The sequence below is a fragment of the Thermochaetoides thermophila genome, assembly GCF_000221225.1.
Source record: "Thermochaetoides thermophila DSM 1495 unplaced genomic scaffold scf7180000011816, whole genome shotgun sequence".
In the NCBI taxonomy this organism is placed as follows: Eukaryota; Fungi; Ascomycota; class Sordariomycetes; order Sordariales; family Chaetomiaceae; genus Thermochaetoides; species Thermochaetoides thermophila.
Genome location: NW_006383032.1, coordinates 4,182,942 through 4,242,046, shown reverse-complemented (window position 1 = coordinate 4,242,046; position 59,105 = coordinate 4,182,942). Strand labels below are relative to the sequence as shown.

At 52.1% G+C, this 59,105-nt stretch overlaps 14 protein-coding genes and 2 non-coding genes across 16 annotated transcripts; 9 read left to right on the top strand and 7 right to left on the bottom strand.

Annotated features, from left to right (window-relative positions):
* Positions 1-287: 287 nt before the first annotated feature.
* On the top strand, positions 288-1,298 carry CTHT_0032400 (uncharacterized protein; the record flags this gene model as incomplete). Its single annotated transcript, XM_006693616.1, has 2 exons — positions 288-471; positions 538-1,298. 2 exons carry the CDS (start codon positions 288-290, stop codon positions 1,296-1,298), a joined length of 945 nt encoding a protein of 314 aa, XP_006693679.1.
* Positions 1,299-2,901: 1,603 nt separating this feature from the next.
* On the top strand, positions 2,902-4,459 carry CTHT_0032390 (uncharacterized protein; the record flags this gene model as incomplete). Its single annotated transcript, XM_006693615.1, has 4 exons — positions 2,902-2,918; positions 2,992-3,115; positions 3,196-3,286; positions 3,342-4,459. 4 exons carry the CDS (start codon positions 2,902-2,904, stop codon positions 4,457-4,459), a joined length of 1,350 nt encoding a protein of 449 aa, XP_006693678.1.
* Positions 4,460-5,858: 1,399 nt separating this feature from the next.
* On the top strand, positions 5,859-11,894 carry CTHT_0032380 (RNA helicase-like protein; the record flags this gene model as incomplete). Its single annotated transcript, XM_006693614.1, has 1 exon — positions 5,859-11,894. The coding sequence occupies one exon, from the start codon at positions 5,859-5,861 to the stop codon at positions 11,892-11,894; it is 6,036 nt and encodes a 2,011-aa protein (XP_006693677.1).
* Positions 11,895-15,399: 3,505 nt separating this feature from the next.
* On the top strand, positions 15,400-17,130 carry CTHT_0032370 (mitochondrial cytochrome b2-like protein; the record flags this gene model as incomplete). Its single annotated transcript, XM_006693613.1, has 5 exons — positions 15,400-15,468; positions 15,534-15,567; positions 15,630-15,667; positions 15,725-16,000; positions 16,051-17,130. The coding sequence occupies 5 exons, from the start codon at positions 15,400-15,402 to the stop codon at positions 17,128-17,130; spliced, it is 1,497 nt and encodes a 498-aa protein (XP_006693676.1).
* Positions 17,131-18,094: 964 nt separating this feature from the next.
* On the top strand, positions 18,095-19,299 carry CTHT_0032360 (putative GTP-binding protein; the record flags this gene model as incomplete). Its single annotated transcript, XM_006693612.1, has 2 exons — positions 18,095-18,293; positions 18,365-19,299. 2 exons carry the CDS (start codon positions 18,095-18,097, stop codon positions 19,297-19,299), a joined length of 1,134 nt encoding a protein of 377 aa, XP_006693675.1.
* Positions 19,300-20,147: 848 nt separating this feature from the next.
* CTHT_0032350 lies at positions 20,148-20,244 on the bottom strand. The gene is made up of 2 exons: positions 20,207-20,244; positions 20,148-20,183 (listed from the first exon to the last, which is right to left on the bottom strand). It is a non-coding gene; the product is annotated as a tRNA-Ile (tRNA).
* Positions 20,245-20,611: 367 nt separating this feature from the next.
* CTHT_0032340 lies at positions 20,612-20,738 on the bottom strand. The gene is made up of 2 exons: positions 20,702-20,738; positions 20,612-20,647 (listed from the first exon to the last, which is right to left on the bottom strand). It is a non-coding gene; the product is annotated as a tRNA-Phe (tRNA).
* A 268-nt stretch (positions 20,739-21,006) lies between these two features.
* On the bottom strand, positions 21,007-24,710 carry CTHT_0032330 (putative sequence-specific DNA binding protein; the record flags this gene model as incomplete). The annotated part of the gene is made up of 2 exons (XM_006693611.1): positions 21,007-21,793; positions 21,847-24,710. 2 exons carry the CDS (start codon positions 24,708-24,710, stop codon positions 21,007-21,009), a joined length of 3,651 nt encoding a protein of 1,216 aa, XP_006693674.1.
* A 4,342-nt stretch (positions 24,711-29,052) lies between these two features.
* CTHT_0032320 (uncharacterized protein) lies at positions 29,053-30,804 on the top strand (the record flags this gene model as incomplete). Its single annotated transcript, XM_006693610.1, has 1 exon — positions 29,053-30,804. The coding sequence occupies one exon, from the start codon at positions 29,053-29,055 to the stop codon at positions 30,802-30,804; it is 1,752 nt and encodes a 583-aa protein (XP_006693673.1).
* A 4,870-nt stretch (positions 30,805-35,674) lies between these two features.
* On the bottom strand, positions 35,675-41,637 carry CTHT_0032310 (uncharacterized protein; the record flags this gene model as incomplete). Its single annotated transcript, XM_006693609.1, has 3 exons — positions 35,675-41,162; positions 41,214-41,397; positions 41,469-41,637. 3 exons carry the CDS (start codon positions 41,635-41,637, stop codon positions 35,675-35,677), a joined length of 5,841 nt encoding a protein of 1,946 aa, XP_006693672.1.
* Positions 41,638-42,849: 1,212 nt separating this feature from the next.
* On the bottom strand, positions 42,850-43,895 carry CTHT_0032300 (uncharacterized protein; the record flags this gene model as incomplete). The annotated part of the gene is made up of 2 exons (XM_006693608.1): positions 42,850-43,357; positions 43,417-43,895. 2 exons carry the CDS (start codon positions 43,893-43,895, stop codon positions 42,850-42,852), a joined length of 987 nt encoding a protein of 328 aa, XP_006693671.1.
* A 429-nt stretch (positions 43,896-44,324) lies between these two features.
* On the bottom strand, positions 44,325-46,224 carry CTHT_0032290 (uncharacterized protein; the record flags this gene model as incomplete). The annotated part of the gene is made up of 3 exons (XM_006693607.1): positions 44,325-45,432; positions 45,538-45,942; positions 46,001-46,224. 3 exons carry the CDS (start codon positions 46,222-46,224, stop codon positions 44,325-44,327), a joined length of 1,737 nt encoding a protein of 578 aa, XP_006693670.1.
* Positions 46,225-47,197: 973 nt separating this feature from the next.
* Positions 47,198-48,794, top strand: CTHT_0032280 (ribose-phosphate pyrophosphokinase-like protein; the record flags this gene model as incomplete). The annotated part of the gene is made up of 2 exons (XM_006693606.1): positions 47,198-47,456; positions 47,512-48,794. 2 exons carry the CDS (start codon positions 47,198-47,200, stop codon positions 48,792-48,794), a joined length of 1,542 nt encoding a protein of 513 aa, XP_006693669.1.
* A 1,131-nt stretch (positions 48,795-49,925) lies between these two features.
* On the top strand, positions 49,926-51,539 carry CTHT_0032270 (uncharacterized protein; the record flags this gene model as incomplete). Its single annotated transcript, XM_006693605.1, has 1 exon — positions 49,926-51,539. One exon carries the CDS (start codon positions 49,926-49,928, stop codon positions 51,537-51,539), a length of 1,614 nt encoding a protein of 537 aa, XP_006693668.1.
* Positions 51,540-54,614: 3,075 nt separating this feature from the next.
* Positions 54,615-54,875, top strand: CTHT_0032260 (uncharacterized protein; the record flags this gene model as incomplete). The annotated part of the gene is made up of 1 exon (XM_006693604.1): positions 54,615-54,875. One exon carries the CDS (start codon positions 54,615-54,617, stop codon positions 54,873-54,875), a length of 261 nt encoding a protein of 86 aa, XP_006693667.1.
* A 3,014-nt stretch (positions 54,876-57,889) lies between these two features.
* Positions 57,890-58,882, bottom strand: CTHT_0032250 (uncharacterized protein; the record flags this gene model as incomplete). The annotated part of the gene is made up of 1 exon (XM_006693603.1): positions 57,890-58,882. One exon carries the CDS (start codon positions 58,880-58,882, stop codon positions 57,890-57,892), a length of 993 nt encoding a protein of 330 aa, XP_006693666.1.
* Between the last annotated feature and the right edge of the window lie 223 nt (positions 58,883-59,105).

Genomic DNA, 59,105 nt, shown 5'->3' with positions numbered 1-59,105 from the left:
CAATCGACGGCTTATTCGCTTGTCCGCTTGTCCTGGGAGTCCGGTCAACTATAAACTCGCCGTTTATTTTCCCGCCTCTTCTGATTGCCTGGGACTGTCCGGGCTGCCAATCACTGCCACTGCTGCTGTTCCCCTTCGATATGAAAAGCTCTCCGGCCTGCTGCCCTGACCAGTTGCGACGGCCCGTGACGCTCGCGCCTTGAAGAGAAGACCCAAATCTTTCGATCCCGGATACGTCGGCACCGCAAATATATATCAGATCTCTTAGATCTCCAGATCTCACAACCATGGCTCGCTCACCCAAGTATTCGGAGGACAGCGACTACGACTTCGACGAGGAGTACTTCTCCCGCACCTACCAGCCTCTTTCAAACCTCCCTACCCCTCCCCCCTCGTCGAAACAGTCATTGGCTGCTCAAAGTCCAAGAGCCCTCCTGGAAGATGGAGGGCTCCTCGACTCTGTCTTGCTGGGTCAGTGCCTCTGCAAAATCTTTGACATCACTTCACCCCCTAGAGCATGCTCTAACAGCTTCACAGGCCCAGCAGTGCACCTAGTAAACATGATCCCGCCATCAGCATCCGTAATGGAGCCCTCGGTACAGTTGGTTCATGAGATGCTTGTGCGCGCCAATCTGCCCATGGACGTGATCGCCCTTGCGGTGTGTATCCTGGACGCGCTCAACTCCAAATTCTCTCTGAACTGGCGACTGCTCTGCCCTCTCGCCAAGCCGCAACAACCGCCGTCCCCGTCCGGGGAGACGACAACGAGCCCCAGCAACAAGCGACACACTCTGCCGGCAGCTCCTAGGGGGGGAAGCTCAACGTTCGTCATCGCCCCGCAACTCCACATCGACGCGGTCCGGCCAGAGGTGATCATTCTATCGGCGCTTGTCATCGCCGTCAAGTTCCTAGAGGACAGCCAGTCACCAACCCACTGGTACGCCTCGGCGTGGGGGAAGGACATGTGGACGTGCGACCAGATCAACGTGACCGAGCGGTGCATCATGGAGAGCCTGGGCTACCGCATCATGCCGCTGTGGGATGCGACGCTGATTGCCGATGCGCTCCGCGACATGGAGCGCGCCGGCAAGCAGGTGCTCAACCCGCCTCGTTCGCAGAGGCCCAGAAGTGGGGAGGTGCATAAACGGTCGGTCAGCTCGGTTGAGACAGCAGCGGCGCACCAGCAACAGCAGAAGCATTCGCATCAACAACAGTGCCAGCGCCATCATCATTATCCGCAACATCGCCAGGCTGCGAGTGGCCCGACGCCGGCGGAGACGCCGGTGTTGGCGCAATGATTGTGGTCGGTCGGGATATGTGCTGCGCCATGTGCAACCATGACGTGCTCGGCAGCCGATTGGCTTGGCGCGTGATTCATCGCCGGATGGGCGGTGAAGGCGGCGGATACTCTAAACCCGGCGTCGGAATATCCGGAGCTTTGACAACACACGAAAGTACTTCACGACTCTCAGTGTTTTAATACTACGGCAAACCTTTGGAAAGTGATAATGGATTGGATAACGGCACAACGGAACATCGGAATGGGCAAGGCGTCTCGGTAAGGCTGCTGGGCGTTGGACCATACACACATACACATGCGTGTTCTGCTCTTGATTGATACCTGTCAACCTTGTACACACACCACGACTGCTCTTGCTTACATCCTCACTCATCTTTACGCGATGGGGGGTTTATGATACAGATACGACGGCGAACGAACGGCGCAGGAAGCGCATGACAGCGGGTTGATTGCCTGCTCACACTTGAGCCTAAGAGCTCATGATCAGCACGAAGGTGGTTGGGAAAGCAAAGACGCCAGTTAGCCTAATGTGTTTGGGTTTGGTATTCGTGTATCGATTAGAGTATCAATATAATTAATTGTAATCGTGGACAAAACAATGCCCTGTTTGTCTTGTATGATTTTTCCTTTTTTTTTTTTTGTCGAGTGGATGTTGGAGATAAAAGTGCCCCGCTATCCAACGGCTGCTCGGAGATCTCACCGACGTTGCCGCAGCGTTTCAAGTCAGTTTTAACTCTCTACTCGGCAGTGATGGCTGGATGAGACCGATCCCTGTCAATCGATAGCCCGGCCTGCAGAACCCCACATCATGTTCGTGCACGAACCGTAAGTTGCCATTCGATAAGCTTTGTTATCTGTGGGCCAGCAGAGCGGTCTGCGCTGCACACCTTAACAGTAGAGCGCCAGGACAAGCAGGCACCAACTGGGCGGCGCGCACAGTGGGTGGGTGGAAAGACTAGGAAGATTTTAGTTGCTTGGGCTGTCGTCATTCAGCGAGCGACAAGAAGTTCAAGATCTTGGGACTGGATTTCGAGAGAGGCAAAGGCTTCACTTTCCATATCTGTGTTGGATTGAAGTCGAAACTTGGAATTCCATACCTCTTAAATCTCCGGGTGTCGCTCCCATCGACGGGACTCTCTCCATACGGTAACCCGCCTGCCTGTAGCCACCTCCAACGGTACGTTTTCCACCGAGACCCCCCGGTCAATCCAAGTCTGCTATCGGTCGCCATCGATACGGCAACCTCTTTTTCTTTTTTTTTTTTCCTTTCGCATCGCATGTGGGAAATGAATCAAGCCAGACCATGAGGTTTTATGGACCATATTGTCGTTGAACTTTAATTTTCCAAGTGGAAGAGACAGAATCTTCCCATTCATCTCGTCCTTAGGGTCGGTTGCTGATCGGCCGCCCGCCCGACCACAACAGCAGGCCAGCCAGGCTCGGCGGCGGCGGCATTGTCGCGACCTGCAACACCAGGCTCCTTTGTCCTTGCAGACTTTCCTTCCTCTCTCTCTCTCTCTCTCTCTCTCTCTTTTTTTTTTTTAAAAAAAAAAATAAAAAAAAACCTTGTTGCAAAGGAAAAAAAAAGTTAATCGCCCAACATGAGCGACCTCGATAGGTACGTCCACATACATGCGCGCACGCGCCGCGCTAGGGAAAGGAGAGCAAGGCTGACTTGCGGGGGCCTCTAGAGCCATCGAGCAGCTGAAACAATGCCGACCGATCCCCGAGGACGAGGTCCGACAGCTCTGCCATAAGGCTCGTGAGCTGCTGGTGGAGGAGGGGAATGTTGTTACGGTTAATGCGCCGGTCACGGTATGTCGCAACGACGAAGTCAGGGTTTGGATCGGGTTGTAGCAGAGGCTGACCTCGCGCGCTGCGCACACGCTTCGCAGATATGCGGTGACATCCATGGGCAGTTTCACGATTTGATGGAGCTGTTTCGCGTTGGCGGGAGTCCCCCGGATACGAATTACCTGTTCATGGGTTTGTCTTCTCCAACCGGCATTCCGAAACCTACCTGCTGACTTGCCCATGCCAGGTGACTTCGTCGACCGCGGCTTCTACTCCGTCGAGACGTTCTTGCTCCTCCTCTGCCTCAAAGTCCGCTACCCCGACCGCATGACCCTCATCCGCGGCAACCACGAATCCCGCCAGATCACCACCGTCTACGGCTTCTACGACGAGTGCTTGCGCAAGTACGGCAGCGCCAACGTCTGGCGCTATTGCTGCGAGGTCTTTGACTACCTCGCTCTCGGAGCCATCGTGCTCGGCGCGTCCAACACCCTGCCGGATAGCCCGCGCTGCGAGAATGGGGAGGATGTCGAGGTGCAGGTGCGGAATTCCAAGGATGAGATTATTACCAATTTCCCGAGGAGGATGAGCCAGGGCCAGGAGGCGACGCCGAACGGGGCTCCCCTCCCGAACGGGATTACCACGCCTTCCTCAGCGCCGACACGGACTGGCCCGCCTGGCTCGGGGGCGTCTGGTTCCAGTGCTGGGTCGTTAGGCAACCCTGCCGGCGCAGTCCTCTGCGTTCACGGCGGCCTCAGCCCGCTGATCGACCACATCGATAAGATCCGACTGCTCGATCGCAAGCAGGAGGTTCCCCACGAAGGCGCGATGTGCGATCTTCTCTGGTCCGACCCCGATGAAATCGACGGCTGGGGGCTTTCCCCGCGCGGCGCAGGGTTCTTGTTTGGGGGGGACATTGTCAAGGTGTTTAACCACCGCAACAACCTGAGTTTGATCGCTCGCGCGCATCAACTAGTGATGGAGGGGTTTAAAGAGATGTTTGACGCGAGCATTGTGACGGTGTGGTCGGCACCAAATTACTGTTATCGTTGTGGGAATGTGGCGGCGTTGCTGGAGCTCTGTGAGGATGAGTCCGGGTTGGGGGTGTTGGCTAGGAGTAACGGGGACAGTTATGGGTTCGGGATCCCGAATAGGTCGGCTCAACAAGATGGTGGTGGTGGTAGCGGCGGCGGCGGCGGCGGCGGCGGCGGCGGTAGCGGAGGGGGCGGTAGTGGTCTGCCGGGTCTGCCGAGCATTATTACGCCGAGGTATGGCCCGGCTAGGAGATATAGGATATTTCAGGCTGCTGCGCAGGATACGAGGGGAATGCCGGCGAAGAAGCCGGTTGCGGATTACTTCTTGTGATGCACCAGACAGTTACTGATATATTATTGGGAGGGAGGAGGGTGAGAGAGGGGGGGCAGTTGATTGGGAGTTCGTTTATGAGGTCTGACTTTCTACGAATTGTCTGTCTGGGCTTGTTCTTTGCTGGGTAGCTATATGACGGTGATGGCTCATGATCATAATAGATTTGTGCTGTGGTTCTAACTTGGGATTGTTATTTTGTCGTGTCAAGAATTATATATGGAGGGTGGGAGAATGGTTGGGGATAATGAGATTGGGTTATTCTGTGAGAGGCATTCAGGGGCGAGACTCATGGGGAGAATACCATTAGCATGAATAGGGAAGAAACCGAGCTTTGTTCTGCATTGAGTATCTGAATGGCTTGTTGAGAGTGACCGAGATGTGACGACGGTTAGTGTGGCTTCACCTGCTGGTAGAAAGGGTTTGCTTCAGACCAGAGAGCATATATACCATCCCTCTTTCCCCATCAGTTACCACTTCGCTTCCGGCTGAAGTCTTTTATCACACTGGAGCCAGATGCACACCATGTAGTCGTTAATCAACATTCCACCAGAGGTGTAAGGTGGTGAGAACTTACGGTGGTTTTAAACCCTGGGGAGCCCCAGAGCTGTTGGAAGAGGAAATTGAATGATCGCTTTCTCGAAATCGAAGACTTCAAGACATTTCGTACGAACACTAGCCATTTACAAGATGACGACGAACTATTTAAGAGCTCTGAGGACTGACTGCATCGTTTCCATCCGCAGGGAGTTATCTGGTCTTGGAGGTCCAGGGCTCAGGAAGAACGAGAGCTGGGGTGAAGCGGTCCAGGGAGTGTGTGATGTTACGCAGACGATGTATTGACATCACGATTCTGCTGGCGAATTGTCTATCCGATAGCTGACTTTAACATAGGTGAAATCAGATATCATAACATTTAAAATTAATTTATAGAGCATGCTTGGTATCTCAATCATGCAGCTAGAGAAAACGAACCGAGGAGGTTGTTGTGTGTTGAAAGTCCGTCCTTCGAACCTTGTAACAGTCGAGTTTTGGTATGTAACATTACCTGTGGGTCTTGTAACGTGCCCCTCCATCGCAGCAGGCCTGAGTCAAACGGGAAAGGCCATTCATCTCATAATGTCGACCTATTTTTGGTTCCTTTTTTTCTTTTTTTTTTTCTTTTCAAACTTCCAAGACCACATCAGCAGCATCTTCATCGTGGTGCTGCTCCATCCTTTCACCCAGTTATTTGGATCTGGGCAATTTTCATTTCGCTGCTTTCTGCAGAGACAGTCTGGCCTGATCCGGCCATTTTCGTTACCCCGGAATTTCGAAAGCGAAACAGGGCAAAAATCTTGACCGTTATCAAGTTGAGACACCTCATTATATAAACTCACCAATCCCAATACCCATCATCATGGCCGGATCCCTAAATGGCTGCACCAGCCTCGCAGAATGGCGCGCCCAAGCCGAGGCCATGAAAACGGCCGTAGCCAGCCTCTCCCCAACCCAACCTCTTCCCGGTGGTGACAGCGACTGGTCCGACGACGACGACATCGACCGCGCCTACGACCCACGCTCCGGCCCTCGCGACGTCTGGGACTTCATCTCCGACGACGAGCTTGACGAGATCGGGTTCGACAGTGGGGATTTGTATGACGGTGTTGATGGCGAGGACCATGGGTATGGTTCTTCGTCTTCTTCGAAGTATGATATGTCGTGGTTATCGGCACGGTGTGCCGAAATTGCGTCAAAAAGATCGGGTCTTTCAGCCGGCGAGCTGAGGGACCAGATCGTGGAGATTCTGAGCGTCGCCCGGCCGCAGGGGGAGCTGCAGAGTTTGTTGACGGATTTGGTGGGATTTGACGATTTAGAGTTTGTGGTAGATTTGGTGTCGCATCGGGCGGAGCTGGTTGCGGCGATTGCATCGGATAGGATACATGGGGATGAGGAGATGAGGGCGGGGGTTGAAGGGCCGAGGTTACTAACCAAGGCGCAGCGGCAGGCCGAGTTGAAGAGGAGGGATTGGGAGCATAAACATGCGCCGTTGATGGCGGCGAGGGAGAAGGAAGAGGATCTGCCGCATGTGTATCGGAGGTATGCGGCGGGGAATACGCTCAGTCATACCGGCAAGGGGTATGCCCTGCCAGCGGGGAGCCAGAGGCTAGAGTTTGATAAGTACGAGGAGTATGTCGTGCCGGCGGGGAAGCCGGGGTCGTTGTGGCCCGGGCAGAAGTTGGTCAGAATTGCCGATCTGGATGGGTTATGCAGGAATACGTTTAAGGGGTACAAGACGCTCAACCGTATGCAGAGTCTGGTGTATCCGGTAGCATACAAGACGAGCGAGAATATGCTCATCTGTGCCCCGACGGGCGCTGGCAAGACAGACGCAGCCATGTTAACTATCCTGCAAACCATCGGACAGTATCTGACGCCTAGCCCGGCCGAGGACCCCGCTGTCACCGAGTTCGACGTCGCGCTGGAGGACTTCAAGATTGTGTACGTGGCGCCGATGAAGGCACTAGCGGCTGAAATCACGGAGAAGCTGGGCCGTCGTCTGGCCTGGCTGGGCATCCGGTGCCGCGAGTACACGGGCGATATGCACCTGACGAAGTCGGAGATTGTGCAGACTCAGATCATCGTCACGACGCCCGAGAAGTGGGATGTAGTCACCCGCAAGGGCACTGGAGACACGGAGCTCGTGCAGAAGGTGCGTCTGCTGATCATCGACGAGGTGCACATGCTGCACGACGAGCGTGGCGCTGTCTTGGAGTCACTGGTTGCGCGTACCCAGCGGCAGGTCGAGAGCACACAGTCGTTGATTCGCATCGTTGGTCTCAGTGCCACGCTGCCCAACTACATTGATGTGGCCGAGTTCCTGGGCGTCAACAAGCGGGCGGGTCTCTTCTACTTTGATGCGTCGTTCCGTCCTGTGCCCCTTGAACAGCACTTCATCGGCGTCAAGGGCAAGCCCAACACGAAGCAGTCGCGCGACAATCTGGACCAGGTAGCCTTCGAGAAAGTCCGCGAGATGCTGGAGCGGGGACATCAGGTCATGGTGTTTGTGCATTCGCGTCGGGATACCCAGACTACGGCCAAGATGCTTCTCGAAAAAGCGGCCGATAATGCTTGTCTTGATCTGCTTGACCCGAGCGGGCATGAACGATACGAACTTGCCATGCGCGATGTGCGCCAAACCCGGGCCCGCGAGCTTCGGGAGCTGGTGCCGAAGGGCATTGGTGTTCATCATGCCGGCATGGCGCGCGCGGACAGGAATCTGATGGAGAGGTTGTTTGGAGAGGGTGTTCTCAAGGTGCTGTGCTGCACAGCGACTCTGGCCTGGGGTGTCAACTTGCCGGCTGCGGCGGTCGTGATCAAGGGGACACAGGTGTACAGCGCTCAGGACGGCAAGTTCGTCGATCTGGGTATCCTGGACGTCCTACAGATCTTCGGTCGTGCCGGTCGCCCGCAGTTTGAGGACGTCGGTATCGGCATCATCTGCACGACACACGACAAGCTGGCACACTACCTGACGGCCGTGACAGACCAACTTCCGATCGAGTCACGGTTCGCCAGCCGGCTGGTTGACAACCTGAACGCTGAGATCGCTCTGGGTACAGTGACGTCCATCGACGATGCAGTGAAATGGATAGGCTATTCCTACCTGTACGTACGGATGCGACGGAACCCGATGGCCTACGGCATCGACTGGACCGAGTATGATCAAGACAGGCAACTGGTCGGGCGCCGACGCAAGCTGGCCATCGAGGCAGCTCGGAAGCTGCAGCAGTGCCAAATGATCGTGTTCAACGAGCGCACGGAGGAGCTTCGTAGCAAGAACATCGGGCGCATCGCCAGCCAGTTCTACATCCAGCACACGAGTATCGAGCTCTTCAACCGCGAGATGCGTCAGGACGCCGACGAGCGCGACATCCTGCGCATGATCGCCAAGAGCGGCGAGTTCGACAACATCCAGTCACGGAATAATGAGGCCAACGAGCTCATTCGCATGCGCAATGATGAGGACATGATCCCCTATGAGGTGCCCGAGGGGATTGATACGCCCCAGGCGAAGACGAACATCTTGCTGCAGGCGTATATCTCGCGCGCACAGCCCGATGACTTCGCCCTGGTGAACGATCTGAACTATGTGGCTCAGCAGGCAGGGCGCATCTGCCGGGCGCTGTTCATGCTGGCGCTTAACCATCGCTGGGGGTACCAGTGCCTGGTTCTGCTGACGCTGGCCAAGTCGATAGAGAAGCGCATCTGGATGTTCCGGCACCCGCTGCACCAATTCGACCTGCCGAAGCCTGTGCTGAACAACTTGGACATGAAGGAGGCCCTGTCGATCGAGAGCATGCGCGAGATGGAGGCGTCCGAGATCGGGAACCTGGTCAATAACTTCCGCATGGGCGGCAAAATTCGTAAGCTGCTCGATCACTTTCCCACGCTGAGCGTCGAGGCCGAAGTTGCGCCGCTGAACCGGAATATCCTGCGGGTGAAGCTCTCCATCACGCCCGACTTCCGCTGGAACGACCAGATGCACGGCACCAGCGAGGGCTACTACATTTGGGTCGAGAACTCGGACACGTCCAGGATCTACCACCACGAGTTCCTCGTGCTTACGCGGCGCAAGCTGCACGACACGCACGAGCTGCACTTCACCATCCCCATGGAGGACCCCCTACCGAACCAGATTTATGTGCGTGCTGTGTCAGATCGGTGGTTGGGTGCCGAGACGGTCACGGCTGTGTCGTTCCAGCACTTGATCCGTCCGGATACGGAGAGCGTGTATACAGATCTATTGAATCTCCAGCCGCTGCCTATTACCGCGCTGAAGAACCCGGCGTTGGAAGAGCTCTATGCGAAGCGCTTCCGCTTCTTTAATCCCATGCAGACGCAGCTGTTCCATACGCTGTATCATCGGGATGTGAACGTGCTTCTCGGCTCGCCGACAGGCAGTGGCAAGACTGTTGCGGCAGAACTGGCCATGTGGTGGGCGTTCCGTGAGCGGCCCGGGTCGAAGGTGGTCTACATCGCGCCCATGAAGGCCCTCGTTCGGGAGAGGGTCAAGGACTGGGGCGACCGGCTGGCCAAACCGTTGGGGCTGAGACTGGTCGAGTTGACGGGTGACAATACCCCTGACACTAAGACCATCCGAGACGCGGATATCATCATCACGACGCCCGAGAAATGGGACGGTATCTCGCGTAGCTGGCAGACAAGAGACTATGTTCGGAAGGTTAGCTTGGTGATCATCGACGAGATTCACCTGCTAGCTGGCGACCGTGGTCCGATTCTCGAGATCATTGTCTCCCGGATGAATTACATTGGTGCTTCGACTGGCCGGCCGGTCCGGCTGCTGGGCATGTCGACCGCGTGCGCGAACGCGACTGATCTGGCTAGCTGGCTGGGCGTGAAGGAAGGCGAAGGGCTGTTCAACTTCCGGCACTCTGTGCGTCCTGTGCCCCTGGAGCTGTATATCGATGGGTTCCCGGAGACGAGGGGGTTCTGTCCTTTGATGCAGAGCATGAATCGGCCGACCTTCTTGGCGATCTTGAACCATTCCCCGGAGAAGCCGGTTATTGTGTTTGTGCCGTCGAGAAGGCAGACGAGGTTGACGGCCAAAGATCTGATTAACCTGTGCGGTATGGAGGACAACCCGAGAAGATTTTTGCACATGAGTGAGGAGGACTTGCAGGTGAATCTAGCCCGGGTCAAGGATGACGCTCTGAGGGAAGCGCTCAACTTTGGCATTGGCCTGCACCATGCCGGTTTGGTCGAGACGGACAGGCAGATTGCCGAGGAACTGTTCCTCCACGGCAAGATCCAGATCCTCATCGCGACGAGCACACTCGCCTGGGGTGTCAACTTGCCTGCCCACCTGGTCATCGTCAAGGGCACACAGTACTACGATGCAAAGACCGAGGCCTACCGCGACATGGACCTGACCGATGTGCTTCAGATGCTAGGACGTGCCGGCCGTCCTCAGTTCGATGACTCCGGTGTAGCCCGAATCTTCACCCAAGAAGCCAAAAAGGACTTCTATAAGCACTTCCTGCACACCGGCTTCCCCGTCGAGTCCTCCCTACATACCGTCCTCGACGACCACTTGTGCGCCGAGATCAGCGCCGAGACCATCCTCACCAAACAAGACGCCCTCGACTACCTCACCTGGACGTTCTTCTTCCGTCGGCTGCACAAGAACCCGAGCTATTACGGCCTGGAGATCTCCGCGGAGGAGCACAACACCCTCGAGGCGCAGCACCGCGCAAACGAGTACCTTGTCTCCCTCATCGAAAACTCCCTCGACGAACTGGAGACGTCCAAGTGCGTGGAAGTCCATCCTAACGGCGATCTCGACGCCACGCCCCTCGGTCGCATCATGAGCTACTACTACCTCTCGCACCGCACCATCCGACACCTCGTTCGCCGAGCAGACGCGATCCCCCAGGCTTCGTTGCTCGATGCCCTAGCATGGATGTCCCGCGCCGCAGAGTACGACGAGCTGCCCGTGCGACACAACGAAGACCTGATCAACGCCGAACTTGCCAAGGCCCTGCCCTTCCCACCCTCGGCGGTAGGAGGCCTGCCGATGTGGGATCCGCATGTTAAGGCCTTCTTGCTCATGCAAGCCCACTTTAGCAGGGTCGAGCTGCCGATTACGGATTATGTGGGTGATTTGACGAGCGTGCTAGATCAGAGTATTCGCGTGATTCAGGCGAGTATCGATGTCATGGCTGAGTTGGGGCGGTTGACGTCCGCGCTGAGGTTTGTGACACTATTGCAGTGTGTAAAGCAGGGGGTTTGGCCGGATGATCCGGCCGTTGCTGTACTTCCTGGAGTGGAGGAGCCTGTGCCGGAGGCGGCGAAGAAACTTACTATTAAAGAGCTTGCCAGTTTGCCGCGGGAGGACCACCCCTCCTTAGCAAAGATTCTCTCCATTTCCCCGCACCAGACGAATCGTTTCAACAAGGCGTTGTCGGCCCTGCCCGACGTAGAGGTCTCCCTCCCCTCTGACTCTCTCACCCCGGAGAGTATCACTGTTGTCCTGAGGCGCAAAAACCCCCTCACCGACCGCGAAGCACGAGCCTATGCCCCACGCTTCCCGAAGTCCCAAACTGAAGGATGGATCGTCATTGTCGGCGACAAACAGCGTGATCAGGTATGGGGCGTGAAGCGTGTGGCTTGGCAGGGGGATGTGGGTGTCGGGAGACGGCCCAGTGCAAAGGCGGTGGTGAAGATTCCTTCGCCGGATGTTGTTCTTGATGATGAGGTTGGGAAGAAGCAGGATGGTGAAGCTGAGGGGAGGAAGGTGGATGTGTGGGTGTTGAGTGATGCTTATGTGGGGTTGGAGTGGGTGTTTGATGGGGTTGTTTTGCCAGCGCCGAAGAAGGAGATGAGGATTGATGCTACGGGGGTTGTGGATAAAGCGGGCACGGGAAGCCAATGAGCAGGGGAAAGGAAGGAAGTGCTTGATGATTTATGAGCATGGAAAAGACTTTGATTTTGGTATGGTTGTTACGGTAGATGCGTGTTTAGGGTAGAGTTGGGCTAGCATGGGCATAATGATAGACCCGGTCTGCAGGTCTGGGGGAAGGATGAATTATGACGTTGGCAAGACACACAATCATTGTACTAAGAATATTACTAGATGGGTATGAGTGAATATTAATCGAATATATGACTTTGTCTAGCTCTATAATAAGCTTCGTAAAGGAGAGAAAAATCCATGATACTGAGCGTGAGCCCTTCGCATCCTATGCAAACGGTCACTCAATATTTGTGTTTGAGGAAGTAGAAATTGAAGTCAAAACAATCACTTACCAATGATCCTTCGGTTAAGAGACAGTGTGCCCCTTATTTGTCAGCGGGAGACTCCTGATAGTAGGCTCTTTAAGACTCCTTTTTCATACCCAAAGTTTCTTTTTTTTTTCCCGCCAAAACGTCCATTAAAATGAAAAACACTCAGCTAGATTGAAGAAGACTTTGTCTACCTAACGTTCAATGCTAAAGCTTCCTTTCAAAGACTATGGTTTTCCTACAGGTTCCCGAAATCGTGGGGTTGATTCCTGTTACGAAGACTTCCGCTAATGAGCAAACTAGGGTTTGTCCTATAAGCTGCGAGCGAGCCATATCAGTGCTGTGCGGGAAACTGCCAAACTTAAGGAAGCTTGCTTGAAAGCGAAATGGTACTACCAGATGGATTATCAAGTGAGGAGATCACTTGTTGTTTGCTTCAAACAAGGATATTGCAATGGTAGTGTTCTTTTCAATACGTTGAAGAGTGCGCCCATTAGTCCGCCATAACTGGACGATGAGCAAAAACCACTACCAAGACTACTTGTTAGGACACCAACAGGGGTTTTGATGGGCCAACTCATCAACTACATTAAGCTGAGAGGCTTGCAGCCTCTTTCTGAAACTGATGTGTAATTTCTAGAACTTCTGATGCTTCTGGCGCTTATTCTGTTCTCAAAAACCATGCATCTCTGCGTCTAGCACCTGAGGATCAACTCCAACAGTGAAGACGTCACTAGTCCCAACGAAGAGTCAGTCCTACTGCCGAAATGAGCACGCAATTGGCGCAATCGGCCTACATGGAGAGAGCATCTAGTGACACATACGGTATCAATTACGATGATCCTCCTCCGCTTCACGCCGAAATCGTCGAGGGACCATCCAGATTTTGATGAGTGTGACCGGACCCAAACCGACGACAATGGCAAACCCTTTACTAAAAGTACCTCCAAAAAAAAAAGCAAAGACCTGACGAAGCGGGATGATCTTTCAGCGAGTATACTTAGCATGGTAAAATCGAGCGTCCAAAGGCTTCACAAGAGCTATACAGGGCTGTGTGAGGACGAATTCGATTCTGGGCTATCTACTGAGCAGGCGATCCGTGGAGGGAGGACGCCTTGAAGGAAAAGCATCGATCGCCTGTACGGCTTCATTGTATGATTGGCAGCAGTAGCTCCTTCGCCTATTATGGTGGATTCTGCCCGGGGGCTCAACGCTTCCTCAAGGATATGAAGCTCTAGGAACGGTGGGAAGAGAGAAGTGCCTGCGGCTGACACAATCAAACATTGGTTACCCGAACGTTGGAATAACTGTACGATGAAGAGCTCGTCCAAGATCCCCCGTTGCTCTGACCACCTTTTGTCGACACGGGAGGAGTTAGGGCTCAAATGGCCTGCCGGTGAATGTTAATGTATGTTACTCTGGCATATCTCGATTGACTGAAGATCTAGTCAGCTAATTTACGATGGGTATGGATTCAGGTCTTAGAGAGCTAGCCCAGCCCCAGAAATGATCACCACTCTTCCGATGAGATCCGATTTCCCATCAAATAATAAATATTCCTCCAGATTCTACGCCCGTCGTCTCTGTATCGCGGCAGGGTGCACAATGACACTTGGACCGACCACGGATTTTTTCCAACCGCTCAATCAGCTGACCGATCACATCGCATGGCGCCCATCCTCTCTTCCGCAAGCTCCTGGACTGGTCATCCTCGAAGGGTCCTGAGATGAATTCAAGAAAATCATCAATCCACGATGGAGCGGCACCGACCTTGTCCTTCCGTTATGTCGGCTATCGCCTATTAGGACAGGTCTTCAAGGTGGCTCCAAAACCTTTATGCTCAGAGGGCTGCCGTCGTCATCAATGACGATTATACCTGCAATTGTGGTCGGCATTGTGCTAGCTTCAAGAAAGTTGAGTCGACTTCCTCCAGGCCAAGTTTTGGATCAGGTAGTTCTTCTAAGAGGCACTACATTTCTGTTCCAATCGTGCGCCTGTTGCTGCCCCAGAGAACTTCTGGGAAGGGTTACTTTGTTGGTATGACCGCAACGGCAGAGTATGATTTCCTTCCCCTGTTGAGGTTAGGGTTTGGAAAGAGTTAAAAAGATCGAAAGCACGGGAAAGTGATTAGAAATCCGCAAAGGTGAAACCCTCACCGATATTCGATGTAAGTCTTCCACTTAGAGCCCCCAAAACAGAGCAGCTGGCTAACATGTTATGATCTTGCAACCGACAGTCCACGAACAGCGGGATTGGTGTTGGTTCTGCCGCAACAAAAAAAAAAGGAAAGACTTGCTGGTTCCCTAAGAGTGCCATCTCCGAACACACCATCACGGGGAAACCGGTCACAACATATCGTTCTAAGGACAAATGACGGGTCAAAATCCCATGATCATTTTGCCACTGAGATATGAGAAATCATGACAAGTCTGGCGGTTTCGCATGTGATTTTAGTGGAGTAGGCGAGGGACCAAGATGACCAAGGTTAGATCGCTTGGTGGGATGAGCATGATGGTGGCTCAGTCCTTTCTCCATATCATTTTTTTCAGATTGCTAAGACTCAAGCCATCATCAGCATCAGCCCACAGGTGCTTGGTAAGATACGTGCGCTCATTACCGTAATTTATACCCAACCTGTCATCAGACTTGGGCTCCTCATCGGCTGAGGCGATGAGCAATGCGGGGTACACTGGCTCCACGCTTCCCCGCAGTAAAAGCCCCCACGTGGGTTGACAGGTTCGTGACGGATCCATACGGAGCTCTTCAATTGGTTCAATTGGGGCCGACATCCGCTGCCAGTTCACGATAATCCACTCACGGTCCATCAAGGCTTTCCACGTCTCCGCCAACAGCGCACTTCGCGATCAACGTGCAGGACACCAACTCCTTCGAGTGCGTGTCATCCCTAATCTTCCCCATCTTTTGTTAAAAATCGCTGGGAACGCATATCTGAAAGCCTCGAGTTCGGCATCTTCGGCACTCGTCCCTGCCTGTCAACGGCTCACCCGCGGCCGCACCAAAGTTGCAGAATCCAGAGTCAAAAGGAGCATCGTGTCATCCGATCTTGCAGAACCAGACATCAAGATCAACGCCAAAAAAAAAAATCTCAGACTTAGATTGGACTATTCCAACTTGCAGCATAGTCTATTGTCAAGATGGCACCTCTGACAGGAGCTGAAGTCGCCAAGCACAACAGACCAGATGATTGCTGGGTCATTGTCCACGTACGTGCCTGGTTCCTGAAACCCCTGATCAACATAGGGCTGACGTAGGGCTCCGCCGCTCGCAGGGAAAAGCATACGATGTCACAGAGTTTCTTCCAGGTCCGCAATCCGTCAACGTATCCCCAAGGAATTCATCTAGACCAAAAACTGACTCCCTTCAGAACACCCCGGCGGCGCCAAGATCATCCTCAAATATGCTGTATGTTCCATAACCCTACTATGGCCCCAATATGAGATGGGATCTGACATAAGGCAGGGCAAAGATGCCACCGAAGAGTTCGACCCTATCCATCCGCCCGACACGCTCGAGAAGTACCTGCCCAAGTCGAAGCACATGGGCCCGGTTGACATGTCAACGGTGACAAAAGAGACGGTCGAGGTGTCGGCTGAGGAAAAAGAGCGCCAGAAGCGCATCCAGGAGATGCCGCTGCTTGAGCAGTGCTACAACCTCCACGACTTTGAGGCCGTCGCCAAACGTGTCATGAAGAAGACGGCGTGGGGATACTACTCCAGTGCTGCGGATGACGAGATTGTATGCCTCCCGTATTCTCCATGGTGAGTTCGTAGGCTAACAGGTTCCAGACATTGCGCGAAAACCACACAGCCTTCCAGCGTATCTGGTTCCGTCCGCGGATTCTTATCAACGTGGAGAAGGTCGACTTCTCTACTACGATGCTCGGCACACCCGTCTCGATCCCCTTCTATGTTACCGCCACCGCCCTGGGCAAGCTTGGCCACCCGGAGGGCGAGGTCGTGCTTACAAAGGCGGCACACAAGCATAACGTGATTCAGATGATCCCAACACTGGCTTCATGCTCCTTTGACGAGATCATGGACGCTGCTGGCCCCGGCCAGGTCCAGTGGTTCCAGTTGTACGTCAACAAGGACCGGGAGATCACGAAGCGCATCGTGCAGCACGCCGAGGCCCGCGGCTGCAAGGGTCTGTTCATTACGGTCGATGCACCCCAACTCGGCCGCCGCGAGAAGGATATGCGCATGAAGTTCACTGAGGAGGGTAGCAATGTGCAGAAAGGCCAGGCCACAGATACCAGCCAGGGAGCGGCTCGCGCCATCAGCTCCTTCATCGACCCATCGCTCTCGTGGGCTGACATTCCGTGGTTTCAGTCGATTACTAAGATGCCCATCGTGCTCAAGGGCGTGCAGCGCGTCGAAGACGTCCTCAAGGCCATTGAGTATGGTGTGCATGGTGTTGTGCTCTCGAATCATGGCGGTCGCCAGCTCGACTTCTCTCGATCTGCCATTGAGGTGCTGGCCGAGACCATGCCTATCCTTCGCGAGCGCGGTCTCGAGAATAAGATCGAGATTTACATCGACGGCGGCGTTCGCCGTGCCACCGACATCCTCAAGGCGCTCTGCCTGGGTGCCCGTGGTGTCGGCATCGGCCGGCCCTTCCTGTACGCCATGTCGTCGTATGGTCTAGCGGGTGTCGATCGTGCTATGCAGCTGCTGAAGGACGAAATGGAGATGAACATGCGTCTCATTGGCGCCAACAGCATTGCTGACCTCAACCCCAGCATGGTCGATATCAGGGGCCTGTTCAGCCACAGCTCTCCGCCGGTTGACAACCTGTTCAATTCGGCGTACGACCCGCTGGTGAACCCGTCGCAGCGGACAATTAACGTTGAGAAGGCGAAGCTCTAGATGGTGTAAATCACTAGAGAGGTTACGGGATATAGAGGGATTTTGGGGATTTTCAAGCGATCTTGAATCAATCGATGGGAGAGGGTTGTCTAAAACCATATATATATATATATATATATATATACCCTACTTAGATTCCGCCAGTACTCTTTGACCTTTAACGTTCTATTCTCGCAGCTAGCTTTTTTTTTTTTCTCAATAAAAAATTTTTTTTCAATGGTCCTCGCAGTTAACCGTAATACGCGGTGTAAACATTACAATCCTTCATGGCATCTTGTGTATCCGCGGCGCCGCTATCCGAGGTCGTCAGCCTTGAGATCCGAGGTTATGCATGCGCCATGTTGAGACCCTAACCCTGACCTGGTTGTTGAACTTGGCTTGCTCGGGCAATGATGTCATTATCCTGCAGGGTGTTGCAGGCAGCGGGCGCAGTGCCTGCACGTTGCGGACTGCCTGCCCCACTGAGCCGCGCGCCGTTCCCCGCGTCGTGCATTGTGCCGCAGCCTTGTTGCCAAGAACGAGTGATGCCGATCCCTTGAGCCCCGGGGACCCGCCAAACTTCAACTTCAACTGTCGCAGTCGGAGAGTCACAGGCCAGCCTCATTCTCATTCACGACTTTCCTTCCTTCCCACGTACATATTCACTTACTCGATCGAGGACTGGCTCGTAGCTGGCACTACTGCATTGTACAGCGCAGTTGTGCGCACCATCTACAGTGCCTGCACGGATTTGTGCGCCGGTAAATTTTTGAGGCGTCTGTTGTCTGTTTTTTGGGACTAAGTCGTTCCGAGTTCCTTGACTCACGGCAAGGAGAGACAACAACAAACAAGAACAAAACAACACAGCTACAACTTGTAGTTTGGTCGGTGGTTTGAGGGAGGTTTAGGTCAATTCCCATCCGAGCATTACGGATTTGCTTTCTCTCATCGGCAGATATTTCCAAAAGGCCACGACTCACCCGCCATGCCGTCGTCGGTGCTCGAGGCCAAGATCGTCGTCCTCGGCGCCCAGGGTGTCGGCAAGACGTCGCTCGTCATGCGCTACTGCAAAGGTACCTTTGATCCGGCTCAAACCATGTCTACGGTCGGCGCTAGTTTCCTGACCAAGCGCGTGGTCGACACGGATACCGATACTCTGGTGAAGATGCAGATCTGGGATACGGGTATGTTGTGTCATTTTCGACCGACTTTCTCATGATAACCTCACAAGCCAACTTGCTGACATCCCCCGTAGCTGGCCAAGAGCGTTTCCGCTCCATCTCCCGTCTCTACTACCGCGGCGCGAATGCCTGCATCCTTTGCTACTCCATCACCGACGCCAGGTCCTTCAACGAGATGGGCGTCTGGCTCTCCGAGCTGCGCAGCAACCTGCCATCCGACGTCGTGCTGCATGTGGTCGGCACAAAAGCTGACATCGTCGCGCGAGACCCTTCCCGCCGCGAAGTCCCCTTCGAACGCTGCATCGCCTACGTAGCGGAGCACCTTGCTCCCGGGGCTAGCTCAACCCCGCCCCCGACCGCAACCCCCTTTCCTACTACTGCGAACCAAGCCAACAACAACAACAACAACAACAACAACAACAACAATAACAATAACGACACCAACAACGACTCTACATCCCACTCCTACTCTCACACCCTCGCCGGCTTTCCGTTTACCTTCCCCGGCACCTCCTCCCACCACTCCTCCTCGCACAACACCCCTCCCCCGGCCACAACTAACGCCATCGAACCGCGCTCCCCCTCCTCCAAACGCTCCTCCGGCTTCTGGGGCCAAGAAGCAGGATGGGACGCCTGCCACGAAGTCTCCGCCGAATCGGGCGAAGGCGTCGACGAGGTCTTCCGCGTCGTCACCCGCAAGCTGGTCGAGCAGAACAGAAGGATTCAGGCTGCACTGTTAGCTGCTACTGGCGGGTCGCTCGTGGATGAGCATGGGCATGGGGGTGCAGGCACTGGGTATCATGGGTATGGGTATGGAGGGTATTATCATGATGGTGTGGCAGGCGTTGGGTATTATGAGGCGACGGGGAATGGGAGGGGGGGCAGTTTTCGGGTGGGGAGGGATCGGAGGAGTTGGATTGGAACACCTTTTGCGTTGCCGGCGGGGGAGCCGGGTGATGAGGATGAGGAGACGGTTGAGAGGAGACGAGGGAGGGGTAGGTGCTGTTAGTGAAAAGGGCCTGGTCTGAGGAAAGTATAGCATGAGGATTCTATGTTGTTACGGGTCAGTGGTTTATTTGTTCTTTCTTCATGGCGTATGGTGGGTTGGAGGAGGTTTGAAGTTAAGGAGCTTTAGGTGGATTCTGATACCCCGTGGTTGGCTAGCTGGTCAATCACTTTTTATAATTTCTCTTTCTATCTTCGGATTATTCCCCTTCTTTACCTCGTTTCTCGGTCTCTTTTTGGGCCTTTTCTCTCTGCCACTTTTACGGGGGAGGATGTTCTATTGCCTTGACGTCGCACATGGCCTTTGGGCTTCTGGTGGTAAAGCGAGCTGGACTGGAACTCTGCAAGTAGCCTAGGGTAGGTGCTAACTTTACTTCTGGTTTCTTTCTTTCATATTGGTCCTTTCTGTGGCACGGTTCTGGCATGGATCAATTGGGAGAGATGTTTTGGCTGTGTAGTGAACTAACTACTGGCTCGAAACCCAATAGGAATGTTTAACGTAAGGTCACGATCGGAATGACGGTAATGAAAAACGATTGATGTTAGGTACGGAAATACGAAGGCGTTTTCAATTTGTCCGGAACAAAGTTGTTGCTCGCTCTGATCGTGTTTCCAGATGTGCAATCAATTGCAGCTCGCGCAACATAGCTAAGTTCCCAGCTATCCTTGTAAATTTGCGAGAGTTTCCCTGAGTCCTTCAGGGGTGTGTCAAAATGCATTGTGAGAGCATCAGCAGCAATGGTAGTAAGGTCAAGGGAACAAAGGTCCGGAGCGCAGGCACTGAATTATTTCAGTATGGTAGCAAAAAGCAAAACAAAACCCTTGAACATGGGAGAAAATTTTAAAAGAGAATGCCCAGTAACAGGATTGAACTGTTGACCTTCGCATCACTTAGTATAGCCAAGAAGCTATATTAGTACGACGCTCTAACCAGCTGAGCTAACCGGGCCATCGGGCTTGTGTGATTGGTTTGAGCATTGTCTCCTTTGATAAGGTTGTTAACCCCACCACAGACTCATCCACCCCTGGAGAACATTTAGATGTCTATGCCTATGGCATTGGGGCTTAAGAGCTGACCTTTGTTACGGTTACAAGCAAATTTGTCGCCCGTTGTTTTGTTATGTTGGCTTTTTCCAGCTCCTAGTGCTGAGCATGCCATCGAGCTTTTACTTGGGCGACCAGAATTCCTTGTCTCCGTTAACGCTGTCAACACCAGGGAGTTCTCACAGCCTTCCCTCAATAATTGAAGCAAAAAGTTGACAAATGTGAAATGAAGTGCCATCCCAATACGGGTATGACGCAAAAATGGCTTACAATGCGGTTTGTGTGGATCGAACACACGACCTTCAGATAACCCCCAATGTGGATCTTGGTCCTGAAGTTTATGGACTTTTGGGGATCCAATTCTTCAGTCTGACGCTCTCCCAACTGAGCTAAACCCGCTTTGCTAGCTTTGATACTGACGATCACTGGGACAAGTTTGAATAGACCCTACGGATGGACTGGCGTCATCACAATACATTTTGCGAAGCGTTATTATGGATTTTTAATTCCTTAAGAACACGCATGCTGAGAGGGTGTAGCAAGTCATGGAGCAGTTGTATGTCCTAAATATGTGACATGAGTATCTTACATTCCCCATCTCCTTTCGTTCCCCATTCCCATGAGACTGGATGGCCCTGTTACCAGCCCATTATTTGTTACCCAGTTGTTATTTGCTACCCATGTCCATATCCCCAGCAAAAAACATGTTCACATCGCCAAATTCGAAGTCCATGCTGCGGGTATTCTGTAACATGTTATCGTATCTTCCACCTCCATTTCCAGTGCCGCCCCCTCCTAACCCGGCAGCCATTCCTTCCTGTCCAGACGTAGTGTTGTGACCAGATTGAGTCCCGCTGTCATGAAGAGCCACAGTCCCCATTTGGGCTACCTGCCTACTGGTCCCCCCAGCATCTTTGCCCACTCCACGAGACTCGTTCCCGTGCCTCTGATCTGACTCCCCAAGTCCAAACCCCAACCTGTCACGCATCATCTCCTTGAACTTAGCCATCAACACCTCATCATCCGCAGGAGTACTCTCTCTTCCAAGGACTTCCCTCGCCCTAACCCGAATGGCATCATCCGAAGGGAACTCTCTACCAGCAAGCACCTCAGCTGTGACAAAGTCAATGAGCGCAGACTCAAGCTCGCGTGAGCAGAAGATCTGGGGTGGTGGGATAGGCGGGTTCGGAATGGGGAAGTAGGTTCCCGGGGGGTGTTCTCCGCATGATACGAAGCTGGAGGCTGTGTCGGCATCGGCGGCTTGGTTTGGATTCGATTTGTACGGGCTTGGGAACAGGTATGGAGGCATGAAGCCCGTACCACCCTGCTCGATGGGGCCTTCTAAGCCTTGTGGCAGGCCTGGGAGCGGCGTGTCTTCGATGATGCCAGCATCGCGCTTGAAGCGGCGAAGCCACTCTGCATTGTCGGCGGCTGTTTGGTTCCAGGGGTCATCACTGTTTATCCAGTCAGTCATCGTATTTGGGAAGACTCGAGGCTGGATACTTACTCCTCATAGATGATCCATCGCGCCTGATACTGCAGCTCTTCATCGGTCGGAACATGACGGTTAGGGTTGTTGGGCGACATCGTCGCAACTACCCATTTCTTGAGTTCACGAGCCAGGCGTCCGTAGCAGTTGGCGTCGCTCAGGTAATACCTTCCGTAGGTACGCGACGGACTTGTGGGCCGGCTGGCCATGCCATTTGAGTTGAGAATAGATTCAACCTGACCAAACGTTGACGAGGTCCCATTGAAGGGCATGTACGTGGAAGAATGTCCCGGTATCTGCCGAGCCCAGGTTGCGGTGTTGGTGAAACAAGGCTCCATAGAGCCGAAAGTCTGAGTAGATGGCAGTTGCGGGACCTCGGAGATTGTTGAGAGGAAATTGCGCTGCTTGAAGAGAGCCAGCCAGGTCGGATCATCAGCAGAAGTCGGAGTGCAGCCATCGTCATACTCATACATGATGATGCGGGCCTGGCGCTGGAGATCTATGTCGGTCGGCTCGATGCCGAGGGAACGCTGCTCTTGAACAAACTTGGACAGCTCGTTCTCTAGCCGAGTCTGGTTGTCGACCTCTGATCCAGATGCCGAGGGATCCTGCTGCGATAAGCCCGCATCTTTGGGTTCTGGGAGTTGAGCTCGCCGCCGGAATCCAGAGAGCCAAGTGGTTGACGAGCTCACCAGGCGAATTAAGAACTGCGCAGCTTCATGATTCGAGTCCTGGCCCTGTTCATCCATCCTCGTGATAATATTGCAGGCCTCAGACTGCAGCTCGGCATCTGTCACGGACAGGCCAAGCAGTCGGCGTGCTTTGACGAATTCTTGGAGCTCCATTTCCATGGGATCGAGCTCGAAGATATTTCCCTTGCCGTTGATACGAAGCTTTCGAGAACGGCTGTCGACTCCAAGACGCGTCCACTTGGCCTGTTCTGCCAAAGACTCGTTGGAAAAGAGCAGATCGCGGAGCCAAGCCGACGGCGGGCTAACTGTGGGCTCCGACGACTCTTCACTCTTGTAGATGATAGCACAAGCCATGCGCTGGATATCGTCATCAGATGGCATAGATCCTTCTCTCTCGCGCCAATCCTCAATGAACATAGTTAACTCAGTCTTGAGAAGCTCGAAAGCGTGCCGAGCGGATGCGGTTGAGGGCCGAGATGCCTCGAATGGGTCAGGAGAGCTGCGCTCATAGTGAATGAGGTAAGGGGGGATGGAGTTCTCGACCATCTCGAGCACAGGGGCATCGAAACCCCAGCCACCCTTCCACTCGGCCATGTCCTTTCCTTTCTTGAAGTGTTCGGCAAGGTGATCGACACGCTGAGACCAGGTGTCAAGAATCATGTTGCAAAAACCACAGCGGGAGCGGATCTCTGGGATAGTGTGCTTCCATTGGTCCATGGACCAGTTCACAAACTTAGCATTGTGAACCAACTTCAAATGCTGCCGTAAGTGATCTTTACGGTAGAACGTGCGCTCGGCCGTTGTGCGCTCTTGGCAGGTTGAGTAGTTGTGGGTTTCCATATGATCTTCATCTGGGTCAGGGTGACCGCAGAAGACGCAGCACTCACGGCGGTTCTCGGGATGCACGGCCTTCGGCCCATTAGGACAGCACACCCAGCGTTCGAGAGATAGATGGAGGGAGTTCTCATGTCGCTGCCAGTCGTGCTTCGTCCTGAACGATTCGGTGCAGAAGGTACACTGAAAAGTCTTGGGGGGACCGTTGGAAGGCTTCCCAGCAGTGGGAGCCTTTCTCCTCCTGCGTCTGCGGCCACGCTGCCAGGAACTGTGGGAGCCAAAGGAACCACGAGAGCCGAAGGAATATGCGGACGTGCTTGACCTCGATGTATGGGCACTGCTGATGGTCGAGGCGCAGAGAGACCTGCCAGAGCCATCATCCGTGAATGGCTGGCTGTAAGGACTTTCCAAGCCAGATGAGAGACTAGAAGCTGAAGCTCGAACGGCCCTTGCTATAGCAGTCACAGAGGCCGGTTCGTGTTCCGGCGGAGAGTGTTGCCAACGCTGCAGCGGGTTCATGTGCTCGAGAGCCGGGGTACCAGGGCGCTTGGGGATTTCAATGGCAGTCGCCCAACTCCGGATGCCGGGCGAAGTAGATCTCTGGGCAAGGGCATTCTTGTTTCGCCGCCGTGTGTTCGCAAGCCAGTTGGTGATTTGGGTCTTGGTCAGACCTGTCTGTTTCTGAAGCATCTCCTTCTCTTCCTCAGTGGGATATGGGTGCTTGCTGTGCGTAGAGAGCCAGTTCTTCAAGATCTTCACAGACTCACGGGAGAACCTAGCACCAACCTTAGGCTTGGAGGCTGGGTTGGCAGCCTGATTCTCTCCGCCAGGAGTTGAAGCCGAGGTCAAGCCGACAAGATCAGGAGCTGAGGTTGACTTTGGCGGCTCAGGATCAGCATCTTCTTGCTGAATAGCCCTGGGGTGATCACCCATCAAGGGCCAAGGGTTTGCGGGAAGGTCAGACGAGTTGCCATAGCTGCAGGCACATCGCAAGGCGACACAGCTCGTGCAATGACCCTTATACTGACCCTCAGGGATACGCTTGCAGTCGTAACCACCCAACAGGCAATTAGTGCAGGGAACTTCGAACTGCTCTAAGTGGTCCTCAAAACGCCATGTCGACTTGTCGCTTACAGTCTGCATGGTGATGTCATCTGCAGCAGCCATGGTGGGGAGGATATTGTTCTCGAAATGCTCCAACGCCCAGAACGAGAATTCATCGCCGGTAACGTTGGCCAGTGCCAAGTCGAGATCATCAAGCAAAGGGTCGCGCGATTGCGACGTGGACGTGACAGTAGCCTCGGCGCCAGTGCAGGCTGTAGGCTCGGCCTGGTCCCAGTTGACAAACTCGTCCATCCTTGAAGCTGACAGAAAAAGGGCGCGAGTGAAGACGGCGATCTATCTTAGGGCGAGGGGTTCACCCGGTGTCACTTGGGAAGACTATCAAGCTGTCAGACCAAAGGGCGTAGAGAGAGGACCCAGATTGCATTACTAGTAGCAGACTCTGTCCCCAATTTACTCTGGCACGTAGGTCCACAACTCAAGTCTGTCCAAATCGCACGGAAGGGCCCGTTCTTGATTTGGACCACGACTGGTAGGACGATTTTCAATGTCGATGTCAGTGAATGATTAGTTGACAGTGTGGGACAACACAAAGAGAGGTAGAAGGATGATAGGCAATTGACGGATAGTTTACAAAATACATAATGTGGAGATGGTCGATCTGCTGGAGGGGAGAGTTTTTATTTCAGTCGAGTCCCCTTGATCCTCCAATCCAGGCACTGCCATGATAGCTATCTGAATGCATCGGAGCTGGAGTTCCACATGCTTCAGTTGGATTCTTCTGCAGAAGAGTCATCATGGGTCGGTTGGTCGGATGCGGTGGTTAGAGCAGAAAGGCAGGGTGGTAGCTGTTGGGAACCAGGTAGTCAACGATTGGCAGGCTGGTTGGTCGCACATGGATGGTGACCGTGGGCAACACGCAAAATGCAAAATGCGTGCGCCTTTCGTTTGACATGCCCAGGCCCCTGTCAGTGGCTGGTGGGGCTGGAAAATCCTGGAGAGGAGCCTGGCTAGGCATCGTCTTCCCCCGCCATTGCGACCTGGATTTTCACGCAGCGACACCAACGCCAACGTTACGCACCTTCCGTGTCTGGTCTGGATGGCGTGGAAAAGCTCCGCCCTAGACGGCGGGAATCCTGGCAGTCGCGGGCTTGATGAGAAAGATAAAGACCAGGCCAAGCCATTAAGAATCACGCCGTGCCAATTGGATCTCTTCCACCTCTTCTCCTGCGTGAACCGCGTTGATTCGACCTTTTTTTTTGCTGTTCCGTGCGCTGCCAGTTCTGGTCTCATGACGTTCAGACTTCGGCAGCACCGCGCTGGCCAACCTGGCCTGGACAGCTGACATGGGTCCAGGACCATACCCGACGACCAACGGGCCGATGTCTCGAGTCTCAAAGTCGGCATTTGTTGCCATGCTCTGACCCGAATCATCCATTCTAGAGTGATTGCTCTCGTCGCTACTCCATTCGAGAGCCCGTCAGTTTGTTCCAGCGCTGTCCCGATATCGGAACCAGATGCATCGATCATGAGATCTCAATTCGAGGGACCGATAGCAACCACGAGTTATCACCAATGCATTGCCCATCCGGGGATGGTGCTGTTTAATAATCAATGGTCGATCCGGAGTGCCCGGCTTCTGCGTTGCACCAAGTAGTCTCCCACCAACCTTCGGATTGACCCCGCATAAGCCACAGATCCGCAGCGCCACCGGGTGGCTGAACAGGGGTTCTCGGCGCAGGCTGCTAGCCGGGGCCCTTCCTAGAAAGGCAAGCCAAGAACCGGACATCACCGCAGCGTCGGGGTGGACGCTACGGTAGCCCTGTGCGGCTCCGGGTGGCGTCCCGGCGGTCGTTCTTTAAGGATTCAGCCAAGGTTCCGGTAGGTCACCAACTTTGGCGCCCTCGGGCTTTGGCAATGCGAACCAAGCAGCATGTTGAGAAAATTTTGCCTTGAGGGTTAACTTCCCGGAAACTTCGTTGTCTGGAAAGCCAGCAATCAAGGAGTCTCCTCACCAGGCATAATCCGACGATCGTTTTTCTAGTGTTATCTGGGGTTCCTTTTGACTCAAGTGTGTTACCAGGACACAGATAATACCTTAGCTCAGTCTTCTTCCGCGTTATCTTGCTTCCAGCCGACACCCTTGAGCTCGACCTCTGCCCGATGCAATAATGCCGAAACCGAAGCAGTAGCTTTTTCAGCAACGTTTATCCACAACTTTCCATAATCGTCTTGTTCTTATTAAAATCGCTGCATGACAGGCCAATCCCATCCTGGGAATATCAAGGGCACTCTGGTCTTGAGGGCCAGCCTTCAAGAAACAGTTTCCTGGAGCCTTCCCTGCCCTCGCCACATCCTTGTCCGTCCAAGCTGGCACAAAGCTGACGGCAGCACATGTTGCGTTGGGGTTGTCACTGCGCCCGCCGAAAGATTTGGGCACATATCGTGTATACGCCGCGCAGGCATCCATGCAAGTGCTGAAGTTTGGGGTAAACAAGGCGAGTATCGGCTGGTTCGGAGCATCGCGATTACAGTATCTGGTGAATTTGAGAGTCGCTGCTGGAGGTGTGTGAGCTACCTGTTATGAGCTAACAAAGCCGGGGGATTTGGAGCATACGTGAAAATGCCGTGTACACAGACCGGTCTATCCCAGTTGGATTCGATCCGCACCCGTCATCAATTGATTCCGTGGTCATGCTGGTCGGATTTGATGTTGAGTTGACCATATAAGTCCTCAGCTGTGAAATTGTAGCCCGGGCATCGCTTGCCCTGCGCGACTCGATGCCTACAGCTGTACCGAGCCCAATACTGGCTGCCATCAAGAGAGCAATGATACATGACAGAACGAATGCGATGAAGCTGCATCCACAGACAGTACGCGAGGTGATAGACTTTACCAGAGTGGATTCGTTTCTAGTGCGATGAGGATACGTCCCCCATGGAGCGATATGCTTTATCCCATCAACCTTACCATCGCCTGTTAATGGGTCATATGCTGGGTGAGAGTATATGTAAGGTTGTTGTTGGAAGTGCTCTGGGATAAACGATGGCGGTAGGTATGGTTCAAGGTCGCTATAGCTCTCTTCTCTCACAACTTCGGGGAGAACTTGTTGAGTGAGCTCCAAGCCCGGTCGGGGAAGAAGTCTTCTTAGTCCGTATGGCATGCGATCCGAAGTGAACATTCTCGTCTCAAACTAGATCCAGACACATGGACGGACAGAATTCTTCTTTTTGGATATGATGCTGGGCTTTTCTATGCACACCCTGCAGAGGCATCCAGAGAAAGGGCAGAGCTTTCAGCTATGTCAGCACTATGTATGCATCGGGATGAGCGCGGTAAGAAGCTGAGTAAGCTCCCAATACCTCGAAGCGCCAATTGCCATCCGCATATCCTGATGAGACCTTGCCACACGAGACGATCAGCTTTTTGGATGTGTTTTGCTTTGGCACACAGACGTCACAATCGAAATCTGGCTGCTAACTCAATCTGAGCATTGTACAGCTGAACTTATTGCCGTAAATCCATGCAGTTGCTGACATAATCCTCGGCATGATGAGCCATGCCATGCCATAACTGACCTGGCCAACGCTATCGATAAGAGCCGTCCTGGCCTGCTTCCATCAGATCTTCAGATCTGCAAGGATCTCGATGCGCAATAGCTTAGGTGAATCATACGTTCCTGCGCACAAAATGTCGTCAACCCGGGGCTGTGGCGATGTGACATGCATCAGTCTGAGGAGCAGCTACCCCTAATTCTTGGCACATCGCCGTTGACGCTTGACCGATGAGAATGCGGGGCCCTTGCGCCACCAGCGTCGCCAAGGTCCCCTGACAAGAACCACAGCATTCAGATGACGCACCCATCAGCAGAGTTAAGATGCTAATGGTTGACGGCTGGTGGACATGATATCGGATGAGCAGCAAGGGGACAGGCACGGGGACGATCTCGATTCTCCGTTCCTGAACTTGGGTTCGACGGATGTGGGGCTCGTAGGTGCTGGCCGGCTTGGTAAGCCTTCACTTCTATTTCACATATTGGATCCCACCAACAGTTTCAATCAATGGATCCAGATCCTGCGATGTTGTTGTGTTTGTCAGTTGCTCTGTAGCATTCTGCACGCTGAAAAGTGAACGGCCAGCAAAGAAGCATCTTTTCCTGCATTTCTAGTGGCACAGAATACACAGAATACAACAGCGGGATATCGAGCATCGGAAAAATAATCCACTACCGAGCTTAGGCGCATGTTGCATGCAGACGGAGCCCCTGCATCCTTTGCTGGCAGCTGCGACACTCTACGTTTGGGTCGCGGACATAAGCGCACGCACCCTTCCAGAAGCAGGTTCTCGACATACTCTTTGAAACCAGGCACTAGGAAGACTGCCAATACTCGATCCCTGGCTGCTTCTTAAAACCCGGGAGATTTGGAATTCAGCCTGCCTGGCTTTGTGTGTCTGGTGCTCTGAATACCAGTATCGCGAATCATCGCAGTTGTTTGTCAACGTGCTTACGACGACGGAACACGGATATCCTTACCAGCGCCTCATCCCCGGCTGGTCCGAACCGTCAGCTGCCTCGCTGCTTGCTGATCCGCCGGCTATTCTTTTGTTCATCACTGACCAGAGCCCTCACTCACCATGCCAACATATCTCTGCCACGGCTTCCGCTGGCATCGGAAGAGCATTCGTGTATACATAATCGTCCAAAATCTTGACGACGCCTCACCGGAGTGGATTATCCCAGCTAAGTCATCGCGATGTATCCTTGAATCTTTCTACGAGCTCTTCGACTTCCTGCCGTACTGCAAACAAACGTCTCCATCACGAGTTCAGCTTCAGCAGGAGACAGCGATCACACCAGCCTGGGATACGGACAGCGACTGTGACGGGCGTACCCTCGTCAACACCGAAGCCTGCAGTGTTGCGTCACGGTATTGCAATCGAGGCCGTTCACGATCTCGATCTCGCTCGCATAGTCGAAGCACATATCGCCATGGCCGAGGTGTCAGCCGTGCTCATTACCCTCAAGAACCTGTACCTCCGCTACCTACCCAGAACCCTTCCCTTCCCTCTGGATGTAGCCCCGAACCTGGAACTCCTGAATCGAATTGCGATATCTCCGGGGAAAGTCCTACAGACAGTGATGGGAACGATGAGCAAGATGACTTCGCCACACAGTCCTGGTCGGCTGTTAAGCTGCTGGAAGAGTATGACCCTCGCGACCTGAGTTGTGTTTCCAGGCCGTGGGCATATGTCGCGGACTATGTCGTGAGAATTGATACTTCCTGCTCTCTTGCCGAGGAAATTGCTAAATATGAGAGAGAATATCGACACAAGAATGGGTGGATTGAGGATTTGAGGGATGAATTACAGAGGGGCGAACAGGTACAATGGTTTGTTGTGGTGAATGGTGATGAGGAGAGGGGCTGGAAGAGCTCCGGGAGAGGATGCGAAACTGAAAGAAACGGGGGAACTCCAGGGGCAGACTGCGAGGAAATCTGCCAAAAGTTGAAAAACGAGTGTCAACCCGAAAACTGGAGATATAAGTTAAGGTGTCTGGATGGCTACCAGCAGGCCTACAGATCGACGGCATCAAAAGCTCAGAGGCATCACCATGCACAGTATCTGCTGCAGCAAGAGATCTTCGAGAGTGAGGAGCGCAGGCTACAACACGAGCAACATCAAGCGCAGTATCAGCAGCAAGTGCAGCAGTTGCATGAGAAATGTTTGCAAGGGAAACTCCGACAATATCAACACCAACGGCAGCACACGCATCAATGCTATCAATCACAACCACAACATCGGTGTTGTAACCATAACCAACATCAACCTTGCCACGAGAAGCAGCATTCATGCAGCAGCAATCATCAACGCGGCCCCTCTGTTCCTGGACCACCAGCTCGTGCTCCTCCTCCAGTTCCCCAAGCCGAAGACAGGCCACCAACACCCCCTCCTCGGGCATCGTCCCGCGCCCAAACACCATACAAATCACAACAGCAGCAGCAGCTACAACAGCCCCAACAACCATCCCACAATCGCACCTCAAGCAAACCCAAAATCCCCGACAAAAATTACCTCCCCCCTCTTCCCATTCCTGTCCCTCCCATCCCAGCAAACATCAACAACAACGCCGCAAACGTCAGCATCAACGGGAAGAACGAGACATACCCAATAAGGCTACGCCACAAGATGTCGTTTGACACGCCGAGGACTGTGGTTGTTTCAGGAGGAATGAAGGAGGAGGACATTGCCAGGCCAAAGACTCCGGGGAGTTCTAGTATGAACGGGAGGAGCTTGAGGGCGCATGGGAGTGTGAGCGGTGCGGGAGGAGGGTTGAAGAAGTTCTTTTCTAGGGAAGGGGCGAAGGTTGGGGATGTGACGGTGGGGTGAGGGGTTGGGGAGGGAGCTGGTGTGGGTCAGGGTTGGGGTTGAATGTTGAATTCCATTGCTTTTGCTCTAGTGTTGGTTTGATGCCCTTACGACGCCAATGATCCAAGAGCAGGATAAGATTTTGAAAGATAAAGTAATAGTTTGGCTAGCATCTCCCTTCTTGGTCTTTTGCTTGTCCACCAGCATTAAGAGAGAGGACAGATCGTCGACGGGACACTGGGGTGCAGAACAGCAGGATGCGGGAGGACTGCAGGAAGTGTAGAGATATAGCAAAGCCGTGGGGGACTAGCCCAATTTTCTATACGGTGGAGGTGGTCGTATCGATGAGCTACCAATCGCTAAGATTGAAGGGATATATTGGTCGTTCTACTGAGTTCGCTCGCAATCAGCCTGGCCACATGCGCACGCGAAATGTCAGCTAATCACTCAAGCCGAAAAATTTCTCTCGCCCTACCGATCCTCAATCGAACCTCATGGTTTCGGCCACCGGGCAAGGCTCTTGGGAAGATGCTTTTCAATCTCGAAGCACATGTGTGGAGACATGTACCTATCGTTCCAGTCATTTACTTGGTACAAGAGTCGCTTCGCCCGTTCACTGATCAAAATAGGCTTGCAGCCAGCAGGCTTTATTGACATTTTATAAGTCTTCATCCACATCTACGTTCCGTACCAAGCTACTTACCCACGGCAACCTCTCCATCTTGCTTGCCTGTATTTCATCGAGGCACGGCTTTTCCACGGAAGTCCTAGTCTTGCAATGGAGCGATCATTTTTTGGAATTACGTGCCGCATGGACAATGCAGCTATCAATATTACCTCCCAATAGCATCTTCAAACGATACGGCGGATACGTAAATGTGCCAAGCGTACGCTGTCTGTTTTTATTCGAAATCAACGATGACACGGAACGCGATTGCAGCCCTGGCTCAAGTGATCGGTCTAAATCAAGGGACGGAAGACCTGTCATCCAAGGAAAAGCTGTGAGCCTACGCACATGGAGTCCATGGCTTCACATTCTGCCAGTTGTAATTTGATAATTTTTATTGAGTCCTGGCTTTGGAATCCAAAAGGTATTGTTCCCGAGCTTTGCTTGGCGGATCTCAGGGGGCGAAGGAAACAACGCCAAGTTGCCACAGCAACACTTTCAGGGGCTGGCTCCACTCGATGGAGACGGCGTCTCAATGGCAAACGAGAATCAGCATCTGCCTGTTTTTCTCGGATTATCATGTGCGGCTTCATATACACATGTTAGTACCTGTTCTGGCTACCTATTCTTACTTTCTCCGGAAAATAAGATGAATGCAAGCCAAGTTTTCCACTTGTCTCGCCAACATAACTGTGGAGAAAGTTTAGGGAATAGGATTATACAGCGACCGGCATCTGCACTTCACATCTGATCCCAATGAACCAATTATCCTGTCTCTGCTCAAAAGCTTTATTATATATCTGTTACATAACAAGTAAAGTCGGATCGTCACATATATAATGGATGTGAGAGACGAGTGGTAGGTAGTTATTCAGAACAATAGAAATCCATGACCTGATCTTATATACTTTGCTATCGCTTCGCACTTTAGCTCAACCCTACAACAAGCCCATAGTGATGCCCTGCTTCATCCATCTAAGTCCAATCTCTTTGGACTGGGACTATGTCCCTGCACCTTACTGCGTATTGACATTAGACCAAACACATGCTAACTCTTCTGTTACAATGGCATTGATCACGAGTTAGATCTTCTGCCCTGCGTAAAAGAGGTCCAAATCGTCCTGCTAATGTTGCAGGGCAAACGCAGTCCTGTTTGATTTGACAGGTTGTAATAGGAGCGTCACGAACACATGAATCGGATTAATTTCTCTTCATTGCTGTTAGTGGAGGGCATAATAGTTATAGTTGGTAGAACGGTGGTGATCCAGTCTGTCTGGAAACAATTAAGCTGTCTTTCCATTGTGTAACCCGGCAACCGTACAGCGGAAGTAACATTGCTATACACCTTGTGGGGATAGAAACCAATTATGCGGAAATGCAGTGTGCTACGAGACTGCAAAACAAGTCTGTGATTTGGAGAAGATCCATTTACATAAGGTATTGTGCTCCATAGATACACGGGCGCATGATTGCTGTCTTCGGTGTCTGGGGGTTCAACTCAGAAGATTGCTTGAGAGTGAGCACGGTTCCTGCGTAAGTCTAGAGAGGCTGGAATGTTGGTATCGCGAGTTTGGAGAATTGATAATGGTTAGGGGATCTCATAAAGGTCTTCAGACATTATTTAGGAGGTGGTATGCACTTGAAGGTATTGGAGCCCTAATGTCAAACGTGCCGGGTCGAGTTGACCACCTGCCGAGGAATGGAGGTATTGACAATTTGCTCATATTCAGAGTTTCCATAGCATTTCAAGTAGACTGTTCGAAATGGAATCAAGTACTCCGATGGATCTGAGATCATTTACCGGACTATCCCACACATCGTTCAAACAACTAGTTGTAAGATACCCACGCGGCCAGCAATTTTCAACCGATAATCTCCCTACCCTGAGCCCACAGGAAGCCTTCTATCAAGGCGGCAAGAGACAAAAATGATGGTAACGAAAGAGCGGAAGTAGTAATATGGGATCCATCCACACCGATGGCAAGTGGGCGCGTCACAGAGAATCCAGAGGAAATAGAAAATACGGGCTCTTCAATGCATGTGCTCGGACAGTTAGCGACCCAGGTTGTCAGGTCGGTATAAGATGCTTTATGGCACCAGAACTGTATTGGAAAATCGGTCTCGTTACATTCCTCCAGCTGTCCATCTTGCTTCAGTTGTTCAATGTGGATCAATTGTGGCTAGGTATTATTCGGTGGCAATCCATAGCACAATAGTGACGAAACCTTGCTGAATACCTCGGGATGTAGAAACCAGCCAGAATTAGGTATCATGAAGAAGACACTTGCTGAGCCTACAAAAAATTACAAGCATGGAATGAATGATGTACGTTACCCCTAAAAGGGCGCGGTTAGGAAGCAAGGGACCTTTGATCCGTTGGCATTGTTCGTCAGATGGGTTAGATGGCTTTCCAAACACCGCAACCAAAAATTGCCGGTTTAGGAGATATTGTAAGTTGCCAAGGGAGTAATTTGTCTCAATCAAACCAAGCGGAAGCTAGAAGATTAACTGTCTTGTGAGTAGGTGATCCAGGAGAGTATTGAGGGAATTGAGAACCAATAGTTCGTATAATCCAGCAACGATCGTCAGTAAGGATGATCTGTTAAGTTAAATATGCTGTTCTCTTCCTTCTTGAATTCATACCAGTAAGTCTGCTTGATGCTGCGGGCGATAAAAAAGGTGGATGCCACGAATGGGATCAAATGCAACCATGTATACCAGTATCGCAGACGCCTTATTGCTCCTTGCAGGACCCAAACCTCTTCATTGACATTGGCTTGTAATTCTCATCATTGTTGTGCTGTAAAGCCTTTGCTTTAATTTTCTTAGCATTGTTTCTGAGTCGTAATGATCTTGACCTCCAGCATTGTACCTGCAGATGCAGTACAGATGGTGTCTTCGCTGATAGGTCTTACCGCGTCTTCGACGAGTTGCATATACAAATGGGCCATGCTGCCAAGGAACTCTTGCGTGAAAGACTTCGAGAAATGTTAGTTGCCTATATCAGGGAAGATAACCGCGAAGGGATGGCTGAGTTGAGCTGTGTATATGTATCGAAATGCAGTTCTCCTTAAGAACTATCAAGGCTATAACGTGGACGAGATGCGCTGGCCTTGAGGGGAAGGATCGAGGGTATCATGGGCATTTGTTTTCTTGGCACACTGATCTTGGTATGACCAAAAAGCCAACTGATCTGTGCAATATATGAATCTTAAAAAAAGGTTGTGTTGTCAGATCTCCCATTGCGCCCGCCCATCTCAGCGATCCGGGATTGCCGAGGCTTTGGCTCGAACCGGAAGTGACCGACCAGTTTTGAACAAGACTATGTGGACTTTTGCTTGATATTTGGAGAACGTCATCTGATGGGATCTCTAAATATGGTCAACCACGGCACCGCCACTGGGCAAGGTGCGGTGACAAGTATGGGGTAAGGCAATGGCTACACACTGTACTCATCTGCCAACACGATCAGGATCAAAGTCCTGTTTTATTTAGAAACAAAAAGCATGCAGATAGGAGTATGGTTGGCCTGGTTGAACTTTAGTTCGCTGAAAATAGATCCTCTGGTTCACCAAATGGAAACACGAAAAAGTGGTAAATATAGCCAAACGTTCATTGAGGTGCGGCCACTTCCAGACATGATCACTGCCGGATTGAGGTTTGAAAGAGAGCATGTCCTCAATAACGATAGCGATTATCACAACTATTCACGAGAGTAGGGGTATTTATATCTGTAACTAGTGTAAGCATATTTCTCTCGCCTTGCATTCTGCAGCCAGTATATGTGAAGTAAGCATCCGTCACCAGCATCAACCATCATTCAGGTCTATCAGAAGAGCGCACACCCCAACAAAGTCCCTTCTTCGCCCGCCTTCCAAAGAACGCCATGATCTTTTCTCGCAAATGTCAAAGCACCTAATTCCCATTCACCTGCCTCCCAATGTTTGTCTTGCCCGATCCCATAAGAGTAAAAGACAAATAAAAAGATATGCTTTAGAATCACCATCGACTACCCCCGAGTCCAAATACCAAAGGAAAAGAATACAGCAGCGAAGAAAACAAGCAAACCCGCATCAAGCAATGCCCCTACCCTCGGTGCTCCCATGTGTTATATATCTAATAGAAATATTTTGTGACCAATGGGTCCGAACTGCCTTGTTTCGCAAGCAGAATGAACAAAACAGAAAAGAAATGATTTTTCTTTTCGCGCATTAAGGAGCTTCCTCAGAACCACTCCTCATCGTGCTGCAGCCACACAGGCTGCGTAGATGCAGACGCCGCCTCAGGAAGAGGGTTTTTCCTCGGCCGACCCCTCTTGCGTGGCGGTTGCTGCGAGCTGGACCGAGAGCGCTTCTTCTTTTGACCGGCCGCTCCGCCAGCCTGTGACTTGCGCTTCCTGCCACGTCCCGTCCCGCTGGGAGTCCCAGCACTTGATGCCATGTCATCGTCGCCCTCCTCCCAATCACTCTCGTCTCCGAACCCGTTTTCCTCACCAGCCGCGTCAAGATCCATCTCGTCCTCTTCAGAGGGGACCAGGAACTCTTTATCGATACTCATGAGCTCAACAAGGTCCTTGCACGCACGAACCATGCGCTCACGGCCACCGCTAAGGGCGCCCATGATGTTGTTGATCTCCTCCCAGACCTTGTCGCCCGTGACGCCCTGGACCTTGACTGGAGGACGGGCCAAGTCCTTGACTTGGGGCTTGGCAGGCTTGGCGCTGTTCTCTCGGCGGTTGGTGCCAAGACTGTAGAGCCGCCGCAGGTATGTGCGGACTTCCCAGATGGCGAGAAGGATCATAGAAGCGGCCGTAAGTTGGCGCAAGCGGGAGTACTCGATGTCGGGGAGCAAGGGGTTAACTTGACCCTGAGTTTGAGCTTCGGCCCGCAGTTGGCCGTCAGGGTTAGGGCTCTGGGAAGAAGGCGCATCCAACACATCAATGCGTAGGTGAAAGACCTCGGACTCGATGACCTGCGCAACGCTGGCCCCGGTAGAAGCGACAAGTCTCTCCATGGCTGCAACGAGAGAGTGAATCTCGCCGACCGTGACGTACTCGAAGAAAGCAAGGTTCTCAATGATGAACCTGGAGTACTGAACATGAGGAGGAAGCTCCTCCGACATATCAAGTTTTGCAATGTCGAAGTCGATCTGGCTAACAAGCTTCTCGAGGAACTTGACCCGGTTCTTGGCCTTGCTGATCTTGAGTACTTCCATGAAGAGGTGAAGCTTGGGCGTAAAGGGATTCGTTGTGGCGCCGCGGGGATCCTTAACGATGTCGCGCTGGTAGGCGAAGATTGACTGGATTGCTTTGGCATACTCGCGCTCGATCACCGTTTCGTGTTTGGTGTGGAGGGCTTTATGCTCAAGAAAGGCGAGTTCAGAGATGCGCGGATGTGTCGACGTAGCCAGCGTAATAAAAGTGACACCAGTTTCCTTCGGGTGAACCAGGCCTTGACGGTTGATGCTTGCAAGGACCTCGACAGCAAGGAACGCATGATCGTCCTGTGTAGAAGTCGCGATGCGAGTAATGTCTTTCAGGAAGCGGTGGGTTGTAGCACTCGCGACGTCGTCATAATTTGTGCCACCAATGACCGTGAGCTCGCGCTTCTTCTTTGACTCGCCATCCTTGCCGGCTGGACCTTCGGGTTCTTGTTCAGAGCGCTTCTCCTCGGAGAAGAGGAATTCTTTCAGGGACCGCAGGACCATGGTCTCCAAGATTGGGATCTGGTCGTCAAATACTTGTTGGAAAGCTGTGTAGACATTTGCGGCGACATAGTTACGCGGAGAGGACTGGCACACCAAGCCTACGCAGTCCAGGGCAGGTTTGCGAACGTCTAAGGGCCAGGAGGGAGCAGCAAATGGAACGACAATATCAACCATGAGCTTGGAAACCGAGGCACCTGAGAACTTAGGGAAATGCTCCTTGAACATTTCATGGTGGCTGTCGAGGTTGCAGTGCTTGCCAGCCATTCCGACAATGAGGGAGTACCGATCGAACTGTCGGATTTTAAGTTGATCTAGTGGCTGGACTTGAGCACTGGCCCGCGTCTTTTGAATGCCTTTTAAACTGGAAATCACCAGCCGTGCAAGGGGCTCATATGTCCCCAAGAGAGTACTGATGATCCACAAGCATGCCATGACATCGTCAAGAAGCGCACGGGGCACCTTGGCGACGACCGGGAGCAGCTCCTTACGGACATCTGTAAGGAACTGCGCGTGAGCACTGGACAGCTGGGGAAGGACCCTGCGATAGATCACGACGACTGCCCTTGAGACGGTCAGATCCTCGCTGGTGCCGATACTCGCGATGTACGGCCTGAGTAAGCGTAACTGTTCAAAAGTGAAGAGGCTGGCCTCAGCCTTGGCAAAGATCATCAAGACTTGGAGGACGTCACGCCCCGAGGGAGCCGAGGCGTCATTGGAATCGATATTGTCGATCAGGTCAAACATGCTCCCGACCAGCTTCCGGCATACCTCCATGGAGGCCTGGGAAGTCTTGGATGATGGGCTTAGCAGAGCCTGCAAGACCTTATCGAGCACGTTGGCAACATTGCCTCGTTTGACTGTTTGAACCATCAAAATGACGTGCTCGGAGAGCGAAATCTGTGAAGCAGCCGAGGTCTCGCCGGAGTGGAAGGGGGCAAACCAAATTTCCTCAATCACCTGACGCGCCAGGTCTCGAACACTCTCTTCAGGATCTTGAACTCGATGAAGTAGGCCGTTCGCGATAGCACTGCGGAGGACCCGATTGCTATTGCGGAGATAAATGTCCTTGGCCAACTTCATGGCTCGCTTCCGAACACCAGGTCCAGCATCAGAGAATCTATTGACGACGGTTTCCGTCATCTTCTCCTCGAGTGCAGGGCGAAGGCTAATGCATTTGCTAATCAGGCCTAATGCAGAGTCGCGGACCTGAGTTGAAGAATCGCTAGAGGACCGAAGAATGAGCTGAACGACAACCGAATCGCCATCAAGAATGGTCGGATCGGCCTCCATGACCTGATTGATGCTCTTGAGACTCTTGCTTCTCACCGTCGGCTGATCACTGGCCATGGAGTTCAGAAGAATATTCAAGATGGCGCCGAAGGCCTCACAAAATTGAGACCGCAGAAGGATGATAGAGTAGGATAACTTCGCCTGTAGAGGGCTAACATCCTTGTATGTGTACTCAGTTGAGAGCCATTTGCGGTCAAGAATCATTTCTCGGAGCCGGTACGCCAGTCGGCCCAGTTCTTGATCCCGCTCTAGGACATCATCTTGATAGCCGTCATAACAAGTGCAGATTTTGGAACCCCATTCGGAAATGATGAATGTCATGGCGCTTGACAGTTGAGCATCCTCGTTGAACCGGCTGCGACTCTGAAGGTATTCAAGAGTGGCGCGATAGGGGCCCGTCCAGGCCACCATGTGCTCGGGACGAGATTTCAGTTCCAATGCCGATGCTGCCAAGTCGGAGAGGAACAAGCTGAGCTCATCGGCCTCCAAAGCACTGGCCATTTTCCTGACGTGGCCACGGAGCTTCGAGATCGCAGCACACATGGTGCCTAAGAGCTCGAGGGCCATGTTTTTGGCCATAATGCTAGACTTGTCGTTTTCGACGAGACCAACCATCATGAGCATGAGGAGCCGAAGGAGCAACTCAGCCGCAGGCCAATCCGGGTTATCGAGACACGTGATAAAGTCTTCAACGAACAGGTCGAGCAGGTTGCGATAAGGAGTGTCTCCGGACTTGGTCGAGTTCAACGCCCGGTTGACAATGAACTTGATGACGTAGGATGCGTTGTTCCGCGCCGTCTCCAGTAATGGCGTAGAGATAGTGTCCAAGTCTCGAATTGCCGTTGAGTGCTGCGATGCACCCTGTGCCTCGCTCTGTATGATAAAAGCCTTAGCGCCAGTCACTTTTTGGACTCCTTCAGTCATGTCGAGCCGACCACTGCTTCCTCGGCCCTCATCTTTTCCAGCACTCGTTTGGACAAGACGCATGATGAGGGCAGATACCGGCTGGATACTGCTCCCATCAGCCAATTTGAAGGTCCGAGCTCGTTTCCCCAAAGGAAGCTTCTCCAACGAGGTGAGGATCTCGTCGATGATGCCTTGACGCTGGCTGGGGTTGAGGAGGAAGATCTGACAGATCATATCCATTGCCACCAAGCGGAAGCCGTCAAACTTTTGTGTCTCGATTACTGAATCTCTCTCGGCGTTAGCTGTCTCAATGAACAGGAGCTGAGACGCAGCGAACTCGAGAGCATTGGTAACAGTCTCGGAAGTATCCACTTTGGCGATCAGCTCCGACATCATCGAAAGCAGCTTTTGAGCGTCGGTCATAAGTGGCAAAATCCGCCTCTTGCAGGACGATAACGCTTTGAAAAGCTCTTCGGTATCGCTGGTATTGCGAAGCTCAGCCAAGGGCATGATAATGCCATCGATAAGGCGCTTGCACAAGCTGAGGGCCTGTTCGATGGCGTTCTCAGAATACAGTTGTTTTTCCTCGCGGCCGCCACACATGATCCTCATTGAAGTTCGAGCAGCTCGAATGGCAGCCTCCAAATTAGGCAGTAATTCCAACCACTGCTCAACGTCCTGCGCGCCCCATGACGTCTGGACACTGAAATCCAGTGACTCAGTCTGCCTTAAGGCACTGTCACAGAGTCGAAGGAGATAAATAAGATCATCAAGTGGAACGGTCATGAAGCAATTCAACTCAATCGTCTTCTTCAGGGCACTCTGAAGTTTTGTTTGAGTTGGAGCAGCAAGAGTGGCTTCAGTCTCTGAAAGAAAGATAGCCATTTCATTGCTGGACTTTTGGGCTATCGCCCTGTCCACGGCTTGAAATGCGGCCTGCAAATATGCCTTCAACTCATGAAGTGCAACGTTGGCCCGCTGACGCAGATCCAAGCTCTCACCATATAGATCATCGCCATCCAAGTCCTCCCGCTTTTGCTTTTTGAGTGACAGATTCGCTGGTTCATCTGGTTCAACAGGAGCCACAACATAGCTATTCTCGTTGAAAGTCGGGGCACTTGGCAACTCGATGGCGATTGCTGCCTTTTGAGGAACTGAGGGCGAGGATGAAACCTTCGGGTCCGGAGTCTCCCGAGAACTGTACACGGGGTGCACAGCACCTGGTGCTGCAAGGGCTGTCTGAATGAGCGTTGGAGCTTGAGGGCCTGTCACGATAAATGAAGCTGGAGACTCCTCCTTCTTGATGGTGCCCGTAACAGTTTCTAGCTGACTCTTAGTAGGCAGAATGATCTGGAATTCCATCTTTCCGTTTACTTCGTGCGCCTGACGGTTCACAGTAGCAGGTGGAGGTTGTTTCATCTGGGCTGGCTGGACGGGCTGAATTGGATGAACCGGTGGTGCAGCCTGCGTTGACAGAATGGAAAGTTGTGAGGGTTTCTGCACTGGCTGCGGTGGATGCACCGGCTGTATGGGCTGAACTGGTTGCAGTTGCGGCGCACAAGGAGCCTTATGGATTGGCTTGTGATCTCCTGGAGGGCTCGGAATCGCAGCAGTGGTCGACATATTGACGGCGGCTTGCTGGCCGTTCGGCAAGGTTGAGGTCGGGGCTTCGGGAGTTGGATAACGGAACTGCACAGGGGAATGATCGTAGACCATCTTGGAGAATGGTGTAAGAGCCGATGCAAGCGGAACAGGCCGTGAGGAGGCAGTCGCTTTCGAGCCGGAGAGCCTAGGGCCAGTCTTGAACTGGCTTCACGTTGTCAGAAGAGACGGAGGGTTTTCGGAGGAGACGGCAACGTACTATTCAGGAATGTTTGCTCGTTCTAACAGATGTTGTAGCTGGCTGACCGCATACTGCATGCGCTTGGAGGGGTGCTGTTGGTTGGTAATTTCTTGGTTGAACGCAGCAAAGTCCGCGTTGGAAACGAGGTCAGTTAGTGGGGGAGCAGGAGAGGCTGAGCCTATCGATGGAGGTGGGAGAACGCCTGAGGGATGGTCAGAGGTTGTGTGTGGCTGAACAATAGGAGGAATTAAAGGCACAATAGAATTGGCATACCCGAATCGAAAGGTGTGATGGAAGATAAGGGGGTATAGGGAAGGGCCTCATAGAGGGTGAATGGCCTCGCGAAGGTGAGCGGCGGGCCCTGAGGAGCCTCGTGGCCAGAGCCCACGTTGGCGCCATGGGCAGGAGGGCCATTGTGGGCGCGTGGCCGACTGTCTGCCATTGTGAGGACGAGAGGACAGTTAGAACCGAAGGGCGACCATGGCTGGGCTTCGTGGACTAAATGAGGCCTCAATCTCAACCTTCGCAACCTCGCTCAAATTGTCTGAGCCGCTGTTCCCGTCGTTCCTTCCCTGGCACCCGGTCGACGTAGCAAGCTGGCGATTGGTGTTATTGCTGCCATTCGACGCGCTCAGTCGAACAAAAGAAGCGCGGTATCGTGTGTCTCTGTGTTGTATCTGCTCGCAGCAACGTCTGGACGCGTTGGAAGATGATGGATGTTGAGAAAAGAAGAGATCAGGTCTCACCTCGTCCTTTCTCGACTCGCGGCAGGATCCACCGCGCATCATCAGCCTTGCGAATGTTGGTTCGCCAAGAATCCAATCCGCGCTGGCGCCTCTCAGCGCTGGGTCACATGGCCCGTGCGCTCTATCCGGGGTGAGACCCACGTGGTCTTGGCGTGCAGGCCGGTGAATTTTGGGGAATGAAACTTTGAGGTCCCCAACATCATTTTCATCCATCGACGACAGTTTAAAGCACGGAAAGCAAAACTTAAACACTTTTAAACCAGCAGAAATGGCTGCAATTGGCTCCTTAATTTTTTGCACAGATTGCGGCAACCTACTTCCCCCATCACAGGGAAATGCGAAAAATATTCTTGTTTGCGATTGCTGCGGCGCAGAAAACAGAGGTCAGTCTTGTTTATTCTTCACATTGAAGCAGATTTGAAAATGAAGTAGGATCCTAACCGGCCCAGATCATCCCTGGAAAACTGTGACAACACGAACCAAGCCGTCTGACTTCCCATCTGCTCTCCGCCAGAAACTCTCTATCGTGCAAACTGTTGAAAGGCATGAGGTCCAGACCGAGCGTATCGACACCAACATGGACTGCCCCAAGTGCGGCAAACGTGGAGTGAGATACTCTGAAGTCCAGCAGCGCAGTGCCGATGAAGGTTCAACCATTATTTACAACTGCGACTGTGGCGAGAGGTGCGCAGTAACAGTCCAGATTGAAGCTCATTTCACCTTGCTAACCCCATCGCAGATGGACTCTGAACAACTAAGAACCACATCAAGCCATTGACAAATATATTCTCCCAGTTCCCATACCAGAGCAGAAGTCCCAGATCTATGGAAGTGCCCCTCTCATAACGGGACCATCTAGTATCATGTTTAATACCCCTTAACGCCAAGCCCCAAAACGAATTTCCAGTTTAAGCAGAAACCTCCGGAATCAGAGCATACTCGGTCTCGTTGCTCTTCTCATACTCCGCCATGTCCAGCGCGACAATGACACTCTCACGGACGACCGCCTCCTTATCATGGAGGAATTTCTTGAGGATCTCCTCCACACCCTCCTCATCACCAAGGCTGCCCAGAGCCTCAGCAGCCTCGTGCCGGACCATGCCAGCCTCATTGGGGTTGCTCAGGGTTGCAGTGAGCGCAGGGATGGAAGCGGGATGAGCCAGCTGGCCGAACACGAAGGCAATCTCATGGCGGAAAAGCGCCGACTTGTCGGACAGGCCCTTGGCAAGCTCCTGGATGGCAGGGACAGCAGTAGGCAGATCAGGCGGCGAAGCAAGGTCGCGCAGGGCAAACATGGCGCGATACCTCTTGAAGAGGGGAAGTGATGTGTCCATCAGGGTCTTGCCCAGTTCTTCGACGGTTCGCTCGCCCTCGCCAAGAGGCATTGGCGGGGCCGGGTCGACGGAGGCGAAATCACTGTAGAGAGTTTTATTAGCATCTTATTCTGGCAGCAAAGAATAGTAGCAAAAACATACCTCGCCTTCAGCTTCTCCTGCTTCCTCTCCTCCGAGTTCTCCCACTCAATCCTGTCAATCGCAATTTCGCAGGTCTCCTTGACACAAACCTCCTCGTTCTCGCGGTCACGATACTTCTTCAGGACCTCAAGGCTATCAGTCTTGCCCAGAGCCCCCAGCGCCTCGGCAGCCTCATGCCTGACCATTGCATCCTGGCCCAGATCCTCCAACACTTCGGTCAGCGGCGCCAGCGCCGCCGGATTGCCAGTCTGCCCTAGGCAATAAGCCAGTTCGTGCTTGAGCAGCGCCGAAGGAGACCCAAACGCAGCGGCGATAGCTTCAATAGCAGCCAGCGACTCAGCGCTCTCAGGCGGGTTGGTGCGCGCCACATGCTTGAGCGAGAAGAGCGCGCGGAAGCGCACCGGGAGGGGTGTCTCCTCAGCGACAAGAGAGGAACGCAGCGCGGCGATTTTAGCGAGGGTGGTAGAGTCGGCCGTCATTTTGACAATTTGACAATTTCGGGGTGTGCGCTGGGTGTGTTCGTGTCGCAAAACATAAAATTATGACTAAGTGCCTTGGATCTTTATGTAAACCAAAGTGGGAGAAATCCCATACGACGTAGCTAGGGTCGCAGTTGGCGGTGGTACATCAACGGCCGACGGATCGTCCGACGCTGCGCACCTTTGCGGCGGCGGGGCTTCAAAATTTGGAGGGACAATTTTCATTTGATCACGATAAGATAATCTAACCCTAACCCTATGACGCCGCAGCCTTGGTCATGCTTGAATGGGCAGCTTGACGACGGCATTTATCATGATGCTGCGGACATCAATATTAAGGGGCCATTTGTGGCACGCTACATTCATATCGTACAGTAAGATTCTATGATCTAGAGTTTCGGCGAGGATATTGTATGGACACAATCGACCTTAGTCCTCACTGCCTGCCGTAACCAGCAGATTAAAAGGATTGGTCAGGCGTGGTGCGATTCGGCCCTCGCCCATCTGGACCCCCTTCGTCTTCTTCGGCGACTTCTTCCTGATTGTTGACCGCTTGATCTCGTCTATATGTGGAAGAATATCATTAAAGCGCGCGTCATTGCAAACATTAAGCAAGCAGTCAAGGCCGCCTTCTTCCCGCATCGACCTGAGCATTTCGGCGAAGGTCCCAAGAGAAGGGAACTCTGGGAGAGAAGGGAGAGCTTCGAGAAGTCTAGAGAGCCTTGTGAGCTGCTTTGGTAGTTTCTTGACGCGGCTTGCCACAAACCCAAGCATTTGCGACAACATCCTCAAAGAATAGCACGTCGCTTGTACTTCCGCAAGGAAATGGACAAACTCCCAGGAAGTTTCATTCAGCTTGCCGCTCTTTTCCTGACTCAGTAGCTCGAGGCCGAGAGGGAAACCCCTTCCACGGTCAACCGTCAAGCATATGTCATAGAAGAAACCAAGAACTAGCCAGACAACTTTAGTGCGGCCTACGCTCTGCTGGATTTTGCTCATCAGGTTGAGCAGTGTAGAAGTCAGCTCGGAAACCTTAGCCTGAGGTGGGACTTCTATTGCAGTGCCTGAGGATGCACGCTGCATCCGTCGCATTTCATGCACCATAGAAATCGGTCTTGTTGTGAGCAACTGCAAAACAGCATAGGCTAGCCGTCTGACGTCTCTGCTCCCTTCCCAAGCGCTTGTCCGTGAAGTCGAATCAAGCAATAATGGAAGGAACATCTCCACATTCCTGTAATGTTCGCCATCAGACTCTTCATTTTGACCTTCTCTTGAGGCTCTTTGGAGGACTTGGTGCACAAGCTCTGAGACCCTCGGGTCCAGTCGCGGCTCGTTGTAGCCTAGCCCTTGCTCGCGGAATCCTGTACCAATTTCGGGCGTGAGATAGCTCTGTACGAACGCCTCGTACTCCTTCTGTAGTGTTTCATCGTCTCCTTTCCTCTTACATTTCTCGACGGCTTGTCCTAGTGTGAGATAGGGATCCCTGCTTAGCTCAAAGCTCAGCCTCGAGAGCCCATCACCTCTCTCTTCTCCTCTGCTACAAAGCCCAAGTCGTTTGCAAAGCTCTGCTGGCCGATAGACTGGTGCAAGAAGTTTTTTCCCCTCTAGATCAGCATCTACATCCCCGAAGAATATCACACACGCTGCCTGATTATCCCCCAATGGGTGCACCAGCAGGTCGGAGTCGGAGGTCAAGATCACGACGGGCTCGCCCTCACGTCGAGCACGCTCTGCACAGAACCCGTCTGCTTCACCCGGTACGAGATAGACCAGGCGAGCATAGGACTCTGATGCACAAAGCGCATCAATGATAGCGGGGACGAGGAAGGCTGGGGGAGGGGGCTTTGGCCGACTTTCTCCCGGCCATGAGTGAGGGAAAAGGTCAACGACAGTAGTGTCATCGTCAGCCTTGGAGCTACTGGCTCGGGGGACTCCAGTGATAAAGGCAGAGTGATACTTGATTAGGTCACGGGAGGAATGAAGCAAACGCTGGACACGCTCTGGCCTCTTTTGCCGAGGGAGATAGCCGTCAAAGTAGATCGCAATCCTGAATGGAGTGTCGTTAGCAGGGGTTGTGCGAACGGATATGACAGAAAGAGACCTACACCGAGATGCCGCATTCTTCGATGGCATTAAGCCAAGAAATTGCTGTTCTACCAAGTAGGTCATATGTCGGCTGTTCAAACGGGCTGGTCCTGCGAGTTTGTCTGCAGCAAAGGCCCAGGATATGGTATGCCAATGAGGGGCCATCCACAACAGCTTTACATGGCTCTATTACTTTCCGTTCTGCGTGGGGTTCTAGGTGTTTTTTGAGCTGTGGAATTCCCATGGCTACTGTGTGAGTTGTGTAAACTTGAAAGTCAGTTACGGGTTAATCGTGTCTTGCTAGTGGATCGAAGTTCTCCAAAATGACGAACAGCATGACCCCGCCCTCTCTCTTATTTCAAGCTCGCTCATCTGGCATTCGCTTTTCCTCTTTTTTCACTCATGCATTTTCAAATACACAATGCACCTGTGATCATAGAAGAAGAGGGCAAACTTATGGTATAGGGCGCTATTGAGAATGCTACTTTTCTCACATTCGCAGTCTCATCGCCTTTGGTAGATGCGCTTATTAAGTTTCAAAGCGCTAGGATATGCCGAATGGAGCAATATCGCAATATGTGATACAATGGATAAATACATATCAACACCGTATTTTAGCATACTGCCCCTGCGGCGTTTGGGTGGGCGAGTTGATTTTTGTCTGCAGCCTCTCTGTAAGGGTGGGATTGCTAAACTGCACACCCAAAAATTGAGAACCTATCAGCAGCTGTCTGTGAGTGCTCTCTGATTCGAGGCCGACTCTTAATTCTCAAGTGATGTCTAGGGTGTGGCAGTCCCGATAAAAGCGATCGTCGGTGGCGACGGCATCCGTCTTAGAGGGCGAAAGGCCAACCACTTGGGTCATATGAGCCATCAACATTCTTGGATAGCATTTTCTCTTTTTGCAAATGTAGAAATAAAAAGTCGGATCAAATAACATGTTATCAAGTTGGTGTTCCAGAATCGGCGGCTCTGAGATGAACCTGTTCCGCATGCAACGCTTGTTTTTGATCCCACTCGTCCGGAGAAGACCCACCAGGCCCGCATCAACCCTGCCTTTTCCGATTTGACTCTCGACCCCACTCGCAAAGTTGCAATTGAATCGGAAAAAAAAAAATCAACATCCTCCATCGTCGCGCTCTTTGTTACAACTTGGAGTTAAACTCCCTCTTCAACGAAATTCTACATCTGGTTTGTTCCACGCATCTGACACAACGATGCGCGGCACATTGATCTTCTCGGGCAGCTCCTGCCCGGAGCTGACCAACAAAATCTGCCAAAACCTGGGCATGGCACGCGCCGAGGCCGAGCTCTCGCAGTTCTCCAACGGCGAGACGCAGGTGCGCATCCTGACTAGCGTTCGCGAGAAGGATGTCTTCGTTGTTCAGTCTGGCAGCCCGAAAATCAATGATACCATCATGGAGCTACTCATTATGATTTCGGCCTGCAAAGGTGGCTCTGCCAACAAAATTACCGGTTCGTTCCCTTCCTCCGATTCTTCCAACTTGTGATCGCTGGCTGACCTTCCCAGCGGTGCTACCCTACTTCCCTTACAGCCGTCAGTCCAAGAAGAAGTCTCACAGGGGGGCCATCACTGCAAGGATGTTGGCTAATCTGCTCGATGTTGCCGGCGTCAAGCACGTCATTACAGTCGATCTGCATGCCTCTCAGATGCAGGGCTTTTTCAAGTGCCCCGTGGACAACCTCCATGCGGAACCTCTGATTGCCCGGTGGATCCGGCGCAACGTGCCCGGGTGGCAGGAGGCAGTGGTAGTGTCCAAGAACGCTGGTGGTACTAAGAGGGTGACATCACTTGCCGACGCGCTGAAGCTCAACTTCGGTATGGTGACGACCGACAAGAAGCGCACGCATGGCTACCACAGTGCTCAGAGCATGGCAAGCAGTATGATCACATACCTTGATGGGCCGGATCGGCAGCCTGTGTTCGACTCCGTCTCCAACCAAATGCGTCACGCCATCTCTCCGGAGTCAGACAATGGAGCTGCTACTACGGACAACGGAGATTCCTTGCAAAATGCGCCTTCGGAAACCGATGCGCAAAGTTCAGACATTCCTTTCAATGGCAATGGCAACTCGCGGCCACAGATCAATGGCAGGAACAAGCCGGCTCCGAAGCGCTCGCAAACTCTATTGTCTCAGTCATCTACCATCGACGACCTGGAGGACGTCGATGATGTCGACGGCTTCGAGTACAACGACAGGCGTGCCTACGAGGTGACAAGGGGCCGCCTGGTTCAAGGACACATCGTTCCCGATGATTTCCCATCGCCCGTCATGTCAGCGGCCGAGACCAGCGTCGCTGAGGAGGACCCCATGACCATGTCGCATGCGTCATCCTTCTTCGCGCCGCAGTCGCACGCTCTGGGCGGGTCGGGCGACGCCGGGGCGAGCTCGGATGAGGAAGACGACATACTCAAGGATCCAAAGGTGGAGCATGAGGTTACTCTGGTTGGAGATGTCAAGGGCCGTACGGTCCTAATCGTCGACGATATGATCGACAAGCCCGGTTCCTGGATTGCGGCGGCAGAGACGGTGGTCAAGCGCGGTAAGGCCAAGAAGGTTTACTGCATTGCTACCCACGGCGTGTTTGGCGGCGACTGCCTGGAGCAGATGCAGGCTTGCGACTGCATCGACGCCATTGTTGTTACTAACAGTTATCCTATCCCGGAGGAGAAAGCGCGCAATGCCAGTAAGCTGGTGACGTTGGATATCTCATACCTCTTGGCTGAGGCAATTCGGCGGAATCACTATGGCGAGTCGATGTCGCCTTTGTTCCAGCATCTCATGGATTGAACTAGCAGGTGGTATTTTCTCTCCTTTTCTATGTTTCCCCCTTTTTTGGTCAGTTTTTCGCCGTGGAAACACGGAAGCTTGCTTCGTTGATTTGACGCATGTGGAACAACCACGACAGGTTTGAGCGTCGGCGTTGGGGCGATCGGGCGGTGTTCTGCATTTCAACTGGCGCAGGACAAGGTGGATAGACGATGATCAGCAGTCAGCTACGAATTGACGTCGGGCAGTCAGTACGGCGCAGCAACCAGTTGCCAGTGACTCGGGTTTCTTGTGCCGGGGTCAACCGTCGGCCGAGACTTGGTTTTTTTCACCACCCAGCCCAGTTCTACCCAGCCAACTCAAGCCATACCCCTCCCCCCCCAATCCTTATCCTACCCATCATCTTCCCCTATCCATTACTCCCACACTCTTTATCCCACACACCAGTGATGCTGTCACTTACGACAGCAGGAGCATTGGCTAACCCAGGCCATGTCTCTTAACGGAACACTGGAAGATTAAGTGTCCTTCGGGACCATCCAAGATAGAAGGCCCTGTGACCAGACTTCTGCGCTCAGAGGTCACCTCCGCAAGGTTGGTGGGCATGGGGCAAGAGAACTCCTTGGTACATTTCGTCTGGATAGACTATGTGTTGTCCATGTTTCGTAGGCTAGCAATAACATACGATTTTGAGTATGCAACATCGTCTTAAATTTTTATATGCTGTCTAAGCAACTTTAGCTGGATGGCCGCCTGTCTCAGATGTCCGTGACCGTACAGTATTATATGCCATTGTAATACTGTCCACAAAACTGTGTGCTGTGTTCTGAAGGGCCCACACGATCTTGTTCGAACCAACTTGAAACGCCAAGAATACGCCACGGACATGTCCCATATTTAACCCTAACCTGAGCCCTCCCAAACCCATCCCAAGACTGCTGCAACCTTGTCGTCACAACCCCCAACGCACTCCGTCAACTCTCTCGGCTTAGGTCGAAGCTGTTGCTACCCTCCGAGCGGTCACTTACACACCCATCATCCTCGTCGGCCGGCACCTCTCTTCGACTCTGTTAATGTATTCATCTCATTCCAGCCGACCATATATTGTCAGAAGTTGTCTGGAAGCAATCATCGAAAATAAATAGCAAGACAATGTCTTGGGCCGGTATTGAGATCCAACAACTGCGGCCTGTTGAGACCGTCGGGGCAGGAGAACGCGACGGCCAAGACCAGGACGATCGTGAAGCATCGGGCACAGGATCAGTTTATTCTGCAGAGGAGGAGATCGCTGAAGATGCAGACGGCGTTGGGGTTAACGCAGTTGGCGATATGTCTGGCGATCAGCATCAGAATGCCGGACATGGTTATGACAACCAAGGAAGGATGAACGTTGGTGATCATCAAAGCACCATGGCAGGTGGGAACGAGAATTCTGGCGGCGTTCAGACAGACCATCAAGGACGTGGAAACGGCGGCTCTTCACAGCAGCAGCAGCAGCAGCAGCATCAGCAGCAAGCTCAAGTCCAAGAGCTTGACTTCCCACGACCCGTCAAACGCCGCCGTATCGGCGAACCTCCCGAGGACCTCCCTCAGATCGAGGCCACACCCGAACGTATCTTCAAACCCAACCTGCCAGAACCTGACGACCATGAGGTGACTGAGTGCTGGTTCGAACACTGCAACGCCCGCTCAGGCAACACCCGCGGCCACAACTACATGCAAAAACATTTCACTGACAAGCATGCGCTCATCCGTGCTGATCAGGGACGTACCGAGATCGGTGGCCGCTTCAAATCGCCCAAGTACCTTGCTCTCTGCCCAACTGATTGGCCCTTCAACTATGTTTTGGGTCCCTCCTGCAAGTGGTGCACCACCATCCAGGGTATTCGGGCCATCATAGGCGATCCGACTCATGAAGGCCCAGCAATTTGCACATTCTGCTGGACATTTCTTCCCACGAGGGCCGATTTAATACGACACGTCGACCATGGGCCCTGCAAGAGCAACGAGATGTACGAGCGCAAGCTAGCCATGATACGCGACTTGTACCTAGCCGCCATCCGCATGCCCGACGCTCCCGCAATCGCCAGAGCAGCCGAGGGTGCTCGCGCCGAACGCGCAGCCGCCGAGCGCGTCGCGAGGTCAGAAGAATGGCAGATCGAGCGCGCAATGCAGCAACGCGCCATGGAGCACATGCGTCTTTGGAAACAGCGCCAGCTCCAGCAGCAACAGCAACAACAGCAGCAGCAGCAGGAACAACTCGGCCAGGACGATGTTGCCACCACAGCAGAGCAAGCTGCGCCTACCCCGCCGGCCCCTATCCATACGTCTTATCAGGCATCACAGCAGGCACCGGCGTCGGCATTCTCCACGCAACGTTTCATTTCTACAGAAGATGCCGGAAGCGAAGGCACGCCGGGCCCGTCTTCGTATGCGGCGCCAGCTGTGCCGGCGCCTACGAGGCAGTCTGCTTTAGCGGGGACAGCCGTCTCGTATGCCCAGCCGGCTGCGGCGCCGGCTCTTGCTGGGCCTGGTGTCGCTGCGGGGGGGGATGGGACGGGCAATGGTTGGGCGACGGCTGCGATTGATGCGATGGCGAGGTCGATTGATCGGTTGTCGAGTGTGGTGGCGGAGTTGACGGCTACGAATACGCAGCTGACTAGGGAACTGAAGGAAAGGGATGAGAGAATTGCTGCTTTGGAGGGGATGTTGGCGCAGGCAGGAGCTGGGTTAGGAGGGGGTGTTGGAAGGGGGAGGAGGGGTTAGCTCGGGATTGGGGGGTTGAGTGTCCGTAGTTGAGGGATAGTGTCACAAAAGAAACACCTGCAGTGTCTGCAATGTGCATCCATATATGGTGTAATCCTGGATGTCAACAACTCTTTTTGATACCCTTTGTTTCTTTGCTCTGGCAAGCGTTAGGTTTTAAAAAAAAACAAAAAAAAACCATGACTCCACAAATAAGTTAATACTACAGAGTACCGTGCTACGTAGCCTCATGAAAGAAGGTTGAAGTTAGAGTGTTTCTTCAGCTCATACAAGACGTATTTTTTGTTCAACTTATTCCTTGAAGTAAACACTGAGATGTTCTGTTTACTTACCCCTGATGCCGTAGCTTATGGAGCCGCCATGACATAGCAACTCAGCCATGAGACAAGCAATGATGGACCAAAATTTGACAGATAATCCTGGTCTCATCGACCCTTTATTTTTGGTTCTTTTTAAATGACCATTTGCTCTTTGTCACCTGGTGTTTGCCAACCGAAACCATATCGAAATCTTTCCAATCTGTTGTGGTTAATTTTCTTGTGGGGCCATCTAAGATTGACTTGCAATGATGATCGTCATCAAGGGCCAGGGGCAGTGTTTGCAGATCACTGGATCTCACTTCAGTTGAATCCGAGTTTACGAAGTGGAGGATGGACTTACGTGTGATATTTGCAGGCAGTTCTCAACCGCCAGTATCAAAGTACATGGATTGATTTCTCAAACTTCTATCCAGTATTACAATGGTATGTAAGACTCCAACAATGGCACGAATGGGTTGAGACAACCTTCCACGAGCAAGAACAGTCAAGAATCACCATTCCAGATTCATCTTTACAGCAATTTACGGAAGAATCAGGCGCCAATAGCGGCATTGGGAGTCAGGTGCAAACAGGAAACAGAATCAACCTAGGAAAAGCTTTAGAGAACTCCTCCCTAATGACAGAGTCATTAGATGATGACGAGAAAAACTACGCATACGCCACCAATTGCCAAAGCAGGGAAGACAGTGAAGTTCATCACCGACGACAAGGCCCCTCTGCATCCTACCCCGAAGCCATCCATGACAGCAGTAGTGCCGGTGGTCCGACGGAGAACAAGCAAAAGGATCTCGATGACTCCGATGCTCCCATCGTTCTCAAACCCAAGAAGCGTCTCAGCTCCGGGGCCTTCAGGCTAGTTCATGTCTTATCTATCTCTGTTGTGATAGTTCTCCTTTCCCTCGACCATACTGATGACTTCTGGGACTGGCGCCCAGACACCTACCTTGCCGACCTGTTTTACTTTGTTTTCCAAATTGCATCCAAGGTTGTCGACGTCCTTATCATGACCTCACTCACTGCAGTCGCGATCGATTTGACAAAGCGCTTTCTTGTTGGGTCAAGGTTGCCTTTCTGGTTAGTCATGTGCGCCTATCGCGTCGATGATCTCGCATTCTTTTTTACGTCTCTGTTTCATGGACGGCTCGGGGGTTCGCCTCTCGGGCAGAAACGATTGGATAGAAGGGAGATGAGAACTTCCATTATGCTTGGATTTCTCGTCTTTCTTTGCAACTTCCTATCTCTCTTTCTGGGCCCATCTGCGGCAGTCTTGATCATTCCTGAACTGGACTGGTTTCCGCTCAGAAAAGCCTTCAGCAATGTCCGCACCCCTTTTTACTACGCTCTTCCTCCCGAAAGGACATGGCCATCCATTATCAGCAAGACACAGCTCGAGCGAGATGGTCAGCTTGACAGATGTAACGACTTCAACAGCCGATATGCTTTCTGGTGCCCGACTGCATCATTTCCGGAGTTATCAAGCTGGATTGTCAACTGGGCTAGCACAGGTGCTGAACATGATCCTGTCTTCCATGTTCCTAGAACGAATATGACACGCCCACTCGCTATATATCACGGATTGCATCGCACTGCTGCAACTACAATGTCGTTGCCACCCCTCTTAACGATGGCGCGCATCTTATCTATGCGCCACTCCCTCGGCATAATAAGCAGGCAACGCAAGATCAGATTCACAACAACACATCGGTCGACAGTTTATCAGCCACTTGTCCAAACAAGCTGTTCGATGTACAGCAATCTTGATGTTACTCGGAATCCAGAGGCACATGTTTCCTTCCCGACAGAAGAGCTCGAATGCTTTGGTGACCCTCAATGCGAAGCAGTGTTAACGGAATCGCGGTTTATGAGTTCATTTGGGTGGTAAGTTGTCACACATGAACACTACATCCCTCCTGACAAATGACTAAGGGCGGCTAGGAATAGATCCAATACACATCCAGAGTTTCATACTGTAATGCCATCGACCCGTCATGGTTACAGTGTCCCTTTACGCCTGTGGGTCACGCTTCCTTTTAGCGATGGACGCAGCCTACACACTCTGATATTTCCATGTACTGTGATTGCGCATTGGATGCCTGCTCAGCTTCTTTACTCCCCTACCAGGAGTGACAAAGTTCAGAGCAACGTCTCCAACCAGCTTCCTTACCTTATGAACTTGCCTATTACCGACAGAAGGCACCACAGCATCACGGCATCATTGATCACCTTCAACCATGACTGGATATCTGGTCTGTTACCAGACTTCAAGATAACGTCAATTCAAGCAGCAATGCTCTGGGATACAAACCCACTGAGCCTCATGATGGCACTTTTACTCTCTCCAATGGAGCACGAAAACAGAACCCTACTTGTCTTCAATGCCGACAGTGAGCTAGAACAGCGCCTAAGAAAAGCCAAAATGAACATCCAAGCAATTATCAGTGCTATTGTCACAGAAGGACTGGCTCATATCTCATCCGCTGCACCAACAATAATAGTCCGTCATCCCAACAAAACAACCACAATGGTCACAGAACTCGGAGTTGCTTGGACAAATCCTTCCTCTGCTTTAACTAGCCTTGATTCAGGGATGACTTGGGATGTAAGAGAAAAGACATTCAATTCTTCAATAGACCCCTTGACATCCCTTACCTCTCTCGACTTCTATGTCGAACGACATGGTTACGGTACTGGGGGCCCAGGGGCATCCAAAACCATTAATGGTGCACGGCTGTTCCTGAGTTGCTACTTATTCATTATGCTCGTTTACTTTTTAGCGATGCTCGTAGTTCCTGGGCCTGAGATCTGTGCTTGGGATGACTTGTCGGATCTGGTCATGTTGGCTTGGAACTCTACACCTACTCTTCAGAACCTGAAGCAGTCAACACTCGGCGTGTGGTATAAGCGCTATTGGGGGATTCGGCTTGGGATTCGTGTGGATGACGCTACGGGAAAGCCGATGCTGGTGGCTGCTGAGGAAGGGGAGAAGAAGCTGGAAGAGGATATGAAGTACCAGTGATACTCGCCAAAAGTGTGTTTGTTGTACCTTATAACAATAGGAAAGCTTAAAGACTCATGAGCCATCCGAAACTTGGAAAGGAGTAGGAATATTTGGTTAAACGGAAGGGGTTAACAGCATGATTGTGAAACTCATGGCAAGTTAGTTAAGTACCTTTAGACTTCCAACTGATGTCAAAAGATTCTATCCTCCAAAACACTTGAGCAAAGTTTGGACTCCCAGTTTCAACATACTGGCATCAGCTGTGGGGGTAGGAGATGTTATGTAATGTTGCAAACCCGTAAGTCGGGTTAGAGAGTTACTCGAGGTACGCCTGTGGCATCAGTGGACTGCTGCCTTCCACATGTCCAATCGCCTCAACACTCAGTTAGGACAAGCTAGGGCTGACATTGGCATCTTCCCCTGGCATTCGTCATTTGCTCGCCCATTCTCAGCGATACTCTCGAATCCGAAACTCGATTGGTGCCCATTAAGAGATACTATCTGATACAGCACCGAACTTGCCTTTCAAATATGATTCGAGGCTCAACACAACATAGCCAGAATTTATCAGATTGGCAAAAGTGAACGCCTCTGGAATGGGACACTACACTATGGGCATCCGATCCGACGAACCAAGGTGGCGCACTTTCCTATTGGTGTCCCACCTTTCCCTATCGTCGAATTGGGTGGCCACATGGCTGACGAGTATGCCTGGTAAAGAGCCCACCTTCCGGACACCCTATTCGAATTTGAATCGACAGTTGGATATCAGTCGCAATTGGTGTGATGATTCCATGTTCGACCGTACTGCTGTGACCACAGTCTCTCTCTGCAGCCATGAGTCTGGCGCGAATTCACAATTTCCGAGATAGGTTAGGAAAGATCAGAACTCAGTAAAGATACAGCTGACGATAACAAGCGACTCTCCTATCTTCCTGCCCATCGTCCAACTCAGTTGTGGATCTGCACCGATTTCCCAGCGGAAAGTGTGCTCGAGTGGAACCTTAAAGCACTAAATTGTTTCTCTGATGTTGAATACAACGAGGAACTCGAAAGGTCTTGTTTTGAAATATTATCCAAAAGGTCCATGATGCACGGACATGGAGTCTTGGTGGATACTTGTGGCTCTCATGAGGATTAACCAATAACGCTCACGACTGATATGGTACAGAGGATTCCACCACTCGGTAAACATAGCATGCGTGAATGCACCGATAGCCGGGAGGATTTGTGTAGTGTCTTCTGCATCAGATGATGATTACCAGAGGCCACTATATCTTTGGATGGCTCTTCCTTACTTAGATGCCCGTGACTAAGCGATGACAGGATGTTATGCCTTGTACCGTAATCGCCCACTGGATGGTAACATCCTTGCTACTTTCACCATAGGAGTCTGCATCGGTGCACAGCAACATCACCGACGCACTTCCTCATTTAACTGACACAGAAAGCTCATTGCTAAGAAACGACATAGTGGGGCTTTTCTTCAAGTTCTACGAAGATTGGGTGTCCGAGGTGTTGCCAAACGTGGAAATTGACAACTTTTCAACACCAACTCATCACTCCGCGAGTCACTAGTCCGCTTCAGTTGGTTGCTGAGCTTATAGAAGCAGCTGGACTCATGCATACAACTGAGGATTCCTATAGCTTCTCATCATTTGACCGGCCGATTAAGCCTGATAGTGAGAGCATTGCTCATGAATGGATAACCATCGTGAAGCGGGAAATCGAGCTGATCCTATGTGCCATGATCGCAGAGGGATTTGCCCACATTGTATCTGGTTCAATTACAGCAGTTTTCTGAGCTTAAAATGACAGCGCGGTACAATACATAGCTATCGGGCCTTCTTCGTGTCATAACCACACGACCAGGTCATGTACAAACATCGGAATTGGCGCCGGCTGGGGAATCCTCAACTGGACTTTCATTTTTCTTCCAAACGGCACAGACGTCCCATGAGATGAATCTCTTGGAAATTCTTTTGGATACATGCAATTCCAGATTATGACATATTTCCGTCTCCGTGGCACCTTGTCAGGAACTTTGAGTCGAGAGCCGTACCGTTCAAATTTGAAGTTGAAAGGTACGGTTATGAAATCGGCCGCCAAGCAAATCAGCAGGTTGCTCTCGTGGTTATCTACCTTTGCCTTACCATTGACACTTTTTACTTTTTCTGGGCTCTCATCGGGTTGCTCCTCTGGAGCAGACGGATGATGCCAACTATCAACTCCTGGAGTGATATCTCCGACCGGTCATGTTTGCATGAAATTCCACACTAACTCAAAACACATGTATCAGTCGGTTCATTGTTGGTATGAAGGACACAGGCAGCCAGAAGGTTAAGGTTGAGATCAGCGTTGATGAACAAACTGGAGATTGCACAATGCTTGCAATTAATCAGGGCAAGGATGGCAATTAAATGCCCTTGGAAAAGGTTCGAGAGAATGTGCGAGATAGGTGATGGTCGAGCTTAAAGGATCTTTAGGGACTTCTTGGGAAGCAGACAATGAACCTGTCACCCAGCACACGGTCAATCTTCTCAATGCCGGGTGTGTATGAGTTGAGTGAAGATCCATTGGGATCCTTATAATCCCTAGGTAGGACTCTTTGGCCACTAAATAGTCAATACTATGATAAAAAAATTCCCACAATGAACCCTTATTGCTTGTGGGAGGAGGAAAGAGATAGGAAGTGTCTCCAACCGATAGAGTATATATCGTTGTTTACATTGTTCGGGGATGGACCCACTTCTCCAGGACAACACCATCCCCACAGCAACCCTCAGGAGAAGAAGCCCACGTCTACTTCTCAGGTAAAACACCTCTGAGTTTCCATATCTAGTTCTACAAAACAGAAAAGTTAACCCTGAAACATTTCAAAAAAAAAAAACTGTGCATGGTATTCCGTACCTAATCCGTATGTCCCTCCCAAAACTCCTTACAACAAATGGTCCGTAGATATTCCCAAACCACAACATATTATCAATCTTTAACAGCCTGAAAATGTTGAGATCTGAATCAAGCATTTCGCGTCAATAATACTTTACATTTTTCTCTAAGACTGACCCTCCATCCCTCGCCGTAGCAAGAAGCGTCCTCCCAGTCGTCTCATCCGCCCTAATCCCGATCTCAGCCCCCCAAGCCTTCCTAGACTGTACGTCAATCGTCGATCGACCCAAGAGATCGTCAGCGGTAGGTTTCGAATTCCATGCCAGTAGAATCAGGTTGGTAATATCCTCCCACGCCTGAATGGTCGGCAAAGGGTCGCGAAAGAGGTAGGGTGATATGAACGTGATGTGCAAGAAGTAGATCGTGATGATGCTGAGGTAGACACCGACGAGCGTTAGTGCAAGGATTCTGCTGGTGCCACGGATGCCGGTGCCATAGCCGAAGCGCTCGACTTCGAAGTGAAAATCTGTGAAGGTCTGGAGATGGTCCAAATATTCTTGTGGGGACTTGAACTCGAGGTTAGGATCGATGGACCCCGTGTCTGCTTTGGCTTGAAGATTTAACTCGTAGGCATAATCCATTTTGCCATTGGTCCAGGTGACCGTTTTCTCAACAAACATTTGCTCGATGGGGCCATGTCCCATGCTTGCCCTGAAGGATGTTATGTTTGGCCAGACATTGCCAATCTCAACAAGATTTAGCGCTGTGTCATTGTAACTTGTGACAACATAGTTCCATGCCGCCGAGCCGCTATGAGCAATGCCCTCCGTTATGGCGGCACTGATAAAGCGCTGGAAATCTTCGTTCCACAAGACAAAAGAGGAATTTGGACTGAACAAGTCCTTTTCCTCCTGCAATCCTTGAATGTCAACAGCATAGAAGGACTCCTCTGGCTTGGTACTACGCTCTGGAAAGTGGGTGCTACCTAGAATTGACATCAGCATCATATCCATACCCTTATACTCCCGAAGGGCATCGATCCGCTTGAGACCAGGATCAAAATAAATCTCCTGGAGGAGATCATACATCCACGTCCAGTGAATCTTTATAAACCGCCCAGGTCCTAACGATTCCATGGATACAGAGGTATTGTCAAAACGAGGAACCGTAAAGTTGCTCTTTATCATGCCAGTTTGTCCTATGCCATAGTCTCTGGGAGTGAAAGTTAAAGAGCTCGGCATCCAGTGAGCTATGACGCTGCATGGAATTATAAGTCTGCGGAACGTATTGTTGGAATACAATCGGTACGGAAGTTCCATATAAAAACGGAATGGGCCATAATAGTCATCTTCAGAGCCC